Raw genomic sequence first — 72,089 nt, forward strand, 5'->3', positions numbered from 1 at the left:
ACTATTGCCGTACTGATTACGGTAGGAGTCGCCGCAATATATAGCATCATATCTTCATCTTTCTTTGGAGGTGTCAGGACAGGCGACGAGGTGGGGTATTCTTTAAGTTTTTTGAAAGCTTCGTCGACCTCTATGGTCCACTCGAACTTGTCTGTCTTCTTTAGTAGTTTAACGAAAGGTAACCCTTTTTCGCCGAGTCTCGATATGAAGCGGTTGAGGGCCGCCATGCATCCTATTAGTTTCTGCACATCTTTGACACTTCTAGGTGGGCCCATTTCTATTATAGCTCGAATTTGCTTGGTGCTGGCTTCGATCCCGCGCTGACTGACCAAAAATCCGAGTAGTTGTCCTGAGGGAACTCCAAATACACATTTGTTTGGGTTCAATTTCCATCTCCATCTCTTCAAGTTTTCGAAGGTTTGCTTTAAATCTTCAATCAGAGTGTCTGGGTTCTTTGTTTTCACCACTACATCGTCCACGTATGCCTCCACATTTTCACCGATTTGATTCCCAAGGCAAGTTTGGATAGCTCTTTGGTACGTGGCGCCAGCGTTCTTTAGTCCAAATGACATGGTCTTGTAGCAGTAGGCACCAAACGGGGTGATGAAAGATGTCTTGCTCTGGTCTTGTTCTTTTAGTGCGATCTGGTGATACCCTGAATAGCAATCGAGAAAAGATAATAGTGCAGATCCTGCTGTTGAGTCAACTATCTGGTCAATGTGTGGTAGCCCGAACGGATCTTTTGGGCAATGTTTGTTGAGATCTGTGTAGTCGACGCACATGCGCCACTCGTCCGTGTTTTTCTTCTGCACAAGGACCGGGTTTGCTAGCCAGTCTGGATGAAGGATTTCCCTGATGAATCCGGCTGCCATTAGTTTTGTTATTTCCTTTTTAATTGCTGCCTTTTTGTCAGGTGAGAATCGTCATAGCCGTTGCTTTACAGGCTTTGAGCTTTCATTAACATCAATTCTGTGCTCAGCCAACTCCCTTGGGACTCCTGGCATGTCGGCCGGCTTCCAAGCGAAGATATCTTTGTTGTCCCAAAGAAAGTTGGTGAGCGCGAGTTCCTATTCTGCCGAGAGGTGAGCACTGATGGTTGCTGTCTTGGAGGTATCGCCTGTGCCTAAGTCGATTTGCTTAACGTCGGCTTCTTTTGGTGGAGCGATGATGCTTGGCTTTTTAGCTGGTATTTCTAATTCTTCTTGGCTTGTCTCTGCAGCGATTGCAGCTATTTCTTTTCTTCCATTGTCGGCTTGTGCTTTAGCTGCAATTTGGATCACCTGAACATCGCAGTCAAAAGCACGCTTCAAATCGCTTTGAAGAGAAAGGATACCATTGGGTCCTGGCATCTTAAGCAGTAAGTATGGATAATGTGGTATTGCCATGAATTTGGCCAGTGCTGGACGTCCGAGGATTGCATGATATGACGAATCGAAGTCAGCGACCTCAAATTTGATAAACTCTGTTCGGTAGTTTGAAGGAGTTCCAAAAGTAACGGGTAAAGTAATTTGTCCGAGTGGCATGGCTGCTTTGCCGGGTACTATTCCGTAAAAAGGTGTGCTTGTTGGCGTGATCATCCCGGTGAGTTGTAGTCCCATTTTTCTTAGAGTTTCTGAAAAGATGATGTTGAGTCCAGCTCCCCCATCGATTAGTACTTTGGTGACGGTCATACCAGCAATAGTTGGATCTAAAACCAGTGGATAATGGTCTGTGTTTCCCACGCTAGTCCATTGGTCTTCTCTGGTAAATTGGATAGGATATAGTGACCAATTGAGGTATCTTGGTGTAGCCGGTTCTGCTGTCATAATGGTCCATAGTGCTAATTTTTCTTGATGTTTGCTTCTGCAATCCGGAGCCCCTGAGAAGATCACTGCTACCGTTCCCCTGGGTTTTTGGAATCCTTTGTCCTCGTGGTTGTCTTCCTCTCTTTTCTGATTGTCCTCTTTGGTGTTTTCCTTGCTATCTTTTCTTGTGTATCGATCATTGAAAGTGTAGCAATTCCCGATGGTGTGCCTCCCATTAGGGTGCAATGGGCAACGTATGTTTTCAATGTCATCATATCTTCTGGGTTTGGAAAACTTCTTTGATTTGTCGGCCATTGCCACAGTATTGTCTGGTCTACGTTTTCTTTCTTGATGTCTGCTATTTCGGTGATTTTACTTGTCCGAGTTGTCCTGGTTGCTTCTGTCCGGGAACCTCTCTCGTGTTTTTTCTTCTGCAGTAATCATCTTTTCTACTGTTCGTCTAAATTCTTCATTGTTTCTCGGATTTTCTTTGCAGAAGTCTTGAAATTGCCACCTAGCCATGATTCCGTGAGAGAAAGCTTCAATTACTTCTCGCTCGGTTATGTCACGCACTTGAGCTCGTAGTTCGCCGAATCGTCGATAGTAATTTCTGAGACTTTCACCTCCCTTTTGCTTGAGTCCTTTTAGTTCTGCATGAGTGATTGGGTGTGTAATGATTCCTACGAAATTCTCACAAAAAGCTCTTTGCAAATCCTCCCAATTTCTGATAGATCCTGGGTTCAGTTTGTCGAACCATTGGAGGGGCATGGCCTCCAGTGCCATGGGAAAGAACAGGGTTTTGATATCGTCGTCTCCTCCGGCTAGTTCAATTGATTGTGAATATATTCTGAGCCATTGCCTTGGTTCAGTTTTGCCATCATACTTGGAGTGGTTAGATGGTTTGAATTTGTGAGGTAATCGTACCAATGCAAGCCTGTTCGCGAAACAGGGGAACCTATCGTGTGTCTTGGTTTCTTTGAATTCAGATTCGGCACCTTCTTCTGGCCAACTGTCGTTCTGATGGGAATAATCTTGCGAGGTTGTCTGGGTAGGTACCCTACTCCTAGTCTTCCTTGGTTGTTCAAATCGGTGGCCTTGATTATGTTCCTTTCTACTTCCTCCGTCATGGCTTCCACCCGGCCCAAGTCTTTCGAAAGCGGATTTCCTTTGATTTTGATCTTCTTGCCTGTGGGTTGTTGATCTGGCGGGTAGTCTTGATCGAGCTCTCTCTTCATGCGTTCTTAGGATCGTCGATCGGAGCAAGTCCTGGAGCTGTTCATACTTCTCACCGGGATGTGAAGTTGCTCTGAGTTCTTCTAATGCTTCTCGAATCTTATGGTAAGGCGTATTTGCCGTGCGTCTTCCTTCGACTTCTCGTTGCGATTTTCTTTTGTCGTACTCAGCCAATTCTGACTCATATCTGATCCAAGCTTCCCTACGCTGCCTAGCACGATGTTGGCGCCCTTGCTTTAACTTATTTTTTCTTTCTCTAGCTTGTTTCTGACTTTCGGATTCTCCATCGTAGCCCTGGGCAAAGGGTGATATGTTGGATTCTGATTCATCTGATGATCTAACATCGGGTGCTTCTGGGGGATTTAATGGTGACCGCGGACGTCGAACCATGAGCACTTCTCGTGCGTGAGTCATTCTATTATTGGCGTTAGTTTTCATGCTGTCGGAGTCGTTGATAATTTTAGTAGATGCCTCGGTGTCGTAGATCGAGTCTCCTTCTTGGTAAGATAGAATAGCTATTGTTGTTGTGCCGACTAGTTGGGTTCCGCTACCTTTAGGAACGGAACCTGGCCAGTGGATGATATAGTCTTGCGATGTTATCGTTAGCACGAGACCCTCCTGAGCTCCTGTCAGTGGTATCCCGAATCTTGGATTGAAAGATCTTTCGAACTGTCCTTGATAGGATTTTGCCATGTTGTCGAGCCCAAATGGAAAAGAACTCGACTTCTTGAAAGAACTCTGAGGGTAATCCGAGTCGTTTTGGGTTGTGCTCTAGAATCTTGCCAAAAAAGAACTCGGTTTCTTGAAAGCACTCGGATAAAACTTCGCCTCGGAGCTTGAATTCAAATCGGATACGAGTGGCCGTGAAATCTGATTTGAATCGGATACTATGAGCTGCGCGAATCTTCTGGTGAGCTGATCCGTTGTAGTTGTTGAAATAGGAAGTTCTTTATGATGATCTGGATCTTTGAGGAGATGGCCCTGAAGCTTGCCGTTGTTGTCTGCCTCGCAGATCCATGAGCCGAAGATGAAAGTTGATCCCATCGGGAGGATTATGTTGTCGAGGTCCATCGAGCTCTCAGATGCAAAGTCACCGAAAGCCCCTACCTGGCGCGCTAGCTGTCGATGTTTCACCACCGATAGCCTACCACGGGGGTACCCGGGGCAGTATGTTCGGGCTTTGGGGTATGCTGAACTCGATGGTTAACGCAAGAGACAGTCGATTTATCCTAGTTCAGGCCCTCGATCGTAGATCGAGTAATAACCTTACGTCCAGTCGGCGTTAGCCTTTGCGTTGGATTGATTGTGATATGTTGTGTTGTACCATTGTCCTTTTTCTCTCAGGAGCCCTGCCCTCCTTTATATAGTCAGGAGGCCAGAGTCCTAGTCGGTTTACAATGAGATTTCCTAATAGGATTATTTAATAGTTCTACTACTAAGATTACATGGAAAGAATCCTAGTTGGACTAGATCTTCTCTCTCCCTTGCGGGGTATCCTGTGGGTCCCGCATCGACAGGTTTTTACTCCCGATTGGTGGCTGGCACCGGGAGTAATTCTCTCTCATATATAACCTCCAGCGCCTGGCGCAGATCGATCCGCTCGTCTTCTTCCTCGTCGAACACCGCCGCCCTCTTCTTCCTTGCGCCGCGTCCGTTCGCCTTCCGTGACACCGGCGCCGCCCTCTTCTTCCTCGTGCGGCCTCCACCGCGCGCGCCCGTGCCCCTCCTCCGCGCGAGCCCGTGGCCCTCCACCGCGCCCTCCTCCACGCCCGAGGCCCTCCATCGCGCCCGTGGCCCCACCGCGCCCGAGGCCCTCCACTGCCGAGCTCGAGGTGATATGTTCGTCGATCTCTTTGTACATTCGCCCGAGCCCTCCACTGCCGAGTTATAGATCACGTCGAAAACTACAACTTTGGTGTAAGCCATGTCAAAGCTCGAGGTCGATTGAAAATTCCAAATTTTGAATCACAAAATCTAGGAACTGAAAATGGATATTTGGAACTCTAAATGATTTTAAATAAAAAACCTGATCAGCTGTGATTATTGGGCTGTGGCTGCAGCTGTTTCCAGTTCTGCCTACAGTAGAGTTTAGTTCATTTTTGCAGCCAAAGCAGCAGCAGGCTGCAGGTAGCTGCTATGCAGCGAGCGAGGCCAAAGAGAGAAAGATGGAGTTGTCAAGCTCACATCTCAAAACCATATCTTAACGCAAGTTTTGAATATTTGGATATTATATGGATAAATTAGCAAGTTTAGAGTGTCAAAAACTGCATTTTATGGTACTAAAATACATTTTAAGATCACTGGGACCTAAACTCATGACAAGTTTAATTAAGGACCACCAATGAAATTACTTTAGAAATTAATTAGATCGATGTAAATCCATGGCTTGTATAATAAACACGCTATATATTATTTGGAAACCATTGTCGTTGTCACTAAAGCTGAAAATGATCCAGCCCATCAACCGCCATATATTCCTCACTATATGATATGCCATTATTCCAAGATGCAGTTTCAATAGAAGAATTTTTTCTATCTTCATAGATCAATGTTTGTTAACGAAATTTTATCCAAATATATTCATGTAGGGTCTTTTTTTTGAAGGATTTGTTGTAGGATATATAATGGTCAAATAGGAACTCAATTTTGATACCCAGTTTGTAAACTAAGCATTTTTTAGTTTATAAAAAATATCACATGTGATGATGTAAGCAGTTTTGGTTGGACTTGCATGCATGGCTACAGACAAATGAAGGAAAACTTCAACGTTTCTTCATTTGTGAACTTTGAATATACAGATATAATATATTAATGTTGCTAAAGTAATATGAGCATTACATATTTTTTCCGGGAAGACTATCTTCAAACTTTATATCATAGCATCAGAGATCGCCTGTAGAAGAAGAAAATAAATTCTTATCATTTCGGAAATAGTAATGGTTATATTAGCAATAAGACACATATACTTACATTTCATAATGACTTATACTTACATTATTAACATAGAATTTTCTCATATGATGAATGACTACATGGTTCACATGGTACATAGGATCACAACATCACGCACCGACACCGCCCCGGCCCGCCTCACGTCGTCGTCGTCAGCACACCGGCCACCACGCCGACACGTATATATACGTCATTTGTATTCATATGCATGTATATATACGTCGCGGAGCACCGCCGCCCTCGTTCGTCCATGCATTTCTATGTATACGGCGGAGCACCGCCGCCCTCGTTCACCCATGTGTACAGACATATATACGGCGGAGTGGAGCACCGCCACTCTTGTCACACCGCCCTTTCTCGTGGCCTAGTTGATCAACATTCGTATTATCGTTATCGTTAATGCTAAACAATCACACCAGGGCGAATCGCGCTGTTGATGTCACCGACGTGGTTCGCCCTAGTCACCGACGCAATTTGCCCTCGGCCATTTATGTATAGCCCTAATTCGCCCTAGTACCGACGTAGTTCGTCCTAGTGTGGCGAATTGCGTCCGTGACCGAGGGGCAAGATTTAATAATGCATATTGTTTGTAGATTTTACGCATGTAAGCAAAGATTTGACGTACTATATATTGGTTTTGTTTTTTGAAGCTAGATGGCCGACCCGAGAAACATGGATGAGGAGGAGTTGATGATGAATTTGATCAACACTGGCACTCAAGTTGCCGGCGATGATGGTGCTAAAAATAACGTGCAAGAGGATGCAGATGACGGGAGTCAGTACTTAGCTCTTGAACAAAATGAGCAACAACATATTGGCCAAGTATATATTTTTTATTATTAGCTATATATATTATCATATGTCTTATGTGTGCTCATGACATTAAAAATAATGTTTATGTTTTGTAGCCCTCTGGATCGACATCAACAACTACAACGAAGAGTAAAAATGTTCGAGGTCCCAAAAAGCCATTGGAGGGCCGCTTCATCATCTCGGAGTTCAATGTGGATACAGGAGAACCGGGGGGGCCGAATAAAATGAAATTTGTGCACCACTGTGGTTACCTTGTACGGGACCGGCTCCCGATTAGTACCCGTGAATGGAAGAAGAAGACCAATGCTCCTCATATCAGTTTTGTCTCCGATCGTGACAAGGCGTTAATTTGGAATGATGTCTTGGTACATTTCACGCTCCAAACAGATGGTTATGATGATATAATAGATGGTGATGAATTGAAGGAGCGAGTTAGGGATTGGGCAATGAAGAAGATGGCCACCCAGTTTCAGACTTGGAAGAAACACCTATACACGACGTATGTCAAGAAGAACATAGCACCAGATTTTACTGTCCCAGGCCCGATCTCAAAGCAGAGGCCCTATTGGGATGAGTTTGTACAGTACAAGACTTCGGAAGAGGGTGTGAGTCGGGTGATAAAGAACCAACGTAATGCCCAACAGAAGACATACCACCATACCTTGGGATCAGGTGGCTACCTGACTGCCATTAAGAAGTAGAACAAAATGGAAGCAAACCTTCTTGCCAAGGGTATCAGACCAGAATCACTCGAGTGGGGAGAACGTGCAAAGAATTGGTTTTTCGGTCATGGGGGAACACTAGACCAGGAGACAGGGAAGTGCGTTTATGGCGCAAGACTGCAAGAAGCAGCAGAAAGATTGTTTTATGCTCAGAGAGCTACTGCTAGTGGTGCGTTCAGGCCCAACAGAGAGAAGGATGAGCTGACATACGCCATTGGGACTATTGAGCATGGTGGCCGAACTAGAGGCAAAGGAAGTGTCTCGTGGGAGCATGGATTCCCTCAGGACAGACCTTCCTACATAAGTCACCAGAGAAAGAAGGAAGAAGAGGCACAGCGGCTCCAGAGGTTGGAGGAAGCGGTGCGTGAAGCACAGGAGCGGGAAAAAAACCTTGAAGCGAGAATGCAGGAGGAAATCAAAAGGTAAGTGCAAATAGCAGTGAGTGCAAGCAAGCAGGCATCAGAGCCAGGAATCAACATTAGCCAATCTGTTCAGTTGAAAAGCAGCTGCGCTTCCACAAAGATACCAAATCAAGGGGACACAGGACTGCGCTTCCCTGTGGATGACGTCACTGAACCTTGTACAACGTGTGAGCTACACATTTTGAAGGAGAATTCCACAATCAAGGTGGCTATCGGTCTTGTTAATCCTATCGACCGAACCAAGACACCAAGGATTCATAGGAATATAATCCAAGAAGAATATGCTACCATCTCGGTAGATAAAGCTGAAAAAGGTTTTAGTGATTTGCCTCTTGACATTCCTGGAGGTGATGGCGAGAAGACTCTAGGAGAAGCGGAGAAGACATTCATTCTATGGCGCAAGCGCTACATCATCATTCCAAGGATGTCGGCTCCACCTCCTCTTGAACTACCTCACCATAGGTACGTGCGGATGAAAACACTACATCATTAATTTGTATTGGCTTAAATAATTAACAATCTGCTCATAATAATATGTCATTCCTTTTTTTGTAGCAGATCCTCCTCCAACCTAAATCCAATTGTTCAATCGCCAGATCATCATAGTGCTCTGTACGATGACATTGTGTTGGAAGACGAGGCTGCATCCACACCATCTCCAAGGAGGTCTCCAACGCTGCAGCCGCCACCTCCAAGGAGGTCTCCAACGCCGCTGCCAACACCTCCAAGGAGGTCTCCAACGCCTCCCCCGCCCCCGCCTACCAAGAAGCCTAGCAAGAGGCCAGCCCCTCAAACGAAGAACCAGTCCTCGCCTGCAAAGAAAGCCACCGTGAAACCAAGGGCTATTCCCAAAATAATATCTGAAGAGAAGGAAGAAGGAACTGATGCATATAAAAAAGACATGTCTAGATTCTATGACAAAATTAAAATGAATCAAGAAGCAAGGAGAAACCCGGAGAAACCGTACTTCTTCGTAGCTCTAGATATTCTAAGAAAAAAGGTGACTTCTTACCAGCAACAACAGCGGGAATCTCGTAAGCCGTCCAAATCAACGTTATCAGACTATGACCGCACTCTCACCAAGTCAATTGAGGCGGCATAGAAAAAGAAGCGGGCAGGGAAAGGAGTTGCCCAACTCGGACAACAAGCGCACCAATCAATCCCCCTGCTAGTTGTTGGTAATGAATATGGTTCGAATTTAGGATTAATGCATCAGGCAAACATACCTCCGGATGTCGATTTGGATCACCTTGGTGAATTTCTTGATGAGACTGGTCTCGACCTTTACCAGATGTTTGGTGATGGAAACATTGAGAGTGCGGCGGAGGTTGATATTTGGAAGAAAAAATTTGTACTAGGCCAGAGTCTATACAACCCTCAAGCCTTATCTGATCTGGGGATGCAAATGTACCTGCTAAACAAGTGGTACATGCAGGCGTCTACCAGTGGAGACTTCTGCGTTGGTGTCAGAATTAGAGATGAACATTGGTTCCGTGGCGATGATGTTATGTATGTTGACTTTGTAGAATTTCATCAACTATGCCACCTGACCTCTCTGGACAAAGTTATCATTAGCTGCTATTGCCTGTAAGTAATAATTCTTTCGATCTATTATTAAACTCATCATATGTGTGTATATGCATATAAATTATCCTAACAAGTACTATATATATGCAGATTTACAATGACAGAGCTCAGAAAGGAAGGCTGCAATGAAATTAGTTTTGTTGATCCCCATATAGTATTCAAAGACCCAATTACTCCAAAGACTAATTGGAAGTCTGAGTCAGAGAGTAACCTCATGAACTTCTTAGTGAACCAACGCCACAAGAAGGATATACTCTTTCCCTATAACTTCAAGTGAGTGTTAATCATGTCGATCATATCCTTAATGGCTCATATGTTGATTCTAGTTAATTAATGAGTGTTATGCGTTATATCCTATAAACACATGCAGTAATCACTGGATATTGATGGACATTGATCTGGTGAAAAGTCACTTGATAATCTATGACTCGATGAGAAAACCACAATAAGACTACCAAGATATGATAGATATTATCCAGAGGTAATTTCGGGATCTCTAGCAACTATATATACACATAAACATGATGATTAACTATATCTGATGACGTGGCAAATTTTTATTGGGCAGTGTTTGGAAAACCTTTATTGAGAAGCAACACATGAAAAAATGCAAAGCGCCACTGAATGTAATCCCTTTGAAAGTAAGTCCCTTGAATCGCATCATCTTTATTAATTAAACATATAGCTTTCACCGGATCACCAGATTGGATGACAAATCTTTTTCTCGTAAAGTGGTGTCTGAGGCAGGAACAGGGGAACAACTACTGTGGTTACTATGTTTGCAAGTTTATCAAAGTGCTCTCCCAAAGAACTCCTACAGAGAGACTCAAAGTACGTTAAAAATACACTATATATTCATTTAATTATTATTATTGATTGTGTTACTATGTCTTTATATATATATATATATATATATATATATATATATATATATATATGTACATATATTAATTTATTTTCCTTTAATTCAAACCTGTAGACTTGATGGTTGGAGGAAAAGGTCATACGGCAAGACCAAATCAAAGCAATTCAAGAGTCTATAGCCGGATTTTTTAATGAGCAGGTCATCGATTCCAAGGGCGAGTTCTACTTTGACCCAACACTGCCATTGAAGCCAAGCTAGAGGATGAGAGGAAACTTGTTATGTCACAACAACTGTAATGCAATCTTTTATAATATATGCACATGAAATAATATAATGTAAAATACACATATGCATGCATGCATGTAAATATATATATGATTATATATATATATTTCTATGCTTGAATTGTGTGATTTAATACGTTCATTGTGCTTGAACCGAAACATACTATATGTGCGTATAAATGTATAATTAGCAGCGTACAATACGACTTCGAAAACCTATTTTGAAAAGAAAACAAAAAAATGAAAAGAAAAGAAAAAATAAAAAAAAACCTTTAGTCCCGGTTCGTATTACCAACCGGGACTAAAGGTGCCGGCCATCGTGGCATGTCAGGAGGCACATTTAGTCCCGGTTGGTGTTACCCACCGGGACTAAAGGTCCTCCTTTAGTCCCGGTTCCTGACCCGGGACTAAAGGACCCCCCCATTTAGTCCCGGATGCTTGCTCCCGGGTGGGGAACCGGGACTAGAGGGGGTTCCCCACCGGGAGTAAAGCTCGATTCTCTACCAGTGCTAACCTCTGATTCAACTTTGATGAATGCTACTGAGAACTATTGGGAGCTAAGGAGGCTACCTTTGTTTGTGAGTTTCTATGATACAGTTCCTGTTTCATTTAGTCAGAGTGTGTCTTTGGATAATGAGGCATGTGCTACTGTTGATCCCCCATTGCTGCTCCCTTTGCTTGGTAATGATGGTGGGCAGAACAACCAGTCTATTGATGCAGCCATGTCTAGTTTAGGTTCCCAGGAAGTTGAGTCGCTCAATGAGGAAGTGAGTGATTCAGACACTGCTGACTCAACTAACTCTGGTGAATCAGCTGAGAAATCCATACCTGCTCAAGGAAGAAAGGGAAGAGGCAAGAAGCCTGTTGATGATGATGTGGTATGGGAAGAAGATGATGAGGAGTATGTTGGGATCAATGATGAGAACCAATATATGGCAGACCAATAAGATGACCAAGAAGAAGGAGCTACTGACTCTGACTCTTTTGTTCATGATGATTTGTTAGTTGATGATGAAGCTGGTTGTGAGACTTCTGAGCATGTTACTAACTTAGAGAACCCAACTATAGCTTGTGGTGTCACATTTGAGGATGGGGACACCTTTAAGAGGGCTATTAGACAGTATGCTGTTCTAAAAGAATTTGAAATTGTAGCTCATTATAGTGAAGCCAAAAGGTATAGAGGGCACTGCAAAGGATACAAGAGCAAGAAGAAAAGGTGCAAGTGGAGGATACATGCTTCTCAATTGCAGGATGGGAAAACTTGGCAAGCCTGTTCTCAATTGCAAGTGGAGGATACATTTTTCAAAGCTAATATTTACTTATTCATGATGTTTAATGATGTATACTTATTGATGATGTTTGTTGATGATCATGATGTTTACTTATTGATGTCTACTTGTTGTTGGCAGATAAAGAAGATGTATCAGAAACATACTTGTGCTACCACAGCAAATCTGGAAAAAAACTACATGGCTAACAATCACTAGGTGAGGAACAGGGTTATTAACATCCTGAGGCATGACCCAACAGCTAGAGCTTCCCAAATGAAGAAGGATTTGGAGAAAAAGTACAACATCACACTTTCATACTATGTTGTTTGGGATGGAATGGCAATGGCTCTGGAAGAGCTTCAAGGCAAGTGGGATGACAACTTTGAAGATGTTTTCAGATTCAAGGCTGAGGTGGAGAGGACAAATCCAGGAAGCATTGTGGACATTGAGTGGGCTCTGGTTGGGAAGAAGATGAGGTTCACAAGGATGTTTGTGGCATTCAATAGCTGTGTTCAAGGTTTTTTGAATGGATGCAGACCCTTCCTTGGTGTGGACTCAAGCCACCTAACTGGGAGATGGAGAGGGCAACTAGCTTCTGCTTCAGCTGTGGATGGACACAACTGGCTTTTTCTAGTAGCATATGGTGTATTTGAGTCAGAATCTGCTGACAACTGGCAGTGGTTTTTTGAGAAACTAAAAGTTGCCATTGGATCTCCTCTAGGCCTAGTGATCTACACAGATGCAGGGAAAGGTATAGATAAGGGAGTTGCCTCTGTCTTCTCAGATGGAGTAGAACATAGGGAGTGCATGAGACATCTAGTGAAGAATTTCAACAAGAGGTATAGAGGTGCAGTGTTCAAGAAGCACTTGTGGCCAGCCAGCAGGGCTTACAACCAAAGACACTTTGATCGCCATTACAACATCATGAAGGCTGCATCACCAAGAGCAATGCAATGGATAGAGGACAACCACAAGCACTTGTGGTGTAGATGGAGGTTCTCCCATGCATGCAAATGTGACTATGTTACTAACAACATAGTAGAGACTTTCAACAGTTGGATTAGGAATGAAAAGTCCCTTGCCTTAGTTCCTCTGTTGGATAGAATTAGGCAAATGATCATGGAGAAGCAAGATATCAGAAGGGCATTGTCACTGAGGTTGACAGACAAGATCTTGCCTCAAGTCACCAAAGAACTTCATGCTATGAGTAGAAACTTGCAGTATGTCATACATAGGGGGCCCAACAACACTGCAGAGATTCAAGGTACTACTAAAGAATTGAAAACTTGGAGGCATACTGTGGATCTTGAGAGCAGAACATGCAGCTGTCAAAGGTGGCAGATTTCTGGATTGCCATGTACTCATGCTCTCTGTCTCATCCATTCAATGCGCAATAGAAGTGTTGAGGACTATGTGGATGACTACTTTTCAGTTGATAAGTTCAAGAAGGCATATGAACATGTGATCAAGCCCATGACCGATAGGAATCAATGGCCTGAAGTAGATATGGGTTTTAAACTTTGGCCCCCATTGTTAAAGAGAGCTGCAGGCCGTCCAAGAACTAGGAGGATCAAAGGTGTTGAAGAAGGTGGAAAGTCAACTTCCCAGAGACAGTGCAGGAGGTGTGGTCAGTTTGGTCACATGATGAAGACATGCAATGAGACTATGTATGACTCTGATGCACCACCACCACCAAAGAGACCAAGGACAAAGAAGACCACTGCTGCAGCAACAACTGTATCCACCCAACAATCACAAATTGAAGGTGCACCACCAGCTCTGACTAACAGCCTAGCTCTGACTAACAGCCCAGCTCTGTCTCAAGAAATCAGTGTTGCACCACCAGCTCTGACTAACAGCCCAGCAGCAAACACTAGGAGGTATTTAATCTCTGTCTTGAAATAGCCCAGCATTATCACTTGTTTCCTCACCTTTTCCTATCATTCCTATTGTTTTATGTGTCTAACAGTCGCAAGAGGGCATTGGAGTATGCTGCTGAAACTCCCCCCCCCCCCCCCCCCCCCCCCCAACAGCTGACATGAGGCAGAAAAAGAAAGGGAAAAGAATGAAGAAGGAGCTGAGCAAGAAGACAACCAAGGCAAGCAAAGTGAGCAAGACCACCAAGAAAAAGAAGTCTGAGAGTACGGAAACAAGCAAGACAGTGGCTGTTTCAGAAGAGATGACCAACAAGAGGTAAAGTCGGCCGAATTATTTAAGCTATGTTTTTTTAGTGTTACTGGTACATTTTGGCCGAAAGCATCGAAAAGAGAGAATAAAACCCATGTGCTCGGGTTAGCTATATGGTCTCGAGGTCAAGTCTCCGGTGGCCCGGCTGGGACGATGGGCGTAGCAGAACGTTGTAAACGTGTTGCCCGGTGCCCTTCATGATTAATGCAACAAACAAGATTTAATTTAGTACGGAGGCATGCTTGAATTTCCAGCCACAACGTATGTTTTTCAATGAATCGCGTACAGAATAGATCCAGACTGGTCACTGGATCTTGTTTGTTAACGTGAAGAGCCCAGAAGCCGCGGCGTAGGCAGGGAAGGAAAAAGGGACCTCGCTCCTATATACACGGAGACCTATGGTTAGCTGACGCACATATGGGTCCAAGTCCAATTAGACCCATTTTTTTTAAGATCATTTGTAGGAACAAAAGCGAATGTTTTGAACAAATGTTTCACAACATTTTATTTCATTATAAACAATTAGGTGAAAAATATGTAAAACCCCAAAATAATTCAGGCTCCCTCAACCGCGGACGAGCAGGGAGGAGGCACCGCTAGGGTTTCGGGGGAACGAAGGAAGGAGAAGGCAAGGTGCCGTCAGATTTTCCTTGTCACCAACCTCGAAGCGCTCAATGCATAGGAAAAAGGGTCGTCCCACCGACTTTAGTATTTTTTAGAGTTACCGTGAAAAAAAAGCCAGTGGCCTAAAATCAATGCATAGGCCTAGCTAACAATCCCATCGAGCCAGCAAAATCAGACATAGGTGCGGTCCGGCCAGCCAACCATTTTGCATGTAAAAATAACTAGTTTGGGCACGGACCGGGCTTCAGACATAGGTGTGGTTTCCATATAGGATTGGATATGCCTTTTGAGAGTTATAGAAGGAGACGGATCGGAGAAGAAAATGCTTGCAGGGCCCTTTGACGTAATGCCAGTCGCTGATGCATGGAAGCAGGACCCACACGTCAGTGACCCTACTTCAGAGAGAAGTACGTCAAAGGATCTGGTTCCGGGAGCATGATCTTGAACCACGCAATTTAATTTGCAAGATTTTGACTAGCATTGCATTGAAAGATATCTGGCACTTTTATCGATCAAAGCATTCAGTTTGCATACAGTTGCTCAATCATGCATCACTCGGTACCATTTTATTAAGAAAAATATCAGTTGCTCAATCGCACATCATCGATAAAACCTGTTGTTTTTACGGTTTGGGAGGATGATGAGCAGGGCCGCAGCAGCAGTCGTAGTTCCCCTCACCCCCCTTGCTGCATTTGGCCCCATTGGGATTTGTCCCCGAAGGTGGCGCACCACCTCTCACAACTGGACTCTGTGCAGTAAGAAAGTGGGGAGCACGGCGGTGGCAGCGGCGGGGAAGCCGCAGCCGCGGCGAGGAGAGCCATCGGCAATGGCACGGCGATAAGAGTCTTCTTCGAGCATTGCTGCGTGCCGCGGCATGGTGTGCTAATGGTCGGTGGTTTCTTGATGATCCTTGGTGTTATTTGCAGCTGCTTTGCGTTTGCTTATATAGACGACTAGAGGCACAAGCTATTTACTCCTCTTTGATCAATCCAATCCTGCCATTTTTATTTGCTCCTATATTATTGATGTCAACTAAGAAGTAATTAATTATATATACCATTATAACAATCTTCATATAGAAACCATAACTTTAGTTTGCATTTAGTACCTGCTATAATATATATGTATATATATTATTTATCTTTACTTAATTGATGCTCACTAATGTTAATGGATTTTTAAATAATTATATCAACTTTTTAATTATTGAACATGACTTTTGGAATTTTAACTTTGGGTTTTTAAATCCGTGAATTAGGTTCACGAATTGTTCAATTGGTTTTGTTAATCGTAATTGCGTTTAAAACATTTTTTTGGACAACAACAACTTTTAAAATATAACGTTAAAGCACAGTGCACCAGTGTGGGAAAAGAATTCCCAGATTATAGAGCAGAGTCAAGTAAAAGCTACTGCTGATATGCTTCTGTAGACATAGGTGATGCTTCCGTCGAGGGCGCGGGGCCTGTCAGGGCCACAGGGCCCATGAGAAGTGGCCACGATAGAAACATCGAGGGCCCTCGTTCTCGCACTCCGATAGTACAGTCGACGCTCGCCTCGATTGTCTGATCGGCCTACGTCTTCGAGGATTAGTAGTCTTGAGCCGTAGATAGGATGGAGGCTTCACCGGACTCAAGAACATGGATCCACAGCCACTAAAGCTAAATCTGAGGACCTGCATCAACTGACGCTGACGGTCAACCCGAACACCAATGGCTATGTTACCACTTCCATGTATGCAGATAAACAAAAGAACAGATTGCAAGAGAATATAGACTTGCACGGACCCACAGAGCAAGAGATGGCCACCACGAGACGGCAACTGAGGCCCAACACCAGAGGGGAGCAACGTCCTCCCCATTTGGACATGGAACCGCCCAGGAAAGGGTAGCCTCCTGCATGGGATACACGTTGCTTTGGCAGGGCCTAGCACTCAGAAGGTGGACCCCATAGCTCAGCAGGCAGGCCCCACCCGCACCGAACAGATCGGAAGCCCCCGAGGAAGCTGCGGACGGCACGGATGCATGAACCCGCAGCAGCGGAAGGCACCACCGTAGTGGTCCCCACTGCGGACGCTGAGGCCGGCGCAACCTCCTCCGCATGGGAGATGCAGCCGACCTCGGCCACCATGGGCGCGGGCGCTGGAGACGAAGAAAGGCCGAGAAGGTGCGCCGATGCACGCGTTCCATGCCTCCGACCTACAGGATCCGCTCGCCCTGGGACACAAGGACCCGAGGCACTCCAGACCCTGCCATCTGCTTCCTTGTCTTGGTGCTGTAGGTGACCTTGTCGGCACTGCTGTGGAAGTTGTTGCTGGCCATGCCTCTACCCTTGCTCGAACCGGAGCGAAGCGGCACCATGCCACCCACACAACCAGGGAGCGGGGGAGGGAGAAGCACTGGAGGAGATAAGGGCTTTATTGAAGAGCTCACCTCATCGGATTGGAAGAGACCCCCGCCGGCCACCACGACCGCGAGCAGTCCGCCCACCTCCAAGACGACGGAGATGAGGAGGATAGAGGTCCTCAGAACACCCATGGAGGGGCCATATTCCACAAGGGAACTTTACAAGGAGGGGAAAGGGGGAACGGGAAGGGGGGACCGGCCCACCTACCCTGTCGCCGGCGAGCTCGCCAGTGAAGAGGGTAGGGGGCTGGCAGCGGAACTCTCACTCAGAGGCTCTCCCACTCAGGGACTCTCAGGCCTAGTACAGTACCGGGCTGGGCTCAAATCGCTCGATCAATTGCGTTTAAAACATTGGAAGCCACAAACATGAATAGCTAGGAGTACTTTTAGTGGACGGTTCTTACTTCTTGCAAACACCATAAAATTTCTCAAAGATCAAAAGGGAAAAGACAAAATGAGATACAAAGAGTTTCATGGGCTGTATTAGCCTGGCTGGCCCTGTGCTGCGGCTGGGTCCTCCAGACTATAGGAAGTTTCAATTCCCACGGCAAAGACGAACATGAGGGTAAGTCAGTATAGGTTCATCGCTAGGAGCCTTTGTATATATAAACTCATTGCTGATTGTTCCTTGCTAAGCTAAGTGTTGTAGATCAATGCATACTTTGCTTCCTCAACAGTACGGGCCTGTTTGGCTCTAGATCTGAGGTCAAAGTTGGAGTTTTTAGGATTAAATAAAGAATTTAAACATTCTTATTTATTCCATAATAAGAATAAAATTACTCAACTAAATATCCTGTGGCTCCACAACTCCAATTCCACAGATTTCCATCTCTCTCACACACACGTACACACACATATATGTAGACACAGGTAGCTCCAAGAAATCCACTGATTTTTGGAATGTAGAGCTCTACTAAACATGGCCTTAGTGACACTCTCTAGTTGAATAAAGCCATCAAAAGATTTTTTTTTTTTTTTTGATGAGTGAAGCCATCAAAAGATGTGGTCGAATGAATGAGAGCACCAATAGCGTTGAACCATGAGGAGGTGAGCTCCATGCAGGGAAATAAACGGAAAGACAAAGGAGCAGTAAACAAAAACTAAACACGAGACAAAGCTAGAAGATGGCGAAAGCCCTTCGATGCCCTTTGATTCTCAAGGTTTGAACTCTGTTAGGCCCTGTTTAGTTTGGGGTGACTAAAGTTTAGTCACCTGCTTTTAGTCACCTTTAGTCCCTAAAATGTAAAAAATGTTGTCTAAAAAGTGACTAAACTGGATTAGTCCATTAGTCCCATGGGGGTGACTAAAGGGGACTAAATGCCCAAAAAGACAGCCACTGCCCCTCTTTATTGCCCCTCCCGTGATCCGGTCCCCGCCTCGACCCCCGACGTGCACCCTCCCCAACGCCTGCGGCGCGCTACCCCACCCCACGGCAGCGGCGTCCCCCACCCCTGCTGGCGCGCTCCCCTACCCCGACGGTGACACGGGGCCCTCCCGCACCCCAACGGCGGCCAAACGACGCCCTCTCCCTACCGATTGCGACGCCGACGAAGCCCCTTCCCGGACGGATCTGGTCGCGACGTCCCTCTCCTCCCTAACTGACGGCGGCAGTGACCCCTTCCCCTACCAGATCCGGCCTCTCGTGCCAGCGGCGACAACTAGCTCCCGAGGCGACGACGGCGGATAGCTGGCTCCGGTGGCGACGATGGCGGCCAGCTCTCACCGTAGAGGCAGCGGCGAGATCCCTTCCCTTGGCCTTTGTTCATCAGCGGACCAAGGAGAGAGAGAGAAAGAGAATATAAGGGTGGGGTGTTCTAGTCTTTTTCAGCAGCTTTAATGACAATTAGTCCATAGAGCCAGACAAGCTAGGACTAAACTTTAGTCCAGAGACTAAATGGAACCAAATAGGGCCTTATACTACGGGTGCCCTGATCTCCGGCCCATAGGGCAGACGAGTTTGTGTCTGGGGTGCTGTTTTCAAGAGTTTTTGGGTCCTTGCGTTGCGGGTGTTTAGTTGTGTGTGTTTGATGGCCAAAATAAAGTTCTGGTGACAGGCTCTAGGAGATTGCTGCGATTGTTACAGAAATTCCCTATTTAGCATTACAAGATAAGGAAACTCCTTTTTTCACACTCAAAATTTCAAATTTGATACTCATATCCATTCAGTCATTTTAATCGTGTGAATAGTAACATATGGATTCTCCCTCCTCCTTTTCTTAAAGGGTAAAGTCCAATTTACAACCTTGAACTCTCGCCAAAGTCCGGATTTCAACCTCGAACTCCGAAACCGGATAACTTTGGCCCTCAAACTCTTGAAACCGTTCAATTTTTAACCCTGGGCTGGTTTTTGGGCGTTTTTGGTGTATGAACAGTAACTTTTGATATTTTTTCAAACCTTTTTTAGAAATGCAACTTAAGAAGCAAGGAAGGGGTACCTAGAGAGCTCTAAAAATCTTGATATTTTGTAGGTTGGTAGGGTGAATAACAAGGATGATAATGGCATAGAACATGCTAAATTTTGTTAAGTAAAATTTGTATTATTGAATTTCAAAAATGGTAAAACTTATATATTCTATGAATTTTTAGGGGATTCAAATGGCAATAAAAAATCTCAAAAAAAATCATATTTGTGCATCATTTGAACTCTAGTTAATTTTGGTATCTTTGTTCAACACATGTTACATGGGCAAAAATTGAGTTGCTTTACAAATTGTTATTATTTGAAATTTAGCTTAAATTTGACATTTATAAAGCAACTCATTTTTTTAATGATGGGTCGCTTGCCTCTGCTCTATGAGCAGTTAGAAAAAAGAAAAAAAGAACAGACGTCGGGTCGCTTGCCTCTGCTCTTGTACAAGGCCAAAACCTGCAGCATAACGGATCACCAAACCTGAGAGTTGCTGATTGGGCCAGTCCAACAGCATTCTTGGCCTGGTTCGGAACTAGCCGTTGAAGAATAAATAATTAAACAGCACTCCAAATCCTCGTGAGTGGCCGACTGCTTCCCTCCGTGCAGGTGATGGTCACTGGCCAGTGGCCCCTACCCACGCTGCCGCCTCCCTTTTCGGCTCATCACTCCCTACTAGCCGTTGGCGCCCATTCCTCCCCTCCTCTCATCTTCTTCCCAGTTCGCTCTTCTCCATTCACTGCAGGCAGAAATCTCTACTGCTCTTCTTCCTCCCTCCTCGTCGCCGAGCTCATTAGCTAGCTTTGCTTCATAATCCTCCAGTAAAACACACCATGCCGCCGGCGCGGAGGCCTCCACCGCGCCTCCCCAACCACAGCATCGCCGCCGCACCCACGCTCCTCCTCCTGCTCCTGCTCCTCCTCTCCCCACCAGCCGCCACCGCCGCGCAGCACCACCGCCACCACACCACAGGCGACGGCTTCGTGATCTCCCAAGCCGACTACCAGGGCCTGCAGGCCATCAAGCACGACCTCTCGGACCCCTACGGCTTCCTGCGCTCCTGGAACGACAGCGGCCTCGCGGCCTGCTCAGGCGCATGGGCAGGCATCAAATGCGTCCTGGGCAGCGTGGTGGCCATCACGCTCCCCTGGCGCGGGCTCGGGGGCACGCTCTCCGCGCGCGGGCTCGGCCAGCTCGTCCGCCTCCGCCGGCTCAGCCTCCACGACAACGCCATCGCGGGGCCCGTCCCGTCCTCGCTCGGCTTCCTCCCGGACCTCCGCGGCCTCTACCTCTTCAACAACCGCTTCTCGGGCGCCCTCCCCGCCTCCATCGCCGCCTGCGTCGCGCTGCAGGCGTTCGACGCCAGCAACAACCGCTTGACCGGCGCAATCCCCGCCGCCGTTGCCAACTCCACCAGGCTCATCCGCCTCAACCTCAGCCGGAACGAGTTTTCTGATATCATCCCCGTGGAGGTCGTCGCCTCCGCGTCGCTCATGTTCCTCGACCTCTCCTACAACAACCTCTCCGGACCCATCCCCGACGCCTTCGCCGGATCCGACAAGTCGCCGTCTTCCACCTCCAAGCTCGTCCTCGAGGATGACGACAGCAGCAGCAACGACAAGGAGGCCATCACCGGGAGCTACCAGCTCGTCTTCCTCAGCCTGGCGCACAACTCCCTCGACGGGCCCATCCCGGAGTCCCTCACCAAGCTCACCAAGCTGCAACAGCTCGACCTCGCCGGCAACATGCTCAACGGCACCATCCCGGCGAAGCTCGCCGCGCTCTCCGACCTAAAAGCGCTCGACCTCTCCGGTAACACTCTCGCCGGCGAGATCCCGCCAGGGCTCGACAACCTCACCGCGACGCTCCAGTCCTTCAACGTCTCCTACAACAACCTCTCCGGCGCGGCGCCGTCCTCGCTGGCGCGCAAGTTCGGGGAGCCCGCGTTCACGGGGAACGTCCTGCTCTGCGGGTACTCTGCCTCCACGCCCTGCCCGGCGTCCCCGTCCCCCGCGCCGGCGTCGCCCGCGGAGGAACCACGCGGGCGCGGAGGCCGGAAGTTCAGCAGGAAGGAGCTCGTGCTCATCGTCGCCGGGATCGTCGTTGGCGTCCTCGTCCTGCTGCTCCTCTGCTGCCTCCTGCTCTGTTTCCTGGGCAGGAACAAGAGGTCTTCCGGCGGTACTGCCGGAACACGGAGCGGGAAGCAGGCGGCCAAGGAGGCTGGAGCTGGCGCTGGCGCTGGTGCCGCCGCGGCCGGGCGCGGCGAGAAGCCAGGGGCCGGTGCGGCGGAGGTGGAGTCCGGCGGCGATGTGGGCGGCAAGCTGGTGCACTTTGATGGGCCGCTGGCGTTCACGGCCGACGACCTGCTGTGCGCCACCGCGGAGATCATGGGGAAGAGCACCTACGGCACGGTGTACAAGGCCACGCTCGAGGACGGCAGCCTGGTGGCCGTCAAGCGCCTCCGGGAGAAGATCACCAAGGGACACAAGGAGTTCGAGGCCGAGGCGGCGGTGCTGGGACGGATCCGCCACCCGAACCTACTCGCGCTCAGGGCCTACTACCTCGGACCAAAGGGGGAGAAGCTACTCGTCTTCGATTACATGCCCAAAGGCAGCCTCCACTCATTCTTGCACGGTCAGATTTCTGCTCTTCTACTCTGTTCATTGTTCAGTACTACTATTGATTTTCTGAATTCTGATATACAGTATGGTTCACAAAATCGTAGTTCATAACTAAATCTTTCAGCTAATGTTAAGCAATTCGTATGAAAAATGCTTGGGACACTGCCAATCGACAGGAAATTTCACCAAGTATTAGGGAATTTGTATGTCAACAGTTCTAGCCTGTTAACTGCTGTCTGCTAGTATGTTTCAGCAAATGCTTGGTCTGAATCTGAATATCTACAGATTCAGTCATTGGAAGACTGACACAACTGTGATTATGCTAGCATTGCTGTTGCTTTTGATTCTAGCTAAAAGAATGAAGTGAGTTTAGACCTCAACGTCCTAAAAATCCTGTCAGTCAGAGGTTCAGAGCACCAGCAGAAAAGTTCAGAGGTTACTTGAAACATGTTGACAATTTTTGTCTCCAGCTAGAAAATTTTCAGCATTCAGTATAAAAAAACTCTGCAACAACTGTTAACTGAAATTCTGAAGTTGGTGCTGAAAACACCTTTCCCGACAAGTGGGCCTGACAACGGATCCTAACAACTGATGAATTAGACATTCTTGTTTGAAAACAGAACAGCTACTCGGCATCATTCAACTTCCTTTTATGATTTCTCAACTCGGCATTCCTTTCATTTCTTCTACTGTGTACTTCGACACTGAAACTGACACTCTGAACTTGATGTCTGCTAATAATGATCTGTACAGCTCGTGCTCCAAACACGCCGGTGGACTGGGCGACGCGGATGACGATCGCCAAGGGCACGGCGCGTGGCCTGGCGTACCTCCACGACGACATGAGCATCGTGCACGGCAACCTGACGGCCAGCAACGTGCTTCTGGACGAGCAGCAGAGCCCCAAGATCTCCGACTTCGGGCTGTCGCGGCTGATGACGACGGCGGCTAACTCGAACGTGCTGGCGGCGGCGGGCGCGCTGGGGTACCGCGCGCCGGAGCTGTCGAAGCTGAAGAAGGCGAGCGCCAAGACGGACGTGTACAGCCTGGGCGTCATCATCCTGGAGCTGCTGACGGGCAAGTCCCCCGCGGACAGCACCAACGGCATGGACCTACCGCAGTGGGTGGCGTCCATCGTCAAGGAGGAGTGGACCAGCGAGGTGTTCGACCTGGAGCTCATGCGCGACGCCGCCGCCGCGGGGACGGCTGGGGACGAGCTCATGGACACGCTCAAGCTCGCGCTGCACTGCGTCGACCCGGCCCCGGCTGTGAGGCCCGAGGCACGCGAGGTGCTGCGGCAGCTCGAGCAGATCAAGCCTGGCCCTGAGGGCGGTGCTGGACCGAGCGAGGAAGCTGGCGCCGCGCATGTTCCGGGGGGTTCGGTTTCTGCCGGAGGAGATGACGAGTAGAGCAGCCACCGCATCATACCAGGCAAAAATTACGAAAAGAGAAGGAATGGTTTAAGTAGAAAGAGAAGTATCTAGGAATTCTTTGATTCTTTGTTCCACCGGGGATTTGATTAGCCACGCCTTCATCATTTCTTGCGTCTCTAGGTAATTTTCAGTTTGTATAGGCAAATATTATTTGCACTAGAATCATCGCTGTAGCAGGCAGCCTACGACGAAAGATGGAAAAAGGAGAATACTACTAGTATTAATAATGCATTTTTTTTCTATCCGATGATTTAGTCTATGTTTCGTTCCATTTAGTTCTGCACTAAAGTTTAGTTCGACTCTGTTTGGTTCTATGCACTAAAGGTCATGGAAGCTACTGTACAAAGACCTAAATACCCTTCTTATCTTATTCTTCCCCTCTCCCACCCCGACCCAGCGGCCACACAGCACGTGGCAGCGCCCTCACTCACCCTCAGCGGCTCCGTCCCCCGCCCCGGCCCGGCGACGACCACCCCCACCTCGGCGGCTACCTTCCCCAGGGCGGGCGCTCCCTCCCCCACCCCCGACGCGCAGCCATGGCAGCCTCCCCCACCTCGGCGTCCTCTGGATCTAGCGACCCTGGCGGCCTTCCCCACTCCGGCGGCTCCCTCCCACGCGGCGGCGAGGTGACATTCGCGCTCGCCTCCCTCACGACGTGGTGGGCCGGTTCGGCCGCAAGCACGGCGTCGCGGTCGGCGAGCCCGCCGACGGCATCCCCGAGCCGCGTGCGGGCGTCGGTGCAGTGCGCGAGCGTCGGGGGTGTCGGTGTGGTACGCGAGCAGAGGGGCAGGGGGACCTGGATTGTAACATCCTAGATGTTAAGCAATTAATAAAACTCTGATCTTGATCATCAATAAGAATAATCACCAAGCATCATGGCATAAATGCATCTCATGTTTCAATTATACCATGTATATATTGCATGTGTTGTGATGTGATTCCATGAAATGTTATAAAAAACATCACTTAAGATATTTTGTGAATTTATATTTTCAAAAATGTTTAAGTACTTGAAAATATGCCTTAATAAACTTTGGGGTACAAAGAGTGTCGTTAACACTAGTGCCAAAGTTGGGGTATGATCTCAAGTCAAACATGTTTAAATTTGATTCTCAAGATTGAATTTAACACTGTTTTCCATACTTAACTACTTTGGCTAAGTGTTGGAAAACAGTAAGAAAGTTCAGTTTTGGGAGAATTAATAAATGAATTTTCATAAATAAAAGTTGTACAATTTTGGTTCTATTAGTTGGTACAAAGTTTGTACTTTAAAATGGTGCTATTGGTTGAAGTGTTTGATTGATGGTTAATCACTAATTAATTACCCAAACATAGCTAATCACATCTGTTTTTGAACTCTGAAACTGAATCTCAATTTGAGTTTAGGTTACCTGTTTTTGAAACTCTCGATCCCTCAAACCTTTGATCTTTTGATGTCGGCCTTTTAAACAAAGTTGGAGATCTCTTTAAGTTTCACAAGTGATAGTAATGAAGTTCTTCGAGTTGCTGTTTGGAATCGAGAGAAAGAGGGAGATGAAGATGGAAATTCAGCCTGCTACAGTGACAGGCAGCAGCAGCTAGCCTGCTCGACGTCGCCGTGCGCCATTTCGCCGCCTCCACGCCGCTTCTCGTCCCTGGACGCGCGTCCATCCGCGTGGCCGAGCTCGCGCAGCCGCTAGAACGCCCAGACACTTCGCCCTCGTCCTTTTAAAAGCTTCAGCGCCGGCGCCGTCCATTCTTTTCCCTCTCGGCACCGCCAACGAACATTCCAGTACGCCGGCCAAGTTCATCGTCGTTGATCAATCTCCGTCCAATTGCTCTCTGCAGAGGCTTCTCCACATCCTTGCGCTTCTGCTGAGCCCGCTCGCGCCGTCCAATTTCGTCGGCGTCAGCCGCAAGCCATCTTCTTCCTCGCGGCCGTCCGCCAGCGCCGTCGTGAGCTCCTCACCGTGGCCAGAGCTCTCGGGTGCATATCTCACCCTCTCCTTGGATGCTATGAACTCGTATTGATTCCGTGATAGTGATCGGCGCTTCCATTTTACCGCTACCGTGCAGGACACGCCGAAACGCCGCCGCGACGCCGGTTCACGCCTCCGCGTCCGCTCTCACCATCGGCAACCATCTCTGCGTCTCCTCTGATCCAACCATGTATCCGAGAAAGGTCGTGGTGAGCTACTGGTGCTAATCGTGCCCTTAGTTGAATCTCTACCGTGCCCTAGTGGCCGGAGCACCGCAGCGCTGCCGCGCTCTGCGCCGCCATGCCGCCATAGCAGCGGGCAAGCTCGAACCGAGCCCTAATCCGTTCAATTAGTACCATAGAGGTGTGCGCGAGGTCATCCAGAGCATGTAGGTGTCGGTTTCGTCGCCGGCGAGAACCCGCCGGTCAAAGGCCGTGCGTCCACGGTCGCACGCGGGAGTACTGTGCCGATGACCGGGCCCCGCTGGTCAGTGATTGTGGCTGGCTCGAGCTGAGTGAAAAAGAGATTTTTGCCCTTTTCGAATTTCAGAAAATGTTAAATTGTGCTGATTCTTGTTTAATTCATAATTAATTATAGAAGTGTGATAAAATTATGAAACATTTTGTGTAGCTTTGTTATGAAATACTCTATCCATTAAAAATATGAGTTAGCCATTTTCAGTAGTTTTCCTATGCTAAAAAAATTACATATTTTAATAGAAAAATGCTATATGTATGATTTTTGTAGGACAAAATAATAATCCTTTAATTATGAAACTTTTTCTATAAATTCCATGTGCTAATACCTGTCTCCACAAAACGTTTGGTATTATTTTGATATTTCTAACTTGCTTAATTAATTTAAGCGTGTTTAAATACCTTTTTCATGATTAAATAAATACTAAAATGAGGTAGAAAAATGAGTAAATGATTTTTGTAACTTTTAATTAAAGAATGAAGTCACTGGAACACCAAAACATCTATTGTTCCTTGGAAGATCAATATCTTTCTAATAACAAATAATGACTTGCTTTGAGAAATAAATTAAACACTGTTTAATACAAACCCTAGTTATTTTGCGAAGGAAAGTTGTACTCAAGTTTGTTAATCTTGTTTGATTTTATCCATGCACTTGTATGCATCTTTCATGCATCATGTTTATTATCATAATGTCAAGCATGCATCCTTTATTACGTGTAGTGAACGAAAGTGAGGAAGTTATTGTTGATCAAGTTCTAGAGGGGGAGCATCCACCAGTGGAGGTTGGGTTTGACATCTGTGGTTCATCAGAGGAACCTAACATATTTACTAACCAAGGCAAGCCCCGGAGCATCCAACCTTTCCTTGTTGTTTACAAATACTTTTATGACTTGAGTCCTATAATATGTGCAATAAGTAATAGGAAATGGTTGAATACCAATTGTTGCATGTGTACCTTGATATTCTGAATACTTATCCTTGTCACCCTTTTATTAATGATAGACTAGTAGTGCTTAGCCATGCTTAGCTCATAAGAGTCGAGTGATGAGTTTATCATTCGCAAAGGTTCTTCACTCAGGAAATGTCTTGAAAGTGGAATATAAAAATAGATGGAAATGGAGACCGAACGGGACATGGGATATGTTTTTGGTGGTTAAGCCGACAAGGTTGCCTGGTCATGCTTGTCCCGTCTGTGTTGATTAAGGACCGTCCGTTGTAGGTTTGTATGTGTTCGAGACTTTGCAGTACTAGCCACATACTCTGGTAAGCCTGGTACCTTGGCTATTTCATTATGCGAATTGATAACACACACTGGAAGTGGAGAGATGACGAGAGTAGCATGTACCCACCCTGCGATACCATCAAGGACGGCGTAGGGCGGTGGAGTGCTGTGCTCTCGGGTGGTGCGATCCAGTTCATGTTTTGGAGGATCCATGGGAAAGGTTGATATATGTAGGTCTAGGACCTGCATATGTCGTGTGGTTAAGAATCCCCAGCTGGGTTTAATCGGTTCGAATCGTCGTTGCTCCTCGGTTATGGAGACTCGATCCTCTGCCCTGCATCGTAGTTAATCAATGGAACATGATTACTTATGGTAATGAGATGAGATGTTAAATGAAGTGATTGATTTAGATCAGGTGCAAATTGGATACTATCAATGAATTAATGTCAAGTTAAAATGTTGAAAGTAAGGATCCACAAGTAGCACGTTTTTATGCAAAAGCTATTCTTGATTCTTGCTAAACCCTTTTGTATCCCTTAAGCCTGCATATCCTTGGAGTCTTTTCTTTTAGTTGGGTAAGTCTTGTTGAGTATCCTCAAGTACTCAGGGTATGTTAATCCTGTTGCAGGTGAACACCAGTAGCCGATAGACTTTTATCCATGTTGTATGTCGGTTCTGGAAGATGATAGCCAACAGTAAACGTGTTGTACTCTCATCCTTGGTCAGGATGATATCTATATATTGAATAAGATAATGTTAGTCATGTTATCTTACTTACTATGAAAAGGTAAAACTTATGGTTCGTAAGAATTGAATAAATGGTCTGTAAACTTATTGTTTGTAATACTTCCGCTATTTAACTCTGATGTAATATTTTTGTATCAACTGTTGCAATACTACAATCGCCCTGTTTGGATACTCTAGCTCGGCTAGAGGTTAGAGCTAGTTTCTAGCTTTAGACTAGCCCTGAACTAACTCTAGCCCAAGAGATGTTTGGATGCAAAGGTTAGATTAACAATAAATATAATTTTCTAATTATTTGGCTCATTTAAACCGTCTTTGCAGCTGGATTTGGTGTGGCAGGTTCTTGTGTGGCCTCCTCCCGCACACTGACCTGCGGGCGCTGGAGAACCACTTGGAGGCGCGAAATCCGCCGTCCACACGTTCTACCAAACACAAGCAAATTGCAGCCGCGCAGCGCTATCAGAAAACGCCCCCTGCAGCGTCTCAGGCATGGAAGGGGGCCCCGCGAACCGTTGGAAAGCAACTGCAGCCTTCACGGCTCCTGTCTGTCACTCTAGTCTGTAGCGGCATGAACCACACATGCTTACATTGTTCTGGCAGCCCGAGGAGCAGCCCGTGTGTGCCCGGCAACGCGAGGTGAAAACTATGAACCCAACGGATTTCTGGTCACTCGGCTAGGACGGCCGGTCACTACGAAAAAGCGTCGCGAAGGCGTCCGTTGGTGCGCTCGGCGTGGGAAGCGATGGGGGGATGGGAGTCGCGAGGATCCGGTGCGGTGGAGTAATAAAAAAATAAGAGTTTCCAGTGGGCCCCACCAGAACTAGCCCAAATAATCACCTCTTTTGGGGGATGGTTTTTTGGGGTGGGCTAGTTGCAAATAACCCACTCTAGCCCTCCTGTTTGGATACTTTTAAGCTAGTTGAGCTCAAACTAGCACAAACTAACTCTAGCCCCTGGATCCAAACAGGACCAATGTCTTCTGTAATGATCCTGATCAAATGAGAAAAGTGGATGATTCGGGGTTCCCCGAGGACACGTGACGGACTACTGAAATTATCTGGTTCCCGTGCACAGCACGTAAGACAATGACATGTGTACGTGGGCCCGTATAATTTGGCGGTCTTTTACAACCTGGAGTGCATTAATGATGGGCAAGGGGTGTCTTTTGGCTGGTTTAGTCCCCTTATTCACCCCCTTAGGGCCTGTTCGGCCGGTATTAAAGCTGGCTGATAAGCCGACAGAAACTGTTTTGTTATGAGAGAAAAATACTATACATTCTAGCTGATAAACCGGCTGATAAGTTCAAGCGAACAGGCCCTAAGAGACTAGAGGACTAAACCAGTGTAGTCACTTTTTAGGTTCCCTATTTAGCAATTTAGTGACTAAAATGGACAAAAACCAGGTGACTAAACTAAACTTAGTCACTTGGAACCAATCAGGGCCTTACTTGTCTGGCCATGGATGAGGGTGGTGATGGATCAGCATGAGTAGCTTCTGAACTTGCCACTGTCAGATTGACTGTTACAGGTTATATTAGTACTGAGTTTGTGTCATGTGACTGTGAGATCACATGAACAACAAGGCTAATCAACTGAAGATTCGAGTGAATGTGCGTGTAAACATTTCACTGCAACACAGTCCGGTTCAGTCAGATGCAAACAACACCAGCAACTTCTGAAAAATGTAACTGCATGTGTCAGCATATGTTCACATTTAAAAAAAAAAAGGTTACAGAATTGACGCATTGGGTGGGGATTGAAAATAAATACTAAAAATCAAGCATATACCCGCGAGGTGCTGAGGGCTGCGGCAGATCCAGAAGATCAGGCCCGCCCGACCCCAAGGGCGGTGCTGGGCCGACCAAGGAATAAATCTGGACAAAAATAACCGAGAACCAAGAACCGAACCGAAATAACCGGAACCGAAACCGAAGTAACCGAAACCGAAATATTTGGTTCCAGATTCGGTTCTAGGTTCCGAAGAACCGAAATTACTACGGTTATTTCGGTTCTAGTGCTCGGTTAACCAAAATAACCGAACTAATCCCCTCCTCGCTGAGTCGCTGGTCGCTGCCCCGCCTGCCCCACGCCCTTCACATCCCACCCTGCCTGGCCGCCTGCCCCTAAATCCTAATGACCTAATCCCTCCCCAGTCGCCACTCCCAATCCCGCCGCCGCCGCTCCCCACTCCCCTCCTCGGCTCCTCGCTACCCCGCCGGCCGCCGCTCCCCACTCCCCTCCTCGGCTCTCCTCGCTACCCCGCCGGCCGCCGCTCCCCACTCCCTTCCTCGGCTCCTCGCTACCCCGCCATCCGCCGCTCCCCACTCCCCTCCTCGGCTCCTCGCTACCCCGTCGGCCGTCGCTCCCCACTCCCCTCCTCGGCTCCTCGCTACCCCGCCAGCCACCGCTCCCCACTCCCCTCCTCGGCTCCTCGCTACCTCGTCGCTGCCCCCAATCCCGCCGCTCCCCACTCCCCTCCCCTGCCCGCGAAGGCGTGAAGACTAGCCACGGCGGCGGCGCATCACGCGGAGGCGGTGCTCCTCGGCTGCGCGTCACGCGGACGTAGAGGCGAAGCGCTCGGGCGGCTTGGCCATGGCGCAGCCAATCTCCCTTCCCCTCCTTCTCCCAACTCTCAGATCCAGCGGCTCCTCCGCTCCGGCATGGCCCCGTGCCTCCCTCTCTTTCGTCCTGCATCCGACGGCAGCACGTGAGATAGGGAGCCGCACGGCGGCGAGCAGGGCGAGGCAAGCCGTGCGACGACGAGCTAGGCAAGCGGCGCAAAGGCGAGTAGGGCGAGGAGCGGGCCGCAGGCGAGGTGGTGCGCACCACGCAGGGCCGCAGGGGTAGGCGAGCAAGGAGACGTGTTTTTCGATCTGTAACCTAGAAATCGATGCTTTGTTCTTCATCGCTGCTGGAATTAGTGATTTGTGTTGCTCGATGTGCGATGTTGTGATTTTTTCTGTTCATAGCACCTCGGTTAGTTCGGTCATAATCGGAACCGAACCGAATTAACCGAAACCGAATTTGGTCGGTTCCCAGATTTCAAAAGAACCGATCGGTTACTATTTCTTAAGGAACCGAATTTGTCAAGAAACTGAAGAACCGAACCGATCGGTTTCGGTTAACCAAATGCCCAGTGTGACCGAGGAAGGTGGTGCCGACGTGTCGTGGTGGTGCCGGCGGCTTGTGCAGGATATGATGACTACCAGGCGCGCCAACCGGCATAATTGCGAGAAACAAACCAATCGCTTACAGAGAGAGATTATTATCTAGGAATTCTTTGATTCGTTTGATTTTTTTTATAAGGTTGATTCGTTTGATTGAAAATGAGTAGCAAGAGGAGGGGATCACTTTGTTCCATTCATTTCTGCCGCCGTTACTAGTAGGTACTCTAATCTTGAGTCTCTTGTTGTATAGGCAAGCATTTTTTTTGAAACGAATCAGGCAGGAGGCTGCCGATTATATTAAAAAGAAGATAAGCCCAAAATGGGCACAACGAAATATCAATGGCCATCAACCATGTCGCAAAACAAACTCAACAAAACAAAAAGAAAAAAAACTCTAGCCGGTCGAATTGGGACATCGACACAAGCCACTCACAACTGCCAGTTGGATTGAGACATCAACACGGGCACACCAACTCCACTCGCCGCACCCCGACAAACCAGGAGTAGAGCCGACAAGTAGCCCTCACCGCAAGCACCATCGTTACCGACGATGTCCCACGCCAACCAGTCGCTGCCATGCAGAACTAGCCGCCGCAGTCCGCTACAAGCCGTGTAGCTACCACGACTCCCCCACCATGCCATCATCGTCTTCAGGTCACGCACACACGATCGTCGATCTCCCAACCACGGCCATGATGGCAGAAGTCAGAAGAGAAGCCCACCGCACCACACTGAAGAGGCCACCGCCATGCAGGACCCCTCGCCGAAGTACCGCTGTTGCACCTTACACACCAAAACGATCGAAACACCGCACCGGATCCTAGATCTCCAAGGCAACTCAAGTGTGGGGGCCTCGCCACATCTACCGCCGCACACCACTCCTCGGACACACCACCTTAAAGCGTACGGGGGCCTCACCACTCCCGTCGCTGGACTCATCGAGGATCCGGGCTTGCTTCGCCGTCGGGGTGACTTGGTGAAAGGTCCTTGTTTGGTTTTGGTAATTGAGTGACAACTTAGGTGGACTAATTATGTTTATGTGAGATACACAGGTGATTAGTCCACAGGTACATGTGTGTGAGCAACATATGCCATGAAGGTGAAAATGGCTTGGAGATGTTGCAAAGCTCACACATGTGATGATGAAGGAGCTTAAATGCACATGAGACATGACATTGAGTCATGTGATCAAGGTGGAGAAAATCAAGACAAGACTTGGCTTGATGGACCGGTTGCAAGCGTGAAGGGCAAGTCGAAGGCTTTGGAGTGATGGACCGCGTGGCAGTGAAGCTTAAGCAAGACTTGGCGCCGATGGACGATGGCAACGGTGAAGAGCAAGTAGAGTCAAGATCGATGAACCAATATGATCATGTGATGATATGAAGTGGATCATATCATTGTTGATCGTGTTGGTGCATGTGTTGCATCGACATTGAAGGAGATGGAATGGAATGCGCAAGGCAAAGGTATAACCTAGGGCATTTCATTTCACCGGTCATAGGTGTGTAGAGAAGTTTATGACCGGGTTTAGGATAGATGGCCGTACTATCAAGAGGGGCAAACTTGTTTGTATATCAGTCATCTAGTGCCACTCGAGTGATCTAACTTTGCATTGTCGCTAGGATCGAGTGGCGTGGCAAGTTGAGTGGCTAACATCCTTTGGGAAATGATTGTGAAAATGCTAACACACATACACATGGTGGTGTACACTTGGTGGTGTTGGCACATTTACAAAGGAGGTGGTGTTTGCAAGGGTGAGATGGGTTTGGGTCCCTCTCTCCCTCCTGCCGAGCTTGCTCGGCGGGATTCGGCGCTTTCGGGAAAATGAAATGTCTATTTTCTATTGCGCCGGATGCAAAATTCTTGGTGGTTGGCACATTGGAGCAAGGGTGAAGAAGTTAGAAGTGAAAACGAGTTGGTCGCGAAGACGCTGGCGTCGGTAAATTGACCGGACGCTGGGTCTGAAAGCACCGGACACTGGCTGGCTACGTCCGGTCAGGCTGATGTTCGTTGACGCAGTAGCTGGAGTGTGACCGGACGCTGGCTGCGTCCGATCGCGTTCGACCGAACGCGTCCGGTCATGCTCGGGAGCTTACTGGAAACGACCGGACGCTGGGGGTTTAGCGTCCGGTCAGTTGAAGCTGCTGCGTCCGGTCAGGTCAAGTGACCGTTGGAACCGGGACACGTGGTCGTCTGCGAGCGACTGGATGCTGAGGTCCAGCGTCCGGTCAACACGACCGGAGCGTCCGGTCGGCCCGACCGTTGCCCAGTGAAGGGGTAACGGCTAGTTTAGCCCTTGGGGCTATAAATAGAAGTGGCCTTCGGCCATGGCTGGGCTGAGCACCTCAAGGGACTTAGTGTCCATGCTTGTGAGTGCTTGGGAGCCCTCCATCACACATATACTTGATAGTGATCATTCGATTATGTGAGTGAGCGATTCTAGTGCGATTGCATCATGAGATTGCATCGAGTGGCACTAGGTGATCGAGTTGCAAGCCGGTGGTGCTTGTTACTCTTGGAGGTTGCCACCTCCTAGACGGCTTGGTGGTGGTCTCCGTCAAAGCACGCAAGAAGCTTGTGCGGCGCGCCAGAGAAGTGCTTGTGAGGGGCATTGTGCTCGCCCCGCGGGAGCCACGAAGAGCAACTCTAGTAAAAGCGTGTCATTGAGCTACCCTCACTCAAGGGGTAGGTTCTTGTGGCGCCCGACGTGCGGGCTTAGCGGGTGATGCTAATTAGCCGCCGAACCACCAAGTGAGCGGTCGACACAACGGGGACTAGCGTGTTGGCAAACACGTGAACCTCGGGAGAAAAATCATCGTGTCAACCCTATTCTTCCCGTTGGTTTGCATCCCCATTACACAAGCTTGTAATTACTTTTATACATATTAAGCTTGTGTAGTTGCTCTTGTAATTAGATAGCTTGTGTAGCTTGCTAATTACCTTCTTACTTGTGTAGCATAGAAGTAGCTCCCTTGCATGGCTAATTTGGTTTTAGTAACCTTGTTAGTCACATTGCTTAGTTTGTGTAGCTAAGTATTTGCGCTCTCTAATTAGGCATTGGTTGCCTTGTTATTGAGCATTGCTAGTGAGCTTAGTTAGCTTTGTACTTTTGCTTACTAGCATGTGTAGGAGCTCCCTTGTTGCTTAAAGTACTAGAGGCATAGGTTTGTGTGACCTTGCTCCTAGCATTGGTTAGGTGAGCTCTAACTAGCCCGGCACCTTTGTTGCATAATTGTTATCTTTGCAAGGTGCTAGTGAACATATATAGTGGGGTATAGTCTTGGCTAGACTGATAGTTTTAATTCCGTATTTGTATCGGTTAGCCGACGCGATTAATTTTAGAAAAGACTATTCACCCCCCCTCTAGTCACCATCTCGACCCTTCACTTGGTACCACCGAGCCGCTCCATTAACTTCACCTTCGTCTAGCCGCCACCAAAATCTCAGCTGCACCACGTGCACGGACACAAAGCTTCCAGAGACACAACTCACCTCCGCTCGGTCGGATTGGGTCATCGACACGAGCCTCACCGCGCCGCGCTGCCCACTCGCCGCCATCGTACGAACAGCTCCACGGCCCCCTTGCTGCCTTCCTCACACCACGCCGAGCCAGAGCCTCTTGGCCTTCAAGAAGCAGCCAGGTTCCTCCAGCCACGCCACCATGGCGCCACTGGTGCCCCTGGTTGGCTACTGCCAGCCACACCACCATGGTGTCACTGGCACGCATCCAAGCAAGCTGCTGTCGGCCACACCACCACGGCTCAGCCAACGCATCTCTGCAGTCGGTCGGAGTGGGAAAACACCATGACAACGCCTCCAAGGAGGAAGACGATGCCCGAAGGCGTCGCCGTCATCTTGCCGGCAAATCCAACATGGCTTTCGCCGGTGCTCGCCCACATCCAGCACAATCAAAACAGGGAGCCTTGAAGTCACGCCACCCCTGCCCTCCACCGCCGCCCGCACCAGCGAGTTCCGGCCGGATCCGCATGGACGGCAGCAGCTGCAACCGCGGAATGGCCGGATCCGGAGGAAGGGGAGCTAGAGCAGCCTCGCCGCCACGCCCGTGCAGGCGCACGGGCCCGTGCCGCAGCCACAGCCGCGCCCGCATCGACGCCCTGGCCTTCGTCGCCGCCGTAGCCGTGCCGCCATAGATCCACGGCGGGGGGCACCATATCCGCGCAGAGCTCGCCTCACGGATGCCGGAACCACCGGAGGGCGGAGGCGGCGGCGGCAGCGACCCCACCACCCCGCCAAAGTCACCCGCGCAGCCAGAAAAAAAACGCCCCGCCACCGCCCTCCTTGTGGCCACCGGTCATCGGTGGCGCGCTCCGGCGGCGACGAGGGGAAGGTGGTGGGGAGGGGGAGGCCCGGCGGTGGGGGGCGAGGGGCTCCGCCCGAGCCGCCCAGGCACCGACTCGCCAAATCCGCCCCCCGCCTCGCCAGATCCGGGCGACGAGGCCGTGGATCTGCGCTTCGGCGGCCAAGAGGAAGCCACCGTCACCGCCATTCGCCGGCGGCCATGGCCCCATGGCTGCCATCCTCAGAGAAAGAGAGAGGAGGAGGAGGAGAAAGGCCCGGCCGCCGCCATCCTAGCAGCTGCACGGGCATCCGGCAGCCTGCTCCGGCGGCAGCGAGGGCGAGAGGCCGGGGAGGGCGGTCCCTGCGGCTGGGGATGGGAGGCGCCGCCCGAGTCGCTCGGGAGAGCGACGCGGGGGCCGGCTCTGCTGGTAGGCAAGCATTTTGTTGTTGTTGTTGTATAGGCAAGCAAATGTTATTTATTTGCATTAGAAATCAGCCGCTCTACGAAAGTACTAGTACATGCGTGAAGGCAGGAACAGTATTGAGAAACAGAAATACTACTGGTACATAGGGATGAAAACGGTACGGATATTTTCCGACCGTATTCGAAACCGAATCCGTTTAGAGGGGTTGAGATATGTCCGTATCCGAGTCCGGATATCCAACATCCGATACCGTATCCGAATACTCAAATCGCATATTTATGATGTCGATATCCAATCGTATCATATCCGACATAGTTGACACTATCCATATTCGAATCCGAATCCGGATAGAAATATGAAAACAAATGTAATATCGGTGATATCCGTCCGTATCCGATCCGTTTTCATCCCTACTGGTACACACATATAAATAAGAGTGCCCATCGTGAGGATGGTTGTGGATCATGTGTCGTTTCTCTGAACTTGCTACAGACTGCAGTCCTGTTCATGCCCTCCGACAGTCCGACGGCTGCTCATCTACGTATATTCCTGTAAGGCTGAATAACGTGGCGTCGTGTCCATCACCGATTTGACATTGATTTGTATCTTGATATTGATTTGAGGAGCTAATATGGTGTTTGTTTGAGGAATGTGTTAGTTAGTCTATCATTTTGGTTTGTAGAATAGAACGGGTTAATCGTTAACGCATCGTCACCTTATTCCTCGCAAGCTAATAATTAGTACTACTGCAAGGAATAGAGTCATTCCACTAAATTTAAGAAATGCACCCATAATGCATCATCTGCTCTAGAATAGTTTGATTCCTCAGACCAAACACCGTATAATTGATTGTTTTCTGTTCACCTAGTACGAGTATTTGTTAGAGCTACAACATTGTATCTAATAATAACTTGCTTATGGCTGAGCGACGGGAAATAGAGCATCCACAAGCAAAAGTAGCCACAAATTTAACGTGTCCTATGGCTGAGACACGAACCAAGCACGCACATATAGCAAATTTACATATATACAATGTCCAACAATCGTTTTTCACAGTTTCTTGCTAGAAAACAAATGGTACAAGAACACGAACGAGAATCAATGCCTAATTAATCCAAGTGAAGAAGCCAATCCATTCTCCTATGTGGAGGCATCTCAAGAAAGAGCTCCATGAAGATCTTCTTCTTGCCAAACCTGTCAACAGCCTTGGCATATTGTGCTCCACTAACACCAGATAACGCATTGAGCGCTTGCATACTTCTACTTACTAGCTCATTAGTTTGGGCAGAGTTGGACAATGAAGGACTGTGGGCACACGATGGCGGCGATCTTCTTGCCACTATTCTCTGGGGGTGGCCATGTTCGTGCAGGGAAGTTTCCGAGCACCTGAACAGGGAAGATTCTCCTTTAGGTCGATTGTCCTCACTGCTTCCGCTTGTACTAGCAGACAGTTCTGAGCTGCCAGGCTGCTCAGATTTCCTCGTTACTTCAGATTGATTTTCCTCACTGCTTCCACCTCTATTAGCAGACAATTCTGAACTTTCAGGCTCAGACTCTCTCACTCCCTCAGGTTGGTTGTTCTCGCTACCTCCGCTTGTACTAGCTGACAGTTCCCCACCTCGCGGCTGCCCATGCTCCTTTGTGAAAAGTACACGAGGCGTGTTAGAAAGCATGTCCAAGTTCCAAGTTTGTATATTTGATGCCAAATGCTAATAATATTGCAGGTAATGATTAGTACACCATCCGAATTCCATATATTGCACAGAAAATTAAAAGTTTGCTTAGGATGCTTCTGACTACATTACTAGCATTATCGACTTAATGGGAATGGCCAAAAAGAAATAAGACACTAAAACAGGAGTGGGCAAAGAGAGAATTACAAAAAAATTGACGGCTGAAGACAGAATACAACTACAATAATTACTTACAAAAAGAGAGAAAAAAAAGAATCCCCTATTTTTTATTTAAACAATGAAAATGTAGGAAAGTCGACATAACGTATAAACATTTTTTCTTCTTCCGTATGATTGCGCCAAGAGTAAAACATATGCTGCAAGTATTTTTATTATTAACCAATTTTGGATTCAGATGAATTATATGAAAGTTTGGATTAGATAAAGCCAGGTTGATCCTCTGGGTAAGTAGACCAGAAGCTCCATACAGACCAATAAAAAATTCATATAAATAAACAAATATGTGGTGGCATGCATATTTCAACATCACAATCTGCCAAAATTTGGATGTTAGATCAAAACTAGGCATACCCTCCTCAAATTCAGATTGAATATGACAATTTAGCTGGAGGAAACAGAAAGAAAATCTTGACGGATTTCAGGGTCATTTGGAGGCAAACTAGGCACCAAATGTCACACAATCGCAATGTTACCAGCACCTTTTTACAGCCTTGATGGAGGTACCTGATCTTGAAACAATACAAAGGCTCGTATTAAGGGGAAGGAAATGAAAAACTTACTATGTTAGAGCTCGAAGTTGGCAGCAGGAGATTCCGGAACTTAGATTTTATCAGGAGACCAGATCTCTCACAGATTTCGAGCTTGGGATGGTTGGGAAGGGTGGCAGCTGAGCTGCTGATGTCGGTCACCATGGTGTTCATCTCCTCTCTTGCTCCGTAAGAATCAATGATGACCCCAAGATACTTGAGGCTCAAAAGGTTCACGATGCCACTATGGCTGTAGTCGAACCTGGTTGTTTTCTTTGCTTCGAAATAGAGGCGAAAGATTTGGAGGCGCGGCATGGAACCCGGTGCAAACACGAGCCCAATCCCGCCTCCCATTCTGTGGAAATGGAACTGACGAAGATGCTGGAATCCTTGGTCGGCAATGGAGAGAATTTCCCAGGGCCCTCTGAACACTTTGAGGTCAAGAAATAGAAGGCCAGGTATGCAGCCAAGGATACGAGGATCAGCTTCCCCTTCCATCCTGCCTACTGTGATTTCGAGGTGGGTGAGATTAACAAGATTGGCCATCCAGCCATGAACCCTGGGAATGACATCCCATATGACAAGTTTTTGCAGATGTGGAATTGTGAACCCCTCAACCATCAAATATTCAAGAGGAGACTTGTTAATGTCCCAGATTTGTAGTGATTGAAGGCTATGTTTTCCCAATGCACTCAGAGATGATACCAATGTTTGTATTTTGCTGCTTTCCATGTCACCATGCATCTCATCAAGATCCAGGCACTCTATCTCGAGCACTCTCAGTCTTGCCAGCTGCCCTAGCTCTTCTACAAATTCTGTAGACTGGCAGAAGACACGGGATAGCTCCTGCAAAGCTTGCATGCTCCCTATCTTATCTGGCAGCCTAACACCCCTATGAACAAATAACCGGACTAACCTGCATAGTCGGACAAGGGTTGGTGGCAATTTTCTCATTACACTGCATTGTGTTAGATCTAGTGTTTGTAGGAATTGCAGATCCCCAATTTGCTCTGGAAGTTCCACAATGTCTCCTCCCAATCTTAAATATCTCAACTGATGAAATCTTGGTATACTAGCAATAATGCATTTGATCTTCAAGCATTCGCAACCTCCCAGATCCAAAACTCGTAAACAATGAAATTCTGAAACTAGCGATGTGTTACTAGCACACCCAAAGGTATTAAGTGAACGAATCTGCGATCCATTTTTCACAGTGATTTGTTTCACTTCTTCTTCGGTACAATCAGATTGTATCGACAACCTGCGTATCTTATCTGGAAAAGCTTGCAACTCCTGACCACCTAGCCTGGTAATGAAGTTCTCTTTTGTTGACAAGGATATGATAAGATCAAGAACTATATCATGGACTCGACAAGCGTCCACTCGCCCATCATACCAGATATCAACTGGTTGGATCATGCTTCTGTTTATAAGCTCATTGAAGTAGCTCTCTCCGACTTGCTCCAACCTTTGTCCCCTTTCTTCCATAATAAATCCTTCAGCTATCCATTTCCATAATAAATGATCTTTTTTAATCTCATAGTCCTCCGGAAATATACTTAGATATAATAAGCAAGTCTTTAGATGACAAGGGAGATCATAGTAACTGAACAATAGTATCTTTCTCATTCCTTCTAATTTAGGACTACTTTCTAGTGCAGAACTAAGAGAATCCCTTACTCTCTCCCATTGCTCCTTTGTATTTGTATCTGGTTTTGAAGCCAACATACTAGCAATACTGATTATAGCCAACGGCATGCCACCACATCTCTTTAATATTCCAGTCGATACTTCTTTCAGTTGAGGTGGGCAACTGTGTTCAGAGCCAAAAATTCTTCTTAAAAATAGCCTCTGGGAGTCTACATCACTAAGGGGTCCAATTTGAAATACATGATCATGTCTGCAAGGGCAACAAGATTTAGCTACATCAACAATGCGAGTAGTTGTCATTATTTTACTATTGTACTTGTTATCAGGCAATGCACATTTCACGACTTCCCATGCTTGCACGCTCCAAATATCATCAATGACGATCAGGTACCTGTATGTAAATTTGAAGCAGTGAGTCAGTATGGAGTCAAAATGGCAAAGATTGTTTCTGTAGTTTGGTCTATCAGAATTCGGTATATATCATGCTAGAACTTCACAGAAAATCTGAAAAGGATTATGCAAACCACTTTCACCTAATCTAGTTTATAAGGGAAAATAGCAGCAAAGACTCAAATACTGTATGACTTGCATCTCTCTCAACCCCAGGCTCTCTTTATATACCGCAGGCGTACGCGCGGGCCGCGCCGCCGCCGCGCTGGGCGGGCACGCTGGCCGCCCCGCCGCCGCCGCCGCTGCGCTGGGCGAGCGCGCGTGCCATGCCGCCGCGGGCCGCGCGCGCTGGGCGAGCCACGCCGGCCGCCGTGTCAAGGCGGCCGGGGCCCGCTCTGGGAGAGCCGCGCCGGCCGTTGCGCCGGGGCCGCCGGAGCCAGAGCGGGCGAGCCGTGCCCCGGCAGCTGCATCGAGAGACTGAGGGAGAGAGGTGACGGAGAAGAGAAGAAGATGATCGCAGACATTTGATAGGTGAGTGAGTCCCACCCGAATAAAAGAGATGGGTTTTTTCTACTGCAGCAATAGTTCTCTAAAAGCACAAATTCAGTTTTCTTGATCCAGAACCTAACCCTAAACCCTAAAAAAAGTTGGGAGCATATTTGTTGATTTCCTCTAACAATTTCTAAAATATCCATCCTATAAAATATAGAAGACAATTTTACGTCAGAATCGTGGACTATTTCTAATCATCCTAACTAATTTTATATTTTCTATCTTCTTGTATATTTGCATCAAGAACCCTATCCTACCTTTTATTCTTCCCCACATCCTTTTTTCCCAAGTGTGGAAATATTGGAGTTGAGATAAAGAATTGTTGGAGAACATTTTCTTAATCTTGCCAAAAAATTTAGATTGGGAGTGGGTTTTGGAAACTTTTGGAGATGCTCTAACTACCCTAATTTCCTCTCCAATAACAATGACACTTATAACTAAACCAACCTTAATCTTCACGCACCTTTCATCACTATTTATGAAATCCATGACAACCATATCCGGTGCCAAGAATACCACAACATGCCTATCATTGTGATCTCAATTAAGATTCCTAGGTATGTGAATTTTTCCCTATTTTGTGGCTATGTCTTCTAATTTTTTGTATGAATTTTTGGAAAACATTTCTAGGGGGTGGGCCATGTTATTAGTCGCCGCTAAAACTGGTTTTAGGGGCGGCTGCATATCTGCCCCTAGAAAATTGCTAAACCCCATGCTTGATTTCTGGGGACGCTTGAATAAAGGCGGTTGCGTCGTCCTAAAAATTGTTTTTGGTCGTTTCTAGAAATACTCTTGCATTGTTAGTGTGGATATCTAAATTATTTTCTGGCTGTTTAGTATCCAAACTCTTTTCAGACAGATGGTCTGTCGGTCCCTGGATGCTTGCTTGCGTTGCAGGAACGGGAACAAGAAGGCAGGCCTAGCTGATTATAAGTTCATAACCTAGTACCCATTCCCATTTTGGGCGGAACAGATCTACTAATTCTTTTATTAAATAGACCTAGCAGCTAAAAGAGGGTATCCTGAGCAATTGCAAGAATGGGTTCATTGATATTCCTGATACGGTAGATGCTATGACACATACAGTCATACTCAATTCGATGGAATTGTTTGATCTTTTTTTATGAGTCACCGGAGGGGAGAATTCCCCACTTGAATATATTGCATTGGAGTGGTAATTAGGAAGATACAATAGACAACGCACACTTACAACACAACATCACCAACAACACACACGAGACAGAGCGGACGACAACCACAAAACACAGAGAGGAGAACAAAGAACTCTCATGATACACATGAAGTTATTCACCAACTAACACCACCACAAATCGGCTGAACTTCGGCAACCTCCACTTCAATGGCGACGATTAAGCTTCGAGTCAATATGATAGACGACAGTCGTGATTATAATATCTTTAGAGCACATCCAGGACCCAATTGACGCCCACCAACACCCATTATGGGGAGGAAACCACAATGGAGGGAGGGCCGGCAAAAGGAGCGCGAGGAGATCCAAGAGAGGGGATCATGGTCTCGTTACCGACATTTGTTGAGACAAGGCAATCAAGGATCATAGAGAATAGAAAAGTTGGGACATTGGCAGCGTAGTTTGCTGGTTAGAACTTGTGCAGTATCATCAAAGAAGAGGAGGGTTGGATCCTTGGCGCAAGGAGGTGCCAATGATCTCCAAAGCAACACCTCCAGGAAGGGAATGACATGGGAAGATGCCACCATTGCTTGTCCGGGATCACTGGTTTGGGTTTTCACCCGGAGATCAAACTGAACAGGATGGCAGATGGAACCTCGATGACGCCTCCAAGAAGGAATAGGATGCACGCCGATGCCATCATCATAGGCACTGACAACAAGTCGAGCAAGACTTTCGTCTAGAATCCACCGAAACCGCCCCGCATCACAGCAGCAACGCGCCCACGCCTCCACCATGCTGTCACAGCTACCACAGGCACAGGCATGGCCGACGCCTTCGTTTTGCCCACCAGGTGCTCCTGCCCTCCCTGTCAAGAGCTAGAGTCAGCTCTCAGTGGCCGGAGACGGCCATAGAGAGTGGCACAGAGGGGAGGGCGCCCATGGGCACGTGGCCCCACCGTCGGCTTGCCTTCGGCCAAACCGCGCGCACCGTTCCACTGATGGACCCCTGCAAACGCAAGCGTATGGGTACGCTGCCCCGCCACCGGCTAGCCCGCGACCAAATTGCGCACTCCGCACCGCTGCAGCGCCTTTCACACTCACCTAGTGGACATCACCAGATCCGCTCGAGTGGCCGCCAGATCCGACGAAGGGGCGTCGGATCGAAGCCTGGACGCCAAGAACAAGCCGCCACAGGCCAAAGAACCACCGTGGCGGGGGGGTGGAGGGGCTGGAGCGCTGACGGCCCGTCTGCGTCGTTCGGACGAGGTGGACCACGTCCAGCCGCCGCGCCCGCAGCAGCGTGACCGCCGCCACGCCTGCAGCAGCAACGCCGCTATCGCCGCCTCCACAACAGAAGCAGCAACCAGGGTCGTCCCGGAGTCGCTTTGCCGTGCCCACACCATATATCCGGCCCCCCACATGCGCGGATTTGGCTCGATCTCAAAGGCAGGGATCTAGCCGGAGCAAGAACAGATCGAGAGAAGATTGGAGTTGGGAGAAGGAGATGTGGTGGAGGAAGGAGAAGCACGCGGGGCAGCTTTGTTGGGTGCCGCCGCCACAGCCGTAGTGTCGGGAGCCGCAGTGGCAGCGGCCGGGCTGGCCGGGGGAGGTGCGGTTGTTGGCGGCGGGGCGTCGCCCCTCGAGTCGCTCGCGAGGGAGACGACGCGAGGAGCCGCACCGTTTCCTCGAGGTCTTGAATTGTTTGATCTTAAAGGGGATCTTCTATAATTTCGCACATAAGAGGTTATTTCTTGTTTGGGCTTTATGGGAACTTTTGGACCTTAACTTTGGGACCTTCCAGAAGCCAAAAAAGCTTCCGGAAGCCAAAAATGACAGAGCTTTATGGTGTCTTTAGTTGATGCACAAACATATCTATAAAAGACTATAAATTTGAGGGGTGTCACATCACGAATCATTGTTCATCCGGCGCGCACACAGACCCAGATCACTGTATATAAACAGTAACAGACCCAGATAAGGGGTTCTTTTGTTTCACTGTTGCCCGCGTGAAGCGCGGGGTTACCTGCTAGTACAAACTTTAAAATTACGGCCTTTCACATCATCGTGCACTGTTCATCCAGCGTTTCACAGACCCAGAAGGCTGCAGATCAACCGGACCGGCGTGTACTGTTCATCCGGCGTTTTCAACAGTACCAGGGTGCCGGATAAACAGTGCCAGCCCGATAAGTTTTCCCTATAAAGGAACAGTGCCAGCCCGATAAAAAAAATTCCATTTTTTTTCCCACCTCCTTCCCACGCTTCACGCTATAAGAACTTTAAATTTGAGGGGTATCACATTGTGATTACTGTTCCCTATTCATACTGTTCATCTGGCGCGCCCACAGACCTAAATCACTGCAGATGAACACTACGAATCGTGATGAACAGTACCCGACCTGCTAAGGAACAGTCCCAACCCTTTTTCTTTTTTTCAATCACTGTTTCCCGCGCGAAGCGTGGGGTTACCTGCTAGTATTATATTATATATATATATATATATATATATATATATATATATATATATATATATATATATATATATATAGGGAGAGGCTATTCAGTAGTCGGCTACAAAATAAGTTATTCTGTAGCCACCTCTATTTACTATAATTTTATATACTAATTTACGATAATGCCAATACATGTTTACGATAGTTGGCTTACTATAACACATGGGGATATTTACCATAACGTTAAATTAAATCACTTAGTAAGGAGTTACTATAATCTCGTAAATTAACATAGTAATTATCGTAACTCAAAGTGGCTACAAAATAAGTTATTCTGCAGCCAGCTACAGGATAGTAGTTCTATATATATATATATATATAGAACTACTATCCTGTAGCTGGCTGCAGAATAACTTATTCTGTAGCCACTTTGAGTTACGATAATTACTATGTTAATTTACGAAATTTACAGTAACTCCTTACTAAGTGGTTTACTATAACGTTATGGTAAATATTCTCATGTGTTATAGTAACCCAACTATCGTAAATATGTATTGACATTATGGTAAATTAGTATATAAAATTATGGTAAATAGAGGTGGCTACAGAATAACTTATTTTGTAGCCGGCTGCTGAATAGCCTCTCCCTATATATATATATATATATATATATATATATATATATATATATATATATATATATATATATATATATATATATATATATATATATATATATATATATAACTACTATTCTGTAGTTGGCCATAGAATAACTTATTCTGTAGCCACTTTGAGTTACGATAATTACTATGTTAATTTACAGTAACTCCTTACTAAGTTGTTTACTATAACATTATGGTAAATATTCTCATGTGTTATAGTAACCCAACTATTGTAAATATGTATTGACATTATGGTAAATTAGTATATAAAATTATGGTAAATAGAGGTGGCTACAAAATAACTTATTTTGTAGCCGGCTGCTGAATAGCCTCTCCCTATATATATATATATATATATATATATATATATATATGAAACTGAGCATTCACTTTTCACAATTAATAAATGTGAAACTGACATTCAGTTTTCACACGCAGCACTACACGTTCACAATCAGTTTTCACACGCACTAGTATAAATTAAAATTAAGGCGGTGGACGTCTCAATGCTATGTAGGAGTTCCAATTGAAGAGAGTGCTGTGCTAGCTCCCCAAGATCAAAGGTGTGCAGTGGCGGATCTACAGGGGGGGCTGCCGGGGCTACAGCCCCTAAGCTGCCTTAATCCTTTATTAATTACTGTAGCTTAGTGTGAATTCACCTTTAATTTTTAGCTTTAGTCCTAAATCTTCTTTGTTTAGCTCCTCCTTTGTCCCAATCATAGATCCGCCACTGAAAGATGGTAACTAGTAAGCAGCAGTATGCTATGTACACAATTAACCCGGCCCATTAAAGAAAGATAACGATGCGTGCTCAATGGTATAAAAGCATATATAAGCATATTGAGTTGTTATATAAAAAAAGAAAGGGCTGACTGTATAAAAGCGCATATATATATAAACATACACAATAGAGAGAGACAGAGACAGACAGAGATACATACCTCTTGTCCCCGAGGTGAAGCCTGAGATGCTCGATGAGTTGTCGCTCAGTGTCAGTTGGTAGGCCAACGTTGCCCCCCACTTGTCTAAGCATATCTGTCAGAATTTTCTTTGTATTTGGATTGCGGGATACGGACACAAAAGCTGCGCAGTTAAATTGCCACTTGATTTTGGAATAAACTTGAATGGCAAGAGTGGTCTTGCCAAGGCCCTCCGAAACCCAGGATCGACACCACTTTGGGTGGTTGTCTTTTTGCTCGGCGGTCACCCGCCGCTGCCTTGTCGCCCATGAGCAATTCGATGATCTCCTCCCTTGGGCCGTCGATCCCCACGAGCCTATCTGCTCCCACATACAACGCTGGTAGCCGGGGATCAACCTCCACCATACTACTAGTGCTGCTGCCCACACGAACCTGAGCCTCCCCGTCCCCGTGGTCAAGCTTATACCTCTCGTGGCGTTGGCTCGCCTCCATGGCACGAGCTTTGAGTTGTTGAACCAGGTTTGCAATCTTGTGCCGCTCCCGTACCATGCTGATCTTGCTCTTGTCCTTGTCACCGCAGTGGAGCATGAATTGATCGATGCAATCCTCGATGTCGTAGGTCAGCTCCCGGACCATGCCCATCCACTCTTTCGTCTGAGGGTCGACCTCCTCCTCCATGCTGGCCAGCTTCACAAGGAGAGCGCTCATGCTGCGCAGCTCTTCCTTGAGGAAGGTGACCTGGCTTCCCACGCCTTGGAGAAGCTTAAATTCCATCCCTACCATGGTGGTGAGCTTGTTCAGGAGAGGATTCATCACTCCAGTCAGAGCGCTCACCACAAGTCCTGCCATTGTGTGTGTCCCTCTCTCTCTCTCTCTCTCTCTCTCTCTCTCTCTCTTTCTTTCTTTCTCTCTCTCTCGTGATGTAAATATGAAGATTGATTTATATCAGCTAGCTATCTCAAAGGGTGAATATATATACTACACAGACACCACAGAAAGACTATTATTATTGCTAAGTGATGCTGCTTTATTTCCATCATCACCGTATACCGTGTCTTCTCCGTGTTATTAGATAGATAGACACGCGTTCCTTTTTTGCCCCCCTTTCTCACACAACGACAGGCGCGTCGTTTGCTCCGTGTCCTTGACTATATTTTCCGTGTCACTGCTTGCAGAGATTCCATCCGCGTTTGTGTTTTATACTACTACTGTAATACTAAATGAGTAAAGTGCACGCTGATCCTTAAACTTTTAAAGCATTCCTATCTAGATCCTCGAAAAAAAACGACTATCTGAGTCCCTAATCTACTGCCCCCGCACACTAAGGGCTACTTTGGAAGCCGAGATCCCCGCCGGGTTCCCGGCGATTTCCCGGGGTGAGGAACCCGCGGGGCGATCTTAATGGAGACAGGGATCCCGATCTTCCGTCAGGTGATGATAACTATCGTTGTGGCGGAGAATGACACACCGATCCGGCTTCAGATCGAAAGATCGAACCCTGCAATCTTAGCACCACAGCTTCTCTGGTTATCAACCAAGTCACGGACCAGGTTGACCTCGCCAAGAAGGCTAATCCCTGCCTGCGCAACGAAGAACACAAGCAAGAACAAGAAAGAACGCAACCAAATTGCAGATGAAAGATTAATCTCACGAGTTGGGGTCTCACAAACCGAAGAATGGCGAAACTGTTTCTTGACAGAATAATCTAAGCAAAACCCGAACCCTAATGGAGGGGCGGCGGCTGTTTATGAATACTCTAGGGTCGTGCAAGACCCCTGGACGCGCCCCTAATAGGCCCAAACTCGATACACGGTCCAACGGACCAAAAGACGGTGTCGCAGCACCCTGGCAGATTCTGGACGCTGACTTGTTTCGACGATTCCTGTTGATTCCGAACAGCTTTTGACGTGAAACCACTTGGATTAGCTTCCTTATCAAATTAGCTTTCCATCCATATGTGGATCATCGAAAACGGAGTCCGGATACGTCCTGGGCGACCAGTTTAAGGCAGACTGGTCCTGAGGCCGAGGCAGACTCGAATTCGTGTTGGACTAGGCCTCCGGCTTGTGTTGGACGTCCTTGCTGGTCATCATCACCTCCTCCACGTCCTATTAGTCCCTCTTGACCCTCTCCAATGTTCCTAAGCAAGATAACATCATTAGGTAGTAATCTATTCTCAAAAGTATGAAAAGGATCGCTTAAGAACGAGCTCACCTGTAAATTGAGTTGACGCATTCGAGCCCGGGTCATTGGACCTTGCATGACGGTTGGAGGATCAGCTGGTACATCCAAAGGAGTGATGTCCTCATCATCCTCCCCCTCTTGAATTGGAGTCGTCCTCGACTCAAGCTCATCTTCTTCTCCCAAATAAGGTTTCAAATCTGCAATGTTAAATGTGGGACTAACCCCGAACTCGGGTGGCAACTCAAGTTTGTATGCATTATCATTTATTTTCTCAATAATCTTATAAGGACCAGCTGCTCTTGGCATTAATTTAGACTTACGTAGCTCAGGAAATCTATCTTTTCTTAAATGTAACCAAACCAAATCACCCGGTTCAAGTTTAACCTCTTTTCTACCTTTACTACCAGCAATTCTATACTTTTCATTCATGCTTTCAATATTTGCTTTAGTTGTTTCATGCAACTTACGAATAAAATCAGCACGCTCTCTAGCATCACTATGTATTCTCTCAGTGGTAGGTAAAGGCAAAAGATCAATAGGAGCACGGGGGTTAAAACCATACACTACCTGAAAAGGACTTATCTTGGTGGTGGAATGTTCCGCCCTGTTATATGCAAACTCCACATGCGGCAAACACTCTTCCCACATCTTCAAATTGCGCTTCAAAATGGCTCTCAACATGGTGGACAATGTTCGATTCACAACCTCAGTTTGCCCATCAGTTTGGGGATGACATGTTGTAGAAAACAGCAGCTTGGTCCCCAATTTATTCCACAATGTGCGCCAAAAATGATTCAAGAATTTTGCATCACGATCTGAAACAATAGTAGAAGGCATACCATGCAAGCGAACAATTTCTTGAAAGAAAAGGTCAGCAATATGAACAGCATCGTCGCTCTTATGACAAGGAATAAAATGTGCCATCTTAGAAAAACGATCAACCACCACAAAAATACTATCCCTCCCCCTCTTAGTCCTTGGCAATCCCAACACAAAATCCATAGATATATCTGCCCAAGGAGTAGAAGGAACAGGAAGAGGCATATACAAACCATGTGGGTTCAAACGCGACTTAGCTTTTTGACATGTGGCACACCGAGCCACGTACCGCTCCACATCACGCCTCATCCTAGGCCAAAAGAAGTGTGTGGACAGCACCTCCTCCGTCTTCTTGGCACCAAAATGTCCCATCAATCCGCCTCCATGTGCCTCCTGCAACAACAAAAGACGAACGGAACCAACTGGAATGCATAGACGGTTAGCTCTAAATAAAAACTCATCGCTGATCATAAACTTATTCCATGTGCGTCCCTCTCTACAATTAAGCAACACATCCTTAAAATCAGAATCAAACGCATATTGTTCTTTAATGGATTGAAGACCAAAAATCCGGCAATCAAGTTGAGACAGCAATATATATCTTCTAGACAAAGCATCAGCAATCACATTATCCTTTCCTTTCTTGTGTTTAATAATGTAAGGAAAAGACTCAATAAATTCAACCCATTTAGCATGCCTACGATTCAGATTATTTTGAGAGCGAAGATACTTAAGCGATTCATGATCAGAATGAATAACAAATTCTTTAGGCCACAAATAATGACGCCACGTCTCTAAAGAACGGACAAGTGCATACAATTCTTTATCATACGTGGAATAATTAAGAACAGGACCATGTAATTTTTCACTAAAGTAAGCAACAGGTTTACCATCTTGCATCAAAACACCACCAATACCAAGTCCACTAGCATCACATTCTAGCTCAAAAGTCTTACCAAAATTTGGAAGTTGCAGCAATGGTGCGTGTGTAAGCTTGTCCTTCAAAGTGTCAAAGGACTCCTCATGTGCCTCTCCCCAATGAAACACCACTCCTTTCTTTGTCAACTCATGCAATGGGGCAGCAATGGTGCTGAAATCTTTGACAAAGCGGCGGTAGAATCCTGCAAGAACAAGAAAACTCCTCACCTGTGTGATGGTTTGGGGAACCGGCCAGCTCTTTATGGCTTCAATTTTCATCTCGTCCACCTCAATTCCCTATGGAGTTACAACATAGCCAAGAAAAGAAACTCGATCCGTGCAAAAGATGCACTTCTCAAGGTTACCAAATAAACGTGCATCACGTAAGGCATTAAAAACAGCACGTAAGTGATCCATATGTTCATCAAAAGACTTGCTGTAAATCAATATATCATCAAAGTAAACTACCACAAAATGACCAATAAAAACTCTTAAAACCTCATTCATTAAGCGCATGAAAGTGCTAGGTGCATTTGTCAAACCAAAAGGCATAACTAACCACTCATATAACCCGAATTTGGTTTTAAATGCAGTTTTCCATTCATCTCCAAGTTTCATTCTAATCTGGTGGTAGCCACTTCGCAAGTCAATCTTAGTGAAAATTATAGAACCACACAACTCATCAAACATGTCATCTAGCCTAGGAATAGGATGACGATACCGAATAGTAATATTATTGATGGCTCTACAATCAACACACATACGCCAACTTCCATCTTTCTTAGGAACCAAAAGTACAGGAACGGCACAAGGACTAAGGCTTTCACGTATATACCCGCGGTCCAAAAGGTCTTGGACTTGCCGCTGAATTTCCTTAGTCTCCTCAGGATTGGTTCGATATGCAGCTCGGTTGGGCAAGGTCGCTCCCGGAATCAAATCGATTTGATGCTCTATCCCTCTCATAGGTGGCAGCCCTGGGGGTATCTCAGCTGGAAAAATGTCCTCATACTCCTGCAAAAGGTTAGTGATAGCAGGAGGTACCGAGCTAGCAATATCATCAAGTGAAAACATAGCTCGTTTGCATACCAAAGCATAGCAAATGTCATCAACAGAAATTTCAGCAAAGTTACATTTTATTGCAAGCATAACACCACCCTTCAATTTAATCCCCTCAGCCTTAGAAATAGATGTAGACTTATCCTTTTTAGGTGGGAAAATAGAATTAGCAACTTGCTGATTTTCAGATTGAACATCATTCAAACTAGCAGCGCGTTCTCTATCAGCTTGTACAATTTGAGCAGGGGTCAAAGGTACCAAAGTAATTTTCTTTCCTTTATGCACAAAAGTGTATTTATTACTTCTACCATGGTGTGTAGCATCATTATCATGTTCCCAAGGACGACCCAATAAAAGTGAACAAGCTTGCATAGGTACCACATCACAATCAACAGAATCAGCATAAGAACCAATGGAAAATGAAACTCTGCAAGTTTGTGTTACCTTTGCTTTACCAGAATCATTTAGCCACTGAATATGATATGGACGTGGGTGTGGGCGTGTGGTCAAGCTAAGCTTCTTGACCAAATCAGAATTCACCAAATTATTGCAGCTACCTCCATCAATAATGACACGTGCTCGACGGTCGTTGATGACGAAGAAAATCTGGAACAAGTTATGGCGTTGTAGCTTCTCAGGCTGCTGGACTTGTGAGCTGAGCACCCGCTGTACAATAATGCTCCTATAGGACGCCGTGGCTTCGTCACCAAGGACTTCGCCGTCCTCCTCATCTGCATCTTGGTCTTCTTCATCCTCAATGTCAGAGGTGCTGATGTAACCATCTTCTGTAGCAATATATGCTCGCTGACTTGGGCAGTCCTTCTGCACATGGCCAATACCATGGCAGCGGTGGCACTGAATACCCAAAGTGCGTCCCGTCGATGCAATGGATGAGGAACTCTTGGTAGGCACCTGCAAAGAATTTTTACCTGAATCTGAAAGTCATGCGGGAGGTGTCTTAGGTGTAGCGGAAACTCCAGAGGTTGTTGGTCGCTTGCTCGCTGGTGGAGGCGTCCGAAAAGTGGTTGGCTTGGTCAGCCCCGAAGATGGTGCCGAGCGTGGCGTGTATGTGCTGGTGCTGACCTTGCTCTTGCCCTACTGTTCATGCCCCTGCAATTCCTTTTCTGCAAGCATAGCAAACTGAAACAACTGGTTGACAGTGTTAAATTCTTTATAATCAACAATGTCCTGAATGTCACGCCTCAAACCAGAATAAAAACGACAAATGGCATCTTCGTTTCCCTCTACAACACTACAGCGCATCAATCCCTTTTGGAGCTCACCATAGTAATCCTGTACAGATTTATCTCCTTGTTCTAAACGCATCAATTTCTTACGCAAGTCTCTATGATAAGAAGGAGGAACAAAACGATCACGCATAGCTACCTTAAGTTCTTCCCATGTACCAGGTAAAGCATCTTGTGCAGCTAGTCCATTCCACCAAATAATGGCAAAATCCTTAAACTCACTAGTAGCTTGTCTAACTCTATGTTGCTCAGGTACAAGGTGGGCACTAAACTTTTGTTCTACCGTCATCTCCCAATCAAGATATCCCTCAGCATCATAATGACCCGAAAAAGATGGTATTGTGAACTTAATCTTAGCATAAGGATCATCGGGCACACGGTGATTATTACCTTGACGGTGGTGGTGGTGGACACCACCCATACCTGTCGTGTTGCGGCGAAGACGTTGCCGTAATCTCTCTTGTCGGATAGCTGCTCGACCTATGTTTCTAGCGGCATCATGCACCGTGTCTTGACCATCGGTGTTGCTGCCAGAAACGTCGTTGTTGCCCGCCACAAAGGTTTCCAACTCAGTAACCTTGTCGGTTAGCGTGGAAATTCGCTTGTCCAATCTCTCCATGCAATTGCCAATGTTGAGTTCAATGAGTGCGTCAGTGACGGCCTTCCTGACGGCCTCATTCATCCTTTTTTGGGCATCCTCTACAACAGATTGTAGTTGCTCTTGGCTGACACACTCGTTGAAACCCTTAGGATTGTTATCTGCAGTTTGTTCGCCTCCTGCCATTGGAAACACAAAAACAGGAACAACCAGGTGAAAGTTATCCCTACCAAATGACTACGTGGTTGTAGTGGTCTCACTTTTCACAGCAAGTTGAAGCGTCTTACCAAGCTCTTACCAAGTTCTTACCAACACAAGCAGTGGGCGGTACAACCGGCGGCTGGTTCGTGATACCTGTGAGGTAGTGGTACCGAGATTGTAAGGCTCTTTGTCTGTACTGATCTGAAAAATTTGTGGAGCTTGGAAGGCAAACAAAGAGTAATATATATATCTGGCACACAAGTCAGTAACAGAAAATAATGCTGAATTATAGTCCAAAGTACTTGTTCTCGTTGCTGGTCTAAAGTGTTGCAAGTACCAGGTTGTGACAAAAGTATGGTGGATAGCAAGGTGATAGGTATGAGAAAAACAAGTATGATGGATGGAAACAGCAACACAAACAAGGAACCAGACAGCACACGCAAACACAGCTCACTTTGGGCTTCTCTATGTGCTCCTCTAGATATTGTTCCTCTTTTGCCCCTCTCGTTTTTTCTATTTTTTGGGCTGTCGTTGTTTTTTTGGGAAATTTTGACTTTTTTATTTTATTTTTTTGATATTTTTTCTTTACTTAGGAGCACAAAAGCAGTAACCACAGAAAATATGAGCTCAAAAAAGTGTAAGACGTGGCCTGTGGAATTTTCAGAAAACTAGATGAAAATTGACAAAAACCTTGTGACCACGAAACGAGGATCTTGTGACCACTTTTTGGCCAATCTAAAAATTCCGAACCCCAACAAAGTGGGGATGGACGGATCCGAAATTTTTTTCTGATCGATTTGCATATATGGAACGTCGAAAACGGAGTTCGTATGCGAAAACTAGACCAGTTTTAAAAATTGGCTCCGAATTAGAGGACAAAACGGGAACAATGTGTGCAAAATTGGTCACAACAGCCAAGATTTGATGGAAACGATGGGGGAAAACACACGAACTGGACTCTAACACGACCTAACCAGCAACAAGACCTCGACTAGGACACAAACTCAACACGACGGACTCTGAAACTGAAATATGCAAAGGCTATGGCGCGGAAGGTTCTAGGATAGGAAAAACGAGTATGGCACTGGACTATGGGACGAATACGAAACACTCAAACTAGGGAATAACAAGTGAACCTGACGGTATACCTTAGCTCTGATTACCACCTAATGGAGACGGGGATCCCGATCTTCCGTCAGGTGATGATAACTATCGTTGTGGCGGAGAATGACACACCGATCCGGCTTCAGATCGAAAGATCGAACCCTGCAATCTTAGCACCACAGCTCCTCTGGTTATCAACCAAGTCACGGACTAGGTTGACCTCGCCAAGAAGGCTAATCCCTGCCTGCGCAACGAAGAACACAAGCAAGAACAAGAAAGAACGCAACCAAATTGCAGATGAAAGATTAATCTCACGAGTTGGGGTCTCACAAACCGAAGAACGGCGAAACTGTTTCTTGACAGAATAATCTAAGCAAAACCCGAACCCTAATGGATGGGTGGCGGCTGTTTATGAATACTCTAGGGTCGTGCAAGACCCCTGGACGCGCCCCTAATGGGCCCAAACTCGATACACGGTCCAACGGACCAAAAGACGGTGTCGCAGCACCCTGGCATATTCTGGACGCTGACTTGTTTCGACGATTCCCGTTGATTCCGAACAGCTTTTGACGTGAAACCACTTGGATTAGCTTCCTTATCAAATTAGCTTTCCATCCATATGTGGATCATCGAAAACGGAGTCCGGATACGTCCTGGGCGACCAGTTTAAGGCAGACTGGTCCTGGAGACCGAGGCAGACTCGAATTCGTGTTGGACTAGGCCTCCGGTTTGTGTTGGACGTCCTTGCTGGTCATCATCACCTCCTCCACGTCCTCTTAGTCCCTCTTGACCCTCTCCAATGTTCCTAAGCAAGATAACATCATTAGGTAGTAATCTATTCTCAAAAGTATGAAAAGGATCGCTTAAGAACGAGCTCACCTGTAAATTGAGTTGACGCATTCGAGCCCGGGTCATTGGACCTTGCATGACGGTTGGAGGATCAGCTGGTACATCCAAAGGAGTGATGTCCTCATCAGATCTCTCCCGTGCCAATTTTGCGCGACGTTTGGAAGCTCGCGAGACACGGGATCTCAGCCCCCTTCCCTGCGTTTTCCACGGGGGACAAATCCACGAGACAATAGGCCAGGAGCGCTTCCCCGCCACCTGTTCCCACGAGCCGCGACTCCCCTCCAACGGGCGCACCGTTTGGACGCGGCATTGGTGATATTGCCTATTCAAAAGCAAGAAGAGAGGCGGCAGTTTTTCTGATTTTTTAGATCATCTTTGATACATGTGATTTCTGCCTTCTTCTTCCCAAACAACGACAGGGAATTGAAACCCTGGTGGGTAGGTCTGCCCAGGGAAATGCATTGCCATCAAAATCTGTCCCAGGTGCTTTCCTTCCCTGGGTTAGGTTCCCTTCACTTCCAAAGTAGCCCTAATGGTCCAAAACCGGGCACGCCAGCGCCAGCATTGGCCATGCCACAGTGGCAGCTTGACGCCGGGGCCTTGCCAACTTCTCAGAAAACCCCCGCCCTATTTCTTTTTCTCACTCTCAAGTCCATCCTCCATAAGGATGAAAACGGAACGGAAATATCCCGAACCGAACCGCATCGTTTTCTATATTTAATCCGATCGAATTCGCATTTTCTTATCCGACTTTACCGTTTTCGCTTTCGCATTTGAGATGTTTCGTATTTCAAATGTAAAAGTAGAAAACGGTTTACACATTTTTCGACCGTTTTCTACTTTTCTACTTTTAATTTGAAATATTCCGAATTCAAAATTCGGTTTAAACCGAATTTGGCCAACTACACAGGTCAAACAACCCAATTACAAGCTGCTCACCACGGAGTTGCGTTCTTTCTACTGGTGGCTAGCTGTTCTCTCTTATAGACGGCGCCCAGCCTCATCTCTCTTATTATGTATTTGGTCGTGCACTTGTTTAATGCTATGCACTTGAACTAGATCATGCACTTGTTAGTTGTGAACTTGTTATGTATTTGGTCGTGCACTTGTTTAATGCTATGCACTGTGGGTCGGTATTTCGTATTGAATTTTCGCATACCGACCGTGTTCGACATAATTCCGCTCGAATTGGTTCGTTTCCGAAATTCTAGATATTCCATAAGTTCGTGTTCGTTTTCGTGTCCGGCTTGTCCGCTTTCGCTTTCGTTTTCGTATTTCAAATGTAAAAATAGAAAACGGTTGAGGAGTTTTTCGACCGAGTTCGACCGTTTTCATTCTTAATCCTCCACCGCCGCCATGCTCTCCTAGCTCGCCAAGGCGTTGCACGCCAGGGGGTTGCCGCGTCACCTATGTCGACTCCGAGTAGCCTGCTCCGGTCCCGCGGCCAGGACTCCCTTGCCGGCATCGATGGCTTTCGCTTCGAGGCCGTCCCCAACGGCCTGCCGCAGTCCGACAACACGCAGGACATCGCCGTGCTCTGCCTGTCCACCACCGAGCATAGCACCGCGCCTTTCAGGGACCTGCTGGCGAGGCTGAAAGCCACGCCCGGCAGCCCGCCGGTCAGCTGCGTCATAGCTGACGGCGTGATGAGCTTTGCGCAGCTGGTCGCCGAGGAGATGGGGATCCTGGCCCACCAGTGCGTGCGGCTTCATGGGGTACCTCCACTTCATCGAGCTTATCAGACGAGGCTACCTGCCGCTGAAAGGTACCGAGTGTTGGCATCAGTTCTGTTGGTTTCAGGCAAGAATTGCATCGAGTTGAGCTCGGATCTGAAACCAATAATTTGCTTAGACGAAAGTGACCTGACGAACGGGTACCTGGACACCGCAATCGACTGGATCCCCAGCATGCCGGGCATCCATCTAAAGGGCATCCCCAGCTTCATCAGGACGACGGACCGGGACGACGTGATGCTCAACTTCGACGGCGGCGAGAGGCATAGAACGCGCGCAAGGTCCACGGGGTCATCCTCAACACGTACGATGTGATGCTCAACTTCGACGGCGGCGAGGCGCAGAACGCGCGCAAGGTCCGCGGGGTCATCCTCAACACGTACGACGCGCTGGAGCAGGACGTGGTCGACGCGCTGCGGCGAGTTCCCGCTCACCACGTTCGCGAACGTCGCGCGAGGAGGCGGGCTCGACGCCATCGGCGGGAACCTCGGGAAGGAGGACACGGGCTGCCTCAGGTGGCTGGACACGCAATGGCCGGGCTCGGTGGTGTACGTCAACTTCGGCAGCGTCACGGTGATGACCGCCGCTCAGCTCTCCGAGTTCGCCTGGGAACTAGCGGGCTGTCGGCGCACGCGGCCCGGAGCGCCGCCACCATGCCGGGCGCGGCCACGGCGACCGACGAGTCCCGCGACACCAGCGCCGCGCACGCGTGCTCGGCACCACGACGCCGGCCTCCTGCGCCAAGGACGGCCGCGCGGCCTCCAAGGACGCGAGGGAGGCCAGCACGGCCACGGCCCGCTCGCGGATGTCCTCGCTGGCGGTGGAGTCGAGCAGCGCTGCCACTGCGGTGACAGCCGGCAGCGCCGGCTCGGTGCACGCCGACTCCTCCAGCGCAGCGGACGGGGTGAGTTTTTTTTTTTTTGAGAAATTGGCATGGCCCTCGCGTCCAGCTGCCACCGTGGCACCGTGGCATGCCACGTCAGATGCTGGTGCTGGCGTGGCGGGTCTTGACTAGGGATGAAAACAGATCCGATACAGACGGATATCACCGATATTACATTTGTTTTCATATTTCTGTCCGGATTCGGATTCGAATACGGATAGTGTCAACTATGTCGGATAGGATACGATAGGATATCAACATCATAAATATACGATTTGAGTATTCGGATACGGATACGGTATCGGATGTTGGATATCCGGACTCGGATACGGACAAATCTCAACCCCTCTAAACGGATTCGGTTTCGAATACGATCGGAAAATATCCGTACCGTTTTCATCCCTAGTCTTGACCATTGGTGTGCGAGGGCAGTAGATTAGGGACCCAGATAGTCATTTTTTTAGTTCGAGGACCCAAATAATAATGCCTCAAAAATTTAAGGACCCTGTGCACTTTACTCATGCTAAATTATCCGCGTCCTTGACTATCTGCTCGACAACTCGACAACTACTATAATACTAAATCACCCTTCCCTTTTTCTGTCTTGCATCGGCATCAGGATTCTGGAGCTCAGGACTAGCCCTAGGCATTCGGTACTACCGAACCGAACCGAATTGAATCCTCGGTTCCTCGGTTCTTCGGTTCCCAGGAAAGTCGGTACCGATCGGTTTTTCCAAAAAATCGGTACCGACGAAGTTCGGCTTCGGTTAGTTCGGTTCGGTTTCGGTTCCGAACCGAACTAACCGATGAAAGCTCTAGTTTGGTTTTGGTGAATTGATGAAACCCTAAGTGCTAACCTAGTTTATCAAGTGATCATGAGATAGGTAGCACATTCCAAGTGATGAAGCAAATGAAGATCATGACATGATGATGGTGATGCCATGGTGATGATCAAGCGCTTGGACTTGAAAAGAAGAAAGAGAAAAACAAAAGGCTCAAGGCAAAGGTATAAATAATAGGAGCTATTTTGTTTTGGTGATTAAGACACTTAGAGAGTGTGATCACATTTAGGTTTGATAGTCGTACTATTAAGAGGGGTGAAACTCGTATCGAAATGCGGTTATCAAAGTGCCACTAGATGATCTAACTCATTGCATATGCATTTAGGATCTAGTGGAGTGCTAACCCCTTTGAAACTGTTTGTGAAAATATGTTAACACATGTGCACAAGGTGATACACTTGGTGGTTGGCACATTTGAGCAAGGGTTAGGAACTTCAACGGCGCCCTAGACATAAAAGATGGATGTTGGTGTTTCGAACAAACACCGGCTAGTAAATTTATAATTGGTGCGCATTAGGCCCGGATGGTGCGCTAATAGACACAAGGTTTATACTGGTTCGAGTTGAATGTCCCTACGTCCAGTCTATTGCCGCTCGTGTTATTCGCACCGAAAATGGTTCGTAGTAGGGGGTATAAATGGTCGAGAGAGGGACTGGTCCCAAGTCTCTGATAGAATGGTCGGGAGGACGCCAAGAGCCCGGTGACAGCTTGGCTGTGTGTGATGTGTGTTGTTGAGTTGTGTCGGTTAAGAGTCGATCCCCTTAGTGAGGGGCCCTGCCCTCCCTTTTGTAGACTAAGGTGGGAGCAGGGGTTACAGATGGGAGAAAGGAGAAAAAACTAGAGGCCAAGGAGCCCCTCCGTAGGTGTTGGGTCCTCCTTTTCCGCTGAGCTAGCCTTGCTGACACGGTCGAATGGTGTCAGGGCTTGGCACGTTCACCAGACGCCTGCTTGCTGACGATGCCACGCCCTTACCTGATCAACAAGTGGTCACGTCTCGTCCCGCCCCCCCCCCCCAGGCGGCGTGTCGGATCAGGGCGTGCACCTATAGCCCTATGGGGGGCGGACGGTGTGGTGACTGCACGTTCGCCATTGTAGAGGGCACGAGTCTCCTCTTGGACCATAGCGGTTGTCGTATGTTTATGTCTGGTTCTACGCCCAAGGGCTGAAGGCGGTGCCTACAACACTATTCGGACCCTGCCATGCCCGGAATGGTCTAAAGCGCCCATCCCATTGTGCCGTGATGGTACCTTCCTGCAGCGGTGCAGGGCATGGTCCTTGGTGCTGCGTTTGACTCGAATGTCATGTCGTACCCTATGCTCATCATTACGAAGGCGCAAGGTGTACTCATCGGGCGAGGCGGACTATGCCCCTGGCCGTCGGGTGAGGCAGAGCCGGCCCTCGGACATCGGGCGAGGCGGAGCCTAGCCCTCGAAGGTCAGGCGAGGCGGAACCAGTCTTCCATCGTTCGGACAAAAAACGCAGTAGCGTTCCCGCCTGATCGGAAGTGTCAACGTTCGATGGTCATTGGTTCCACCTCATTAGGTACCCCGGTATTAGGTCCTTGACAGTAGCCCTCGAGCCCCCGAGCCCCCGAGTGATTCGGGCAGAATCACCCGGGGGGTGTTTCGTTTCGCTAGAGGGTGCGCGCGAGCACACTCGATGTGTGTAGCCCCCGAGCCCCCGGGTGCTTCGGGCAGAATCACCCGGGGGTGTTTTGGACCCTTCGCGGGTAAGGCTATGAGACTTGGTTTTTATCAACTGGATAGCTTTAAGGGGACCCTGGTATCCCGTTTGCGGGGATTTCGTCCAGGGTCAGCCTGGCTAGGTTCGACCGTGGATCGAGGCCCCACTGATGTTCGCGTACCTGGGTGTTAGTCGCCCACGGGCCTGTCCCTCGCTAGGATGGTCATCGAGACCGTTGGGCCGACCCTTGGGCTTTCGAGGCCCACCTAGGCCGGAGAAGAGATCTTCTGGCCTGTATCCCCTACGCGGGGAAAGAGTCTGGTCTGCTCGGGAAGGCGAACCATCCGGGGCAATTTTGGTGGGAAAGGACAGGGATCGTAGGCACGTATCCCACAATGTGATGTGGCGGCATGTCGTGGTAGGCTCAGAGATCAAGGCGGACGGTTGCGCTTCTCGCATCCGTCGCCCCTATAAAACCACGGGGTTCGCCCCTAGGGTTTCGTACTCCTTCCTTTTGCCTTCGCATCGCCAACCTCCATCGCCAATCGCCAGAGCCTCCCACACCAGTACTACCGCCGCCATCAAGCTTGCATCTGCATCACAGCCATCGTCAAGCGTGCATCCACATTGTAGCCACCATCGAGCTTGCATCCACCCCCTTTTCCCATCGTTTCAATGGAGTTGTGGTGCAGATCCAACATTACCTCTCAGCGCTTGGAGGGCCTCATCCGCCGTGGCCTCCTTCGCCCATTGTTCGCCATCGCAGAGTGGCTGCTGCCTGGTGATGAGGACAAGCCATCGCCACCCGAGGGGTATGTCGTCTCCTTTGCTCTCTTCCATCAGCGGGGATTCGCCGTTCCTGCCCATAGGTTTCTTCAGGGGCCGTTAGATTACTACTAGGTGGAGTTGTAGCATCTTAATCCCAATGGGATCTAGCATATTGCGGTGTTCGTCGCCCTGTGCGAGGGGTTCCTAGGGATTAGTCCCCACTTCGATCTGTGGCGGCACTTCTTCGCCGTCAGTCTATCAAAGAAGCGGGTCGGGAAGCAGGAGCTGAGCACGCCAATAGGTTGTGCCAGTATTCATCTTTGCAACACCCAGGAGAATGACTACCTATTGATGCGCTTGTCGACCTCCAACAAGGGGTGGCACTCGTATTGGTTCTACGTCAAGGACGACATGACCGCCCCCTTGCCGGTGTACATCGGGCGCCTCATCGAACAAGCTCCAGGGTCATGGAGGTGGGGTGTCTCGGATACAGACAAGAAGAGGTGTTGACACCGTTTTTTGCACGTGTCAAAATGATCAGAGTGGGCTAATCGGCAGAGGAAAGTTACTGTGTACGCTAACAGCCGATGAAAATCAGCTTGTAAAGATGGTTGCCGATGAATGGTGGTGATCGATGGAAAGGTCGATTTAGACTCGGGTGTTGCCGATAAGGTTGGAAATGTTATTGTCGATGCCGATGAAGGAAGGCTTGAAGACTACTGCCGATGAGACAAGGAGTATGCCGATGGAAAGGAGGACGGTGAGATTTCCATCGTAATTGAGGCGGACAGAGAAATAGATAGGAGTTGATTTCCTTTTCTATATTTGTTAGAGTATGATTCATGTAAGAGTCACGTGTTTCCTTAGATATGGGCTTGGTGTCCTAGTTGTGTTTGGTTATGTCTCTTTAGATTAGGGTATAAATATAGAGTGAGGGACAATGTAAAAAGAGATATCAATCAATATCAAAACCAATTTTTACTCCTATTTGCATCTACTTACTTTTCGGCAACTTCGTCAATTTGCATATTTTTCCTTTTTACGAGTTCTCATTGATTCGGCGAGTTGCATAGCTTCAGTGCGGCCTTCGGCGATTCTCGAGTTCCGCATGAGTACCTCTTGGCCGTGACTTCCGGGCGTATCGCTGTTGTTAGGATCAAAGTGCTCGTATCTTCATCCTTGTCGGTTAACAGGTCAAATCGACTGGCACGCTTTGGATATCGATTCGGGTATTAGCCCTTTGTGTTTGCAGGTCCACTTTTGCATCAACACATCTTTTGGCACGCTCGGTGGGACCAATCAATCCGATCAATATGTTCAATTCCAAGATTAATTCAGAGAACATTATCGCGGTATCAGAAGAAGATCTTAAGGAAGAGCAGAGGAAAGCTATGGAAAAGGCTGTAGAAGAATACAAACAGCTTTGTCTGAAATCGTTTAGCCTGAACAAGAGTGGACAAGTCATCCAGAAGCAAGATTTGCCGTTGCCTCGGCAGGTTACCTTTGACTCCAATCCTGGTAAACTTCAAGAGATGGTTAATTCTGCAGTAAATCATGCTTTGATTAATCATTCCAATGTGCTGTCCAATACTGTTCATAATGCTGTGGTTCGAACTCTCAAAGAAGGACAAGCGGCACCGCATTACGTTGGGCCTGCCTATCACCAACCAGAGCCGGCATCTGTCAATACTCCATTGGCTCCCTCGGCCGTTGTGGGTACAGAAGTTACTTCCCCTCCAGTATCGGCAGGCTTACCTAATATTCAATCTACACCGATACGATCAGATCCGGTACTACCAGGACGAATTCAGCTTAATACAGATCTATCGGCATCAGCTATGTCAGGCCCTGTGTCTCAGAATAGCCAGATTCCTACTAATTGGTGGGGATATGGTATGCCTGTGGAGTCATCTGCTTTCAATCCTGGGTTGCCTCAAGTGTTTGATGCAGTAGGAAAAGCTCCTATACCATCGGCTGTTTCGCCGATGGCTCAAGTGCCTCAATATGCCACAGCAACTACAGTGCAACCAACTCCAGGAGGTTTCTAGATGCCTTTGGTTCAAACACCCAATTCAAGTCCATCGGCAAGCTTACTGCCGATGCAGCAGAAAGCCCCTGCTATGAGTCAAGCTGGGGTTCAGTTCATGCCTCAAGCTAGTTATAATTATCCAACAATGTCAGCAAATTACCAGCCATCGGTAAGTTTTGTACCGATGAGTTCTAATAATGGTTGGTCAGGACAGTTACCTGTTCAACATACAGTTCAGCAAAATCAGCAGGTTGCAGGGATTCAACAAGGTCATATGCAAGCTGGTTTCCAGAATCAAGCATCGACAGCTCAGCCGATGAATCCTTTCCAACAGGTTAATGGACCACAAGTAATGGCAAATATGTCGATTGCTGGAGATCGTGGGCCACAAAGATATGTGGAGGGATATCAGCAGGCACCTCCCGTAGAAATTCAGCCAGTTCGTCATCAGGAAGTTGATGCTTTTTGGGCCGATAAAATAGCAGAAATTATGAAGGATCAGTTTGGGATAAAGCCCAAGGTCAATACTTATTCTTATCGGACTCCATACCCTCCTGTATATGATTTAATTCCTCTCCCAAATCGGTACAAGGTACCAGATTTCACTAAATTCTCTGGGCAAGATGATACATCAACAATGGAACACGTCAATCGCTTCATTATTCAATGTGGAGAGGCAGCCAGCAGAGATGAATTAAGAGTTCGATTATTTTCATCATCTTTGTCTGGATCGGCATTTACATGGTTCATTTCATTACCACCAAATTCTATTATTACTTGGGTCGATCTAGAAAAATAATTTCATAAGTATTTCTTTGCTGGAATCCATGAAAAGAAGCTTACCGATTTAGTAAAATTGAGACAGTGTAATGATGAATCGGTAGAGAGCTTTGTGCAAAGGCTACGAGATGTAAAAAATAAGTGCTACAGTCTGGTGCTGGATGATCGGCAGCTTGCCGATTTGGCTTTCTAAGGGTTATTGCCACATCTCAAAGACAGATATGCTTCTCAGGAGTTTGAAAGCCTCAGTCATCTCGTGCAAAGGATCTCTGATCAAGATACTAGGGTTTTTGAACCTAAAAAGAATTGGAGTAAAAAAGTATCATTTGTTGAAGAAGTAGGAGATTCTGATTCTGATGAAGAACCAGTTATCGGCTTAGCTGAGTGGGTTAAGAATAAAAAGCCGATATCTTGTCCCTTTGGTCAAAAAGAGCCAGAAAAGTTTACCTTTGATATCACCAAGGCCGACAAGATATTTGATCTTCTGCTTCAAGAGGGCCAAATTAAGCTGTCACCTAATCATGTGATCCCATCGGCAGAAGAGTTGAAGAAGATCTTGTACTGCAAATGGCACAATGCAACTTCACACAGTACAAATGAGTGCAAGGTGTTCAGGCAACAGTTACAATCGGCTATTGAATCTAGGAGAATTAAGTTTGGTACTTCCAAGGCCCAGAAGCCGATGAAGATTGATCAACACCCTTTTCCAGCAAATATGTTGGAGGCCAAAGGGAAGACCAAGGTGTTGACGTCAGAGGCTGCTGAGAAAAACGCATCAGTAGATCCCCAACATCGGATAACTACCGATGATGCAAAAAGTAAGGGTTTGCTGGGAGAAAGCAGTAGTTCCAAAAATCCTCCTCGACCTAGCATTGTGATTACTCATCGAAGGCAGCAGGAGAGTTGGCGTCAGCGAAATGACCGATATCGACAACAGCAAGAAGAGAGACGTCGGGAAGAATGGCATCGGCATAAAGATCATTGGAGGTGCCCATTTTTCATCCATTGCTGGGAAGAAGGTATTAAATTGCCAACTGTTGAAAATTGCCCTGAGTGCAATGGTTATTATGGAGTCAATCGGTCAGAAAGGAGGTTTCAACCTGGCAGTCAAGGTTTAGTTATCAATGAGCCGATCAGAGGCAGAGCATCAGTGCATGATCGGCTGGGGGCAGACTTAGTGTACATGAGAGGCTGGGTAAACGCGCTGGATATTTTCCAAGGAATCAAGAGGAGCTTGAGGAGATGGCAAACGCAAGAGTTCCCGATGAAGAAATATTTTACAGGGACCCCAATATACGCCGTGTAGAATCAACTAGGACCTGTTATCAGCCGGTTTGGAAAACCAAGTTTCCTCGATGGTGCCCGGAGGGTCTGACAAAGACACAGAGAAGGAGGATGCAACGTGAGCATCAGGAGGATTTATACCGAGAGGAAAATTACTCCAATGAGAGATCTGGTCATCAGCAGTGGCAGGTAAAACACAAAAATAAGGGTTCATCGGCAGATGTTAATATGGTATTCATGTTGCCGATGGAGTTTTTGGCACTATCTGATAATGAGGAAGAAGTTGTTCTCTCTGATCAAGTAGCTCAGTTAACACTAGATCCAATGATGGTTGTTTTTGAGAAACCTACCGATAACGAGAGAGAACATCTTAAAGCTTTGTTTGTGAAAGGCAGAGTTGATGGACAGCCTGTATCTAAGATTCTCATTGACGGAGGGGCTGCGATTAATATTATGCCTTATGTGATGTATCGGAAACTTGGTAAGGGAGATCAAGACTTAACCAAAACCGATATGATGCTGAAGGATTTTGAAGGCAATGTGTCACCGGCTAAAGGGGCAGTATGCGTTGAATTGATCATCGGCAGCAAAACCTTGCCGATGACGTTCTTTGTTATTAATGGCAAGGGTGCATATAATCTGCTTCTAGGGAGGGATTGGATTCATGCTAATTGTTGTGTTCCTTCTACAATGCATCAATGCCTCGTACAGTGGATTGGGGATAAGATTGAGGTTGTTCCTGGTGATTCTTCTTATATCATCGCATTGGCAGAATCAGATACTTATGAGCGAACTAAATGCATATCAGGAGAAGTTTGGGAAAAAGAGTTCCTTAGAGTTGCTGAATATGAAATTCCACCGATCCAAGCAGTCGGTTCTGAAGAAGAATTTTAATGGATAGGTTTGCCGATGATGGAAAATTAGGTCAAGGGTTCACATCGGCAGATGATTTAGTAGAAGTAGATATTGGTGATGGCGATAGGCCAAGACCTACTTTTATTAGTGCTAAGTTAGATTCCAAGTGTAAGCAGCAAATGACTGATTTGTTAAAAGAATATAAAGATTGTTTTGCTTGGGATTATACTGAGATGCCTGGATTAGACCGATCGATAGTTGAACATCGGTTACCTATCAAATCTGGATTTCGGCCACATCAGCAGCCAGCGCGCCGGTGCAACCCTAATATACTTCCTGACATTAAGGCCGAAATAACTAAATTAATTGAGGCAAAATTTATTCGACAGTGTCGATATGCAGAGTGGATCTCTAATGTGGTTCCTGTTTATAAGAAAAATAGAAAACTTCGTGTTTGTATTGATTTCAGGAATCTCAACAAAGCCACACCGATGGATGGCTATCCAATGCCGATTGCTGATTTGTTGATTGATGCTGCAGCCGGACATCAAATTATCAGCTTCATGGATGGTAATGCTGGTTACAATCAAATATTCATGGCTGAAGAAGATATTCCCAAGACTGCTTTTAGATGTCCAGGTCATGTAGGGCTGTTTGAGTGGATAGTCATGACGTTTGGTTTGAAAAATGCCGGTGCTACTTATCAAAGAGCTATGAACTTTATTTTTCATGAATACATCGGCACATTAGTGGAGATCTACATTGACGATGTAGTGATTAAGTCTGGAGATATCACAAAACATCTAGCCGATCTACGAAAGATATTAGAGTGTACAAGGAAGCATGGATTGAAGATGAATCCTAGTAAATGTGCGTTTGGTGTATCGGCAGGTCAGTTCTTGGGTTTTATGGTGCATCAGCGGGGCATCAAAATTAGTAGGAAGTCTATTGATGCAATTAACAAGGTGGTTGCTCCTGCCAATAAAACTGAATTGCAATCTTTGATTGGTAAGATTAATTTCATCAGAAGATTCATATCTAATCTGTCGGGTAAGATCAAGGCTTTCAGTCCATTACTTAAATTGAAAGCCGATCAGGAATTTGTATGGGGAGCTGAGCAACAGTTAGCCCTAGATGAAATTAAGAAATATTTAACAAATCCTCCGGTGCTAGTTCCACCTCAACACGAGAAACCTTTCAGGTTGTATTTGTCAACTGATGATACCGTTATCGGTTCAGCTCTTATTCAAGAATTTGAAGAGAAAGAACGTGTTATTTATTATTTGAGCAGAAGATTAGTGGATGCTGAAACAAGGTATTCGGCCATCGAAAAATTATGTCTGTGCTTATACTTTTCTTGTGTCAAATTAAGACATTATTTGTTATCTGCCGAATGTACGGTCATATGCAAAGACGACGTAGTCAAGTATATGCTGTCGATGCCGATATTAAGTGGTAGAATCGGCAAGTGGATTTTAGCATTATCAGAATTTGAACTACGTTACGAATCAACTAAGGCAGTTAAGGGGTAGGTTATGGCTGATTTTGTCACTCAGCATTGTAATGCAGTGGACTCTCTGGAGGTTGCTCCTTGGACACTTTTCTTCGATGGGTCCACATGTGGTGAAGGAGCGGGTATCGGCATTGTGTTGATTTCACCTCAAGGAAGGAAGTATGAGTTTTCATCGCCGATTGTTGCTACATCGACAAACAATCAGGCTGAATACCAAGCCTTGATAAAAGGGTTAGAATTGCTGAAGGGGATACGTGCCGATGCTGTTGAAATCTTTGGTGATTCTATGCTAGTTATAAATCAATTGGCTGAGATTTATGAATGCCGAAGTGAAGTTTTAATTTCGTATTATGAAAGATGTTTGCAATTATTGAAAGGGTTTAGAGATTTTCGTCTTGAACACATTTCTCGACTGCATAACGAGGAGGCTAATCGACTAGCTCAGCATGCTTCAGGGTATCAGCCTATTCAGGAAGTGCTAACATCGGCAGTTAATACCAATGACTGAAGGAAGGAGATTATCGATTATTTAAAGGATCCATATAAAAAGGTTGAAAGACGTATAAGGTTCCAAGCTACCAAGTATGTGCTCCTCGATGATGAATTATATTATTGAACTATAGATGGAGTTTTACTTAGATGTGTTAGCAGTGATGAATCGAAAAGCTTGATGGGTGAAATTCATGAAGGAGTGTGTGGGGCGCATCAATCGGCTTTCAAGATGAAGTGGATGATCAGAAGAAATGGATACTATTGGCCAACTATTCTTGAAGATTGTTTTAAATATTTTAAAGGGTGTCAGGGGTGTCAAAAGTTTGGTAATATTCAAAGAGCGCCTGCATCGGCTATGAACCCTATAATCAAACCTTGGCCGTTCTGGGGATGGGCTATCGATCTCATCGGTCAGATTTATCCGCCATCGAGCAAAGGACATAAATTTATTCTGGTTGCTACCGATTATTTCACAAAATGGGTTGAGGCAATTCCTTTAAAAAAGGTGACATCGGCTAATATGATCGATTTTGTGAAAGAGCATATTGTTTACCGATTTGGTATTCCTCAGACTATGACTACCAATTAGGGTACTATGTTTACATCAGGAGAATTTGATGAGTTTGCTGTAGGTATGGGAATTAAAGTTTTAAATTCTTCTCCATATTATGCTCAAGCTAATGGTCAAGCTGAGGCTTCTAACAAAGGGATCATCAAACTCATTAAGCGCAAAATTAAAGAAAATCCTAGGAGGTGGCATACAGTATTAAATGAAGCCTTGTGGTCATATCGGATGTCATATCATGGTGCAACCAAAGTAACGCCTTATCAGTTAGTATATGGACATGATGCAGTATTGCCTTGGGAAATTAAAATTGGTTCTAGGCGAATACGTTCTCAAAATCAGCTGACAACCGATGATTATGATACTCTTATGAAGGATGAGTTGGAAGATGTGGCAGGTCATCGGTTAAGGGCTTTAGTTAGCATCGAAGAAAATAAGAAAAGAGTAGCCAGATGGTATGACAAGAAGGTGAAGGTAAAAGAGTTTGCCGATGGAGATCTGGTCTGGAAATTGATTTTACCGATTGGGACTAAAAGTTCAAAGTTTGAAAAGTGGTCTCCTAATTGGGAAGGTCCACATCGGATAAATTAGTCTGTTCTTGGTAACACATATATTCTAGAAACCCTCGAAGGGGTTGTGTTTCCCAGAGCATTAAATGGAAAATATTTAAAGAAATATTACCCTAGTATCTAGATGGATGCATAAAAGTATAAGTGCCGATAACAGTCCTATCGGCTAGAATTATGCAAGGGTGTCAATGTCTCATAAAGTGCCGATGCAATAAACAAGATTTACAAGTTTAACAAGGATTGGATAGCTAATATCGCACGCAGGCGAATCTGGTCGGCTTCCTCCATTTCTTTGATGTCTTCATCGGCAGCACCCTCCACAGGCTTGAGTTTTTTCTTCATGGCCAAAGCTTTGCGAGCCTCGATGTCTCTTTCTTGCTGAAGGGCCTTGATGGCATTGGGTAGCTGGTTTTCTTCTTGTTGAGCATGAGTCAAGGCTACCTTGACTTCTTTTAATTCAGCCAATAGAGCCATCTTCTTTGCCGATAAATCTAAGATTTTCTGCTTAAGTTCAGCGCCCGAAGTCTGCAAGTTGCCGATGCCCTTGTGCTTCTCATCGGCTGTTTGGGGAGTCTTGTTCCTGAGGAATGGAAAAAGAGGTCAGTTAAGGATAAGTATGAATATTATAAATCGACTAGGTCAATCGGTTTACCTGTTTTAAGGCAATTTCCTGTGCTTGGCTGGAGGAAGCGGCCTGGAGTATGCCGTGTGGAGGATCGGTTGAGATTGCCGATGGGATATCCTCTGTGGCCTCATCGGGGGTTGGCTCTTGGGGTATGATGACCGATGGTATGTCCCGTACAGGAGGATTAACTGCTTGCTCAGTTGCGACGACTGATTCTGGCCGGATTGCAGACATTGGGGCAGATGTGGGGATCGGCATGGACTTCTGTCGTTTTGGCTGTGCCTCGGCATCTGTTACGGCTTTGCGTTTTGCTTGGGCCTCAGCAACGGTTGGCTGGGGGGCATCGGCACTTGTTGGTTGTGGAGCTTGGACATCTGGTACGCTTGCCGATGTACCCATTTGTTGCTACAAAACAAGTGTAAGGTATAATATTTAACAGATGAAATGTAAAGTTGAAGGAATACCTCTGAAGGTTTGTCAGAAGTAGTGGTGCTTGATGTCGGAGGAATTGCCGATGACGATCCAGCAGCGGCTCTTACACCCTGATGATTAATGTTAATACAGTTTGTGATCGGCATGAGTAGAAATAAACAGGGTTGTTACCTTGAATGCCTTGATCAGGGTTGTAGCAGCAGCCGATGGAGTGGCCCTAGCTGTAGCCAATTTGGGCTTGGAGGTGATGGTCTTGGCATGGGTCTTCTGGTGAGTCAAAGTAGCTAAGGTAGGGGCATTATAGCCGATCGGTGATATCGGGGAAACAGGCTGAAGATCGAAGGGTTTCCCACTTTTACTCATAGATGGTGCTGGGTTGTTAACCTATCATGAGAAAGTTAGTTACCGATATATAAAAGGAAAAAGCAGAAGGGAGTTAAAAGAAACTTACTGCGTCGTCAGGGATGGCATATTCAGGGTCGATCATGTGCCGATGTGTGTGAACAGATGTTGCAAACAGTTGTTCCTTCCACTCTCGCCACCATTGCTTATATGACTCGGTGATGAAAGATACTGGCGTCCAGGTGGATATATCAATATCTATAGTATCGGCATCGGGGGGAGAGTCGCACTACCTTGTTCCAATCTATTCTGCAGGTGATTGTTTCTCTGGATTTGATCACATCGGCAAAACAAAGTTTGATTGGCAGTTGCCCAAAAGCCAATTGACGGGATACTGCCGATGGGTTGTAAAATTCATACGTGATGTTGGTGTTTTTCCCGCTACCAAATGTATTTACTAGAATTGCCCTGGGAGTAATGATGGCCATCATGAGTTCATTATCCTGATTCAGAGTGTCATCGGCAAAGTTGAAAAGAAGGAGGAATCTGTTTTCTTCGTCAATATAAGGTACCCAGGCCCTATGATCACGAGAAAGACCATTGTAGAAGCTTTGGAAGAATCTGTCGATCTGGTCTTCATTGGCCTCTGTTCCAGGAAGGACAATTATGGCTTCACCAAAATTGAGGGGTGAGCGTGTTGCCGATTCCTCGTCCCCAAGCACATGGTCTTCAGCAATTTCTCGTGGGAATTGTTGGGCAAAGAAGTCCCATTGCAAACGTTTGTGCATATGGGCATTCAGCCACATGTTGATAAATCACCACGGGCCTCCTAAGTTGCCGATGGGTTCGCCAAGCAAAAGTTTCTGAGACACTTGATGAAGAAGATGATAAGTGGAGCTCAGAAGGTATCGGCCAGGAGGGAACCTTACACCATTAGCCAAAAGTTCAGCTGCGGGGAGGAAGGCGTTGGTTGGTCCTACTGATCGACCACAGAAGATAAATTTTTCTAACCACATATTCAAGAATGTGGCATGTTCCCTCTGGTTAACTGTCCTGGTCTTCTGGTATTCTTGAATGTATCCCGTCCAACCGCCGATGTTGCGGGTATTCACCCTATATTCAGATTTTCTACCATAAATGGAGCCTTCATCGGCAGTTGAAATATCCAAGCCAGTGAGCATGTGGACATCGGCAAGTGTGGGAGTAGCTGGGCCATGTCCAAACATAAAAGTGTTTGTTGTGTCTGACCAGAAGTAAGCAGCTGCAATCATCATTGACTCATTCTTTTGCATATCGGCAATAGATAGCCTAATGCATTGGTCTAGCTTCCGTTCTGCCCAGTATACTTGCATCGACCTATTGACCCTTAGGTACCAATCTTTCCACCCTTTGGTGGTTTTGGGCCAAGATCGGAATGTATCTTTCCATAAATTCAGAGAGAAATTTTGGGCTCTAAAGGGGATTCTATTGACTTCTACATTAATCAGATCGGTTGGATCTGGGTTACCCATTGGTCCTAGGCATTGGACATGTGGCTGATCGGTTGGAATAACTAATTTGTTGCGCAGTTCCTAAGTTTAGAAGATCTGAAGAACAAA

General features: G+C 47.0%; 2 protein-coding genes, 1 long non-coding RNA gene and 1 pseudogene across 3 annotated transcripts; 2 read left to right on the forward strand and 2 right to left on the reverse strand.

The window, feature by feature from the left end:
- Positions 1–12,275: 12,275 nt before the first annotated feature.
- Positions 12,276–13,838, forward strand: LOC136479234 (uncharacterized). Its single transcript, XM_066477168.1, has one exon. The coding sequence runs from the start codon at positions 12,276–12,278 to the stop codon at positions 13,836–13,838; it is 1,563 nt and encodes a 520-aa protein (XP_066333265.1).
- Positions 13,839–20,308: 6,470 nt separating this feature from the next.
- LOC136483422 (probable leucine-rich repeat receptor-like protein kinase IMK3) lies at positions 20,309–23,827 on the forward strand. Its single transcript, XM_066480490.1, has 2 exons — positions 20,309–22,188; positions 22,929–23,827. Exons 1-2 carry the CDS (start codon positions 20,388–20,390, stop codon positions 23,582–23,584), a joined length of 2,457 nt encoding a protein of 818 aa, XP_066336587.1. The 5' UTR covers positions 20,309–20,387; the 3' UTR covers positions 23,585–23,827.
- Positions 23,828–36,891: 13,064 nt separating this feature from the next.
- On the reverse strand, positions 36,892–47,078 carry LOC136483420 (disease resistance protein RGA5-like; annotated as a pseudogene).
- Positions 47,079–69,773: 22,695 nt separating this feature from the next.
- On the reverse strand, positions 69,774–70,493 carry LOC136483430 (uncharacterized). Its single transcript, XR_010765441.1, has 3 exons — positions 70,321–70,493; positions 70,182–70,259; positions 69,774–70,122 (listed from the first exon to the last, which is right to left on the reverse strand). It is a non-coding gene; the product is annotated as an uncharacterized lncRNA (long non-coding RNA).
- Between the last annotated feature and the right edge of the window lie 1,596 nt (positions 70,494–72,089).

The sequence above is a fragment of the Miscanthus floridulus genome, chromosome 9 (genome assembly GCF_019320115.1).
Source record: "Miscanthus floridulus cultivar M001 chromosome 9, ASM1932011v1, whole genome shotgun sequence".
In the NCBI taxonomy this organism is placed as follows: domain Eukaryota; kingdom Viridiplantae; phylum Streptophyta; class Magnoliopsida; order Poales; family Poaceae; genus Miscanthus; species Miscanthus floridulus.

Excerpts from the sequence above, each read along its gene's own strand:
- LOC136483422 (XM_066480490.1), top strand. The coding sequence starts at position 20,388 with ATGCCGCCGGCGCGGAGGCCTCCACCGCGCCTCCCCAACCACAGCATC. Across the intron at positions 22,189-22,928 it reads CCTCCACTCATTCTTGCACG|CTCGTGCTCCAAACACGCCG; the intron begins GTCAGATTTCTG and ends TGATCTGTACAG.
- LOC136479234 (XM_066477168.1), top strand. The coding sequence starts at position 12,276 with ATGGCTCTGGAAGAGCTTCAAGGCAAGTGGGATGACAACTTTGAAGAT.